The 72089-nt window shown below is 33.4% G+C and overlaps 6 protein-coding genes and 1 non-coding gene across 9 annotated transcripts; 4 read left to right on the forward strand and 3 right to left on the reverse strand.

Moving 5' to 3' along the window:
• Nucleotides 1–6334: 6334 nt before the first annotated feature.
• LOC122310207 (ubiquitin-60S ribosomal protein L40) lies at nt 6335–10479 on the forward strand. The gene is made up of 5 exons (XM_043124086.1): nt 6335–6500; nt 6618–6704; nt 7450–7552; nt 10005–10071; nt 10158–10479. The coding sequence occupies exons 1-5, from the start codon at nt 6398–6400 to the stop codon at nt 10182–10184; spliced, it is 387 nt and encodes a 128-aa protein (XP_042980020.1). The 5' UTR covers nt 6335–6397; the 3' UTR covers nt 10185–10479.
• Nucleotides 10480–10630: 151 nt separating this feature from the next.
• LOC122310206 (phospholipase A2-alpha-like) lies at nt 10631–13387 on the forward strand. The gene is made up of 4 exons (XM_043124085.1): nt 10631–11610; nt 11754–11796; nt 11965–12090; nt 13005–13387. The coding sequence occupies exons 1-4, from the start codon at nt 11476–11478 to the stop codon at nt 13178–13180; spliced, it is 480 nt and encodes a 159-aa protein (XP_042980019.1). The 5' UTR covers nt 10631–11475; the 3' UTR covers nt 13181–13387.
• Nucleotides 13388–13536: 149 nt separating this feature from the next.
• Nucleotides 13537–18777, reverse strand: LOC122310205 (pyridoxal reductase, chloroplastic). 3 transcript variants are annotated; one of them, XM_043124083.1, is made up of 9 exons: nt 18521–18777; nt 18217–18445; nt 17157–17250; nt 16904–17027; nt 16253–16354; nt 15803–15954; nt 15633–15726; nt 14076–14257; nt 13537–13965 (listed from the first exon to the last, which is right to left on the reverse strand). In XM_043124083.1, the coding sequence occupies exons 1-9, from the start codon at nt 18641–18643 to the stop codon at nt 13962–13964; spliced, it is 1104 nt and encodes a 367-aa protein (XP_042980017.1). In that variant the 5' UTR covers nt 18644–18777; the 3' UTR covers nt 13537–13961. The 3 variants fall into 3 exon arrangements, 2 of the variants coding, with proteins under 2 accessions (XP_042980017.1, XP_042980018.1); XR_006242600.1 differs by lacking the exon at nt 13537–13965 and adding an exon at nt 14339–14706 and having other exon boundaries at nt 14132–14257; XM_043124084.1 differs by lacking the exon at nt 13537–13965 and having other exon boundaries at nt 14072–14257.
• A 3743-nt stretch (nt 18778–22520) lies between these two features.
• Nucleotides 22521–22600, reverse strand: TRNAL-UAG. Its single transcript has one exon. It is a non-coding gene; the product is annotated as a tRNA-Leu (tRNA).
• An 862-nt stretch (nt 22601–23462) lies between these two features.
• Nucleotides 23463–24766, reverse strand: LOC122309050 (homeobox-leucine zipper protein ATHB-12-like). The gene is made up of 2 exons (XM_043122407.1): nt 24253–24766; nt 23463–24149 (listed from the first exon to the last, which is right to left on the reverse strand). Exons 1-2 carry the CDS (start codon nt 24688–24690, stop codon nt 23838–23840), a joined length of 750 nt encoding a protein of 249 aa, XP_042978341.1. The 5' UTR covers nt 24691–24766; the 3' UTR covers nt 23463–23837.
• Nucleotides 24767–56975: 32209 nt separating this feature from the next.
• On the forward strand, nt 56976–57950 carry LOC122310326. The gene has a single exon (XM_043124221.1). It carries the CDS (start codon nt 56976–56978, stop codon nt 57948–57950), a length of 975 nt encoding a protein of 324 aa, XP_042980155.1.
• A 9033-nt stretch (nt 57951–66983) lies between these two features.
• LOC122308948 (auxin-responsive protein SAUR32) lies at nt 66984–67950 on the forward strand. Its single transcript, XM_043122230.1, has one exon. The coding sequence runs from the start codon at nt 67361–67363 to the stop codon at nt 67748–67750; it is 390 nt and encodes a 129-aa protein (XP_042978164.1). The 5' UTR covers nt 66984–67360; the 3' UTR covers nt 67751–67950.
• Nucleotides 67951–72089: the final 4139 nt, after the last annotated feature.

Below are 72089 nucleotides of genomic sequence, written 5' to 3' on the forward strand. Positions count from 1 at the left end.
CCGTTGGAAGTAATTTTTCTGGTTATTCAGACTACTCATGTATTCACTATGTTCAGATTTACGTATTCATGTGTTACCATAACCAGAAAATGAACTTTTGTGTGTTTAATCCCATATCCAGATGCTTTAGTGGCCCATGCAAATTTATATTGTTGGTATTTAAAAGCAAAAAATTTATTACTAGAAAATTTACTTCACAAAGTTTAATCTCATATCCAGATTTTATAGTATAAAGCAAACCGAAGTGGTCCATGCATTCAGAGTCTCAGACGTACTATTACAGTGAGAGCATTACATTACCAAAAAGTGGAATGGAGTTAAAACCATTAAATTTACTTCACAAATGACAGCATTACATCTATTACCAAAATGGGCAGTTACATTCATATTGTTGGTCCCAAACACTAACCATATAATATTAGCATTGGAACTGACATACATGATTATTGTTCAAATAAAAAATAATTACAGCACAAAGCACAATGCCACATAACCATAACAAGAATAATGTTCATTTGTACTTCTTTTCCATAGCTTTAAATTTTGCTTCCTTAGCTATTACACTTTCTTGGCTGATCCTGTCATTCCTTCTTTGAGCTAATTCCAATGTCATTTTGCAACAATGGTTTAGTTCTTGTTCAAAATCAATCCATTGAAAAAATGAGCATTGCTCTTCATCTTATAGTTTGGATAATTTAAGAATCGTCTGCCAAAACTAGTATTTTTGGCAAAAATCCTTAGCTTTGCTGGAATCCCACAATGGCAAAGTGGTTCTACACCACTGTCATCATCAGTGTACTGCATTTGTGATGCCGATTAATATTAGACAAACCAAGACATAAGCATACATATCAATGCCGCGCAACAGCCAATAATTTATAAAACAACAAACCAAGACATAAGCATACATTATAAATATAAAAATGTTAAAACATGCATTTGCAAAGATATTCCAAACAACAAACTAGTTTACAGAACAAACCAGTATATGCACGATAACTCTAGGCATTGAAATTTACAGAACAAACCATTAGGTATTGAAATTTACAGAACAACAAAACCAATTTAGGTACTAAATAATGCCAAACAGAAATAATGAAGGTACTAATTAATTCGGGTACTAAATAATTAAGAAATATAAAATGGGGACATAATGACTCAAACTTACTTCTAAAGAGAACCTTTACCTTCATTCTGTAAGGTCTATTTCCTTGTTATTCTGTAAAATGATGGAGGGTTAGGGTTTTTATAGGTTTCAGTTGGGTTTACAGGGGAGGGGCATATGAATCGGGTTGTAAAAATGGGTTCGAAGCAGGGAACGTTTTCTGGGTTCGAAGCTTGATGGGTGGGTTTCTGGGTTCGATGGGTTCGACGCAGGGATGATGTGACGCCCCCAAATTCCGTTTGGGGTCGGACGAACATTTGAAATGTCGAGACATGCAACACAAGGTTACTTGCCCCCGTTCATGACATATAAGATGCAATATTCCTAACATGCATATAACATTATGCAATATTCGCAGCGGATAATTTTTTTATTTTTTACCAATACTATGCACCAAACTGAAAATATCACAAATACTTAAAACATCATATATAAAGATCCATTGAATAACTAAGATCACAGCACTAGTCCAAAATAGTTATGATCCAAAAGTACTGGAGATGCAACTCCATCGTACAAGTAGTAATTTAACTGCTATATTAACATTAACGACGCACTGTCGTTCAGTCGACTGTGTCTAGTTGGTTAGCTCCCGATCCTCCTTCAGGTCCTGTAATAAGATCTACCATTAAGGGGGAATGGTAGTTAGGACTACCACAGTGAAATTTGATTACAAATCTCAGCAAGTTAACAAAAAAAAAAAAACTTCCACACAGGCTAATGATGCATGGATGACAGTAAAAACATAAATGCATAATCAAATTCATAATTAATTAAAGCATAACTTAGCGTACAACATAGCATAATTGACATAACTTAAATTGAAACATGAACTGAACTTGACTTGACATGAACTTGATCTGAAACTTGACTTAGCATGAACTTGTTCTGAAACTTGAATTAACATGAAAAATACATACTCCACAGTTGTTGTGGCCCCATGTATTCTACGCAAACTTGACTTAACATGAAAAATACATACTCCACAGTTGTTGTGGCCCCATGTATTCTACGTGTCACAATTGCTGTGTCTTACGTAGTGTATGCATCACAATTGCTGTGACCCCATACATAAGTAATCAAGATGAAACGTGACTGGAATACGAAAGGACTGAAGCCCTGACGTAACATAACGTGACTTGAACATAACTTGAAATATATGATCAACTTGAGATTAAATATTTCGTAACATGACATAACATATAATAGACAACATATTTAACATGACATACTTGCAACAATGAATATTACATGACTTGACATACATGTAATAGATGGCATACTTAGCATGATGTACTTGTAATGTACAACAATACATGACAGAATATATTATGTAACAGATAAAAACCGATGACAGAATAAATTCTATATAACAAACAATTACGTGATGACTTGGCATGACATGACATATATTATAACACACATACATACACTGTAGTTCCTTTACTTAACACACATACACAGTAGACTGCTAGTAAGTTAAAAACTAACTTACCTCGATCTCCGCATTTCTTATAAAACTTCAAGTGCGATCACGAGAAACTGTTATTAGTGATTCTAAAAGTTAGAACTAAATCACTAATAATTTGAAATATGGAAAATACTAACTTAAAGAGAAAAATTTTCATTTTACTCTCTACATGTGGGAAAATGACCGTTATACCCATAACTTAAGGATTTTGCATACTAATTCCAAAAGTTTCCAAAATTTACATTCCTCATGTAAATTTTGTCCTAAACTTAAATATCAACTCAGAAAAATTTAAAATAAAACACAACTATGGAAAACACACTATGGCCGAAACATCCATAGGTCATTTCCTTTGATTTTTGTTGCAATTCCTTCCAACTTCAAAACTCATGCTTAAACCAAAATTTTACAACAAATATCTTCAAATTCTAAGTTCAAAACCATACTTAAAACATCAATTTAGAAAAAGCTAATAATCAACACCAAACTTTTTTTGTAAAAAGATCCAAGCACTTGAATCACAAGTTTTGATCTTAAATCAAAACATCTCTAAGAATTTCACAAATCAAATCTTACTTTTAACATATTCATAATATCATGCTAACATCAACCATGCTTTAAATCATCAAACTAAAGTCACCAAAATCACAAAATAACATTTGGAGTTTTTGGTTTTACACTTAGTCCAAAAACAGAAACTTTTTCCTCAACTAGTTTTGATAAATCTCTTGATCTATGACTTATAAATATATGATCTTCAAACCAAACCATCACATGGTTTAAAAAGATGTTCTAAAACATATATAAACTTCTAATTCAAGATCACATGGTTAGAAATTAACCAAAACATAAATTTAGCCAAGAATATCCATACTTTGGCTTATCTAAATATCTTTTTGCATAAAATTTCATATCTTTGAAACTAATATCAAATATCTTTAAAATAATAATATAACATGTATATAAGATGCTTAGGATCCTCAAATAAAATTATCAAAGTCATTAGAATAGGTTTAGACCACTAAAGAGTTAAACTTTCTCAAAACAGAAACTGTTTTTCTTTTTCCAGTTTCTAAGTTTCTAAATCTAAAAAAATATTTCATCAAAACCTTTAATCATGCAAAAATCCTAAACCAATAGTCATATATACATGTTAACAATACTCTATAAAACTTTCGGACCAATATCTATCCATTAGCTTGGTCAAAAACTCCAAATTATAACATATTCTCCAGTTTATCTCCCAGAATGACCTTTTTATAGTTTATATAATATTTGACTAACCAAATAATCTTCAAATGGGGCAAATAAGATATCCATGTAAACTAGACTAAAAAAGGAACAACTTATATGAAGGAGACTTAATGATAAAACACTTACAAAAGCTTCAAAATGGGCGTGCAAAAGAACTCCTAAAAGCTGTCCGAGAGAAAGTATTTGATATTCTTTTAAAGGAACGTGTAAATAAAGATAAGTTTGTAGGTGATGGCTGGAGCTACTTATGGACGAGATAAGGAAGATGATAAGGCTGGAATTGAGAGTTGAGTGTAGTTTTCTCCTTCCCAAAATATTTATAAAAGATTATCTCATAATATTTTATCCAATAATATCTACAAAAATCAACTTAAGATATTTTTATCTAATAATATCTATAAAAAAAATCAACTCAAAATATTTTTACCTAATAATATTTACGAAAATTACCTCAAGATATTTATTTTTATTTATTTTTATTTTTATCTAATAATATCCATAAAATCAGTTTAGGCTATTTTCCAAAAGTGGAGAGTATACTTGGAAGAGTAAGGTGGCTAAAATCTTTCTATGTGTCCTATTAAAATTTTCTAACTATCTCCAATAATCAAAAACATACTTCTGATACCATAGTGAGTAATAACATCAACTATACAATTAATAGATTAGTGAAAACTTATCGGATCTTCACGAGATTCCTAAAGCCAATAGAAATTTCACCGTTAAATTTCTAGCGGGCTGTTACAGATGATCTGGGTTCGGCTTTCTGGGTTCAAAGCGGGATGAAGTGGGTTCGGCTTTCTGGGTTCAAAGCAGGACGACGTGGGTTCGAAGCATGTAGATATGGATTCGAAGCAGGACGACATGGGTGGGTTCGGCGTTCGGTTGGTCTCTCAGCTGGTTTGAAAGAGTTCGGCTTATACTCTACAGGAGGATGTGGTTTCTGGGTTGGCCTCTCGGTTCGAAAGAGTTCGGCTTTCTGGTTCTCGCATGGAGATTCTCATGCATGGTTGGGTTCCCAATAGAGAGAGAGAGGGGAAGCAGAGAGACACAGTGAACTCGTGATGTGTAAGAGATAGACTGTGCCTGATGCAGTGCGACGCGGTTTCTTCATTTAGTTGGTGTATTCCATACGTGTCATGTTTTCATTCATCTCTGTTGATTACACATAAACGGAATATCCGATGGGAAGATTTTCTCTTTCTTTATCTATGATACGCAAGCTTGCTTAGAAAAAAAAAAAAAAAAAAAAAAACTAAAATCTCACCCCGTTAAGTTAAAAGGAAATGCTAAGTGGTCTGATAGTGGGTTTTGACATTTTTTGTTTTTTATTTTGTGATTAAAGAAATATTTTTTTATAATATAGTAATCTTTTACTTATAAAAAAATAATATTGTGAATTTTTTAACATTCTATTTATTTTATTTTACGGTTTTGATATATTTTGTTAGATATAATTCTTGTTGGAGAATAAGAGTGAGGTGTAATCAAGGTTAAATTCATTTTTTGATATAGGTAAATATGAATGTGTTGGTTATACTTTTTGGCTGCAATTTGTAAAATAAATTAAAGATATCAATTAGTAGATAAAAAAGAATTGTCCCTCCTTAGATTTGGATGAATAGTGAATCGCGTTGATATTAGAATTAGAAAAATGCTTGAGATCCCGTTAATGGATCTTGAGCATTTCTCTGTAGTGTGTGTGTGTGTGTTTTTTTTTTTTTTTAACTTAATAATAAAGGAAATTTTTTTTAATGATGTTGTGAATTTTTTTAAGAATATTTAAGAATACAAAAAAAAAAAAAATGAAAATAAATCAATTAATTTTTTTACCTCCTCGGTAGATCTTCGGGCTATATCCCTCAAGGAATGTAGCACTACTCATATCTCAAATTTAAAATTCTCATCTCATCATTACAACTTTCTCAAATTCCTGTATAAAATATAATAAATAATTGAACTTTTTCTTAACTTTTTTTAATCCCAAAACAATAATAATATTAAAATATAATATTTTAATATTTTATCTTAAACTCAAAATTTTCATCTCACTTACCAAGCAAAACCTTAGAACTATAAAAAAGTAAAACTAGTTTATTCGAGAGTCTAATTTAAACTTCAATTTGATTTGATTCGTTTATTAAAAATATTGTTTACAAACACAAAATTATGATTATTAATTGATTACTAAATAATATATTTAAAGTTTTATATAAAATTATGTCATTTTATAACTTCATTTTGATAAAATCTTTTTGTATATCTAGATTTATTTTTTCCTAAAAAAGTCCTCTACTAGAATTTCCTATCCTTCCTTTGGAATAGAATAATCCGTCAGTTAAACAGTACTTAGCCTTTTTCGGACTCGGATAATCCGAATAACAAACAGAACTTTGGAACCCCAACACGGCAGAAACCCTAATCTGTCCCTTTATATAAACTCCTTCAAACCAAAACCCTCCTTGCCCAGAGAGATACGGAGAGCGAGCAACAGAGCCCAAGCAAAAATGCAAATCTTCGTGAAAACCCTGACGGGGAAGACCATCACCCTCGAGGTCGAGTCCAGCGACACAATAGACAATGTTAAGGCCAAGATTCAGGACAAGGAAGGTACTGTACTCTTTCATTTTCATTTCTAAGGAATCAAATTTGGTTCGCAACTTCGCATCGGATCGGATGATCCGTATTTTTGGGTGGTAGGTTAATGTGATGGGTTGAAATTCTTAGGTATTCCCCCGGACCAGCAGAGGCTGATCTTTGCAGGAAAGCAGCTTGAGGATGGCCGTACGCTCGCGGATTACAACATCCAGAAAGGTTAGTGCTTTAAAATTTTGATTTATTTGGTGGAGTATTTTTTTTCTTTCTGTAAATTATTTCTTTGTCCATTTCTCTGGAGTGAGTGATTAGTTCGAGGCTTTATTTGGTTGGATGGAAAAACAGATGGAAAATGGAAGAAAACGTATTTTGATTGTTGTATCATATGGTTTTAAAGTATCGATTGAACAATGCCTAATTGGGCTATCTAACGTTTCAGAGTATCAATAAGGACGACGCGTAATTGGGCTATGTAATGATACAATACTAGAAGAAGATAAGCATAGATTTTGAAATCAGACATCCTTTTCTCCTTATATTTAACCTGAAAACGAGTGAAAGTGAATTAAAACTATAATATAATGGTTCAGGTTTTTCTGTTGAAACTCCAGTTTGGATGTTGATATATTCGAGGAATTGGTGTATAGAATGTTGACATAACTGAAGAAATAGTGTATTAGATCTCTCTCTCTCTCTCTCTCTCACTCAAATTTTGAGAAGTTCCTAAGAGATTTCCATTGTTAAGTGAGTTCTTAGTATCTAGTTTCTCTAAACTTACGAATGAGATAAAGTTTAATATTGAAACTGACCACGAATATTTGGTTACTTTCCTACTAACCGTAATGTGAAAGAATTTAGTTGTGATTGACTTTTTAATATTGGTTTTTGACTTCTCAGAAAATGTTTTGATAGTGGGTTCGAACTTCATTTGTAATTTGACGTTGATGAAAATGATCTTGTGCAGAGTCAACCCTTCATCTTGTTCTGAGGCTTCGTGGTGGAATTATTGAGCCATCTCTGATGGCGTTGGCCAGAAAATACAACCAGGAGAAAATGATTTGCCGCAAGTACGTCTTCTACCAGTGGCGATCATAAGTCAAGTTTGATTAAGCTTTATTTTTTTGCAATCACAATTTTCGTGTATTTCTGAAACTTGCTAATCTAACTCCTGACATTCCGAAAATTAATGATCAATCTTTTAGTAAGAAAACCCTGGCACTCTCTTGGCTTAAGCCCTGACTGATGAATTACATGTTTCAGATAAAAAGTTTGATTTAGTTTTTAAAACTTGTCTAAGTAAACTACCTTTTTAATTCTTGACCTTGTTAATAAATACCACTTCATCATTGAAAATATATGGTTAAGACCAAGTTCGCAAAACAAATTAATTTTCAATGGTTATAGATCCATGTGGTGGAATTGACTATGTAATATTATGCCTATTGTTGTTATTGCTTCTTGACAATGTCAATGGCATGCCATTTTGCTATTTTATTCTCAAGTGTAGTGATAACATAATTTATCTTTTATAGACTTTTTGCAATATCTGTCGTTATATTTGATTATGGTTGTCATTAGATGCATGCAATTGATTGACACAATTTACATTTGAACGCTAGTTTAATTTTATGCTTTTATCTCATCTGCTGTACCCTCAATGGTATCTTTACCCTTGATTCTGGACTTTGATAGGTTTATTGTGCCTTTTCGATTGAGTGACACTTTAGCTGCTTTAGGTTAATTCAATACTGATGAAAGCGTGCTTTAGTGTAAGGCGCTGAGGCCGAAGCACTTCTCTTACAAAAAAGCAAAGCTCATTACAACAGTGCAATTTTTGGCACTTTTTGTGTGAGCTTATAGTGCAAAAATGCACACTTTTGTCATTTTTTTGGTAAACAAATAAAAAATATTAGCTCATGACTTAGAAAATGCTGTAAACAAGTATTCTCAAGTATTTAGTTGATATTTAAGATCATTTACCTTCCATGGCACCACATGTTGTCATATGTGATGTATATGCTTTGAACCCACTATAATAATCAAAGTTGGCTTTCTAGGTGGATGGATATCAGAAAGCATATAAGGCCCCGTTTGGATACAAGAAGTGTTTAATCTCATCTCATCTCATTATTACAATTTTTTCGTATTTCCACACAAAATATAATAAACAATTCAACTTTTTCAAATCTCAAAATAATAATAATATTAAAAAATAATATTCTAATAATATTTTATTCAACTTTTATCTTAACTCATCTCATCTTAATTCACTCTTCAAACTGCACCTAAGTCTATAACCTACAATTTGTGAGCTCTTTTGTTCATGGTCTTTTTTGTATAATATGATTCAACCCTGTACTTCAATTTCTTTATGGTTATCAAATATCATAGAGGTGTATATTTAGTAAAGTTGAAGAGAATTATGTAAAATGTTATGTTTAAATTTTATGTAATTAGATGATTACTCGACTGCCATGTCCATCAATAAATTTCTTGATTACTTTTGTAAATAAATTGACCTGTTGCATAATACTCTAATAAATTGTGTTAATCCGCTGAACATGTCACCATCTTGCTTTTAAAACATCTTTTATGTTTTTTTTTTTTTCTTTTGGGATTTTTGTTGCTGTTATAGATCATTTTTAAAATATGCGATTTGCTTTAATCAGCTGTGCTTGCACTTTATGCTCTGCGCCTGGCCTGTAGAAGGCTTTTGTAGAGGCTTGTTTAAATCGTAAAAGTGTTTTATCTCATCTCATCTTTACAACTTTTCCAAATTTTCATACAAAATATAATAAACAATTTAACTTTTTTAAATCTCAAAATAATAATAATATTAAAAAATAATATTTTAACAATATATTATTCAACTTTCAACTAAAACCATCTCATCTCATCTCACTATCCAAACTGCACCTAATGTGCCTAGTAGTTTTACCATGCTGGGCTTTTATTCATTGTTATTAAACATGGTATTTCGGATAAGGCAATGGAAGACTTGTGTCTGTCAAGCTTCGTTCTTGTTAGATAGCAATGGACTCACTGTATGCTAGTTAATATTGGGCTTTTCAACTTTTCGGTAGTTTCTGTAAACCTGATAAATAGATGGTTAGTTTGTTAAGGAGCTGATTGGGGTTTTTTCTTATATAAATACGATTTTAGTATGCAGTATGACGTTGTAGTTTGTATCTCAAATAGCCTTTTCAAGACAATTTCCCCCCATTGTTTCATACGTCATATCTGTTTTCTCTCTATTACATAATTTCATTTCAAACAGCCACCAAGTTAGGAAGTAACTTCACAATAGGGCAATATTTTCCCGAACCTCAAGAAATATTCCGAAATTTACTTTTCTATGTTGCTTATCTTTTAAATTGAAATTACTGATTATATTTGTTCATTTGATGATGCACTTGATGAAAAATTACTGTAGAGAGATTTTTCTTGGTTTTATGCTCTGCTTCTATTGTGCGATGCACATTTCGTTTGAAATATTAATTTCCCTTTTGCTTGATACAGATGTTATGCACGCCTGCACCCACGTGCTGTCAACTGCAGGAAAAAGAAGTGTGGACACAGCAACCAGGTATTGATGGTTTTCATTTGCACTCTCCTCCCTCTCCCTCCCTTTTTTTTAGTCTGAAACACTGTTCCGTGCTACTTGAACTGCAGCTGAGGCCGAAGAAGAAGATCAAGTAGATTACTGAATGCGAGGAAGAATCGCTATTCATTGCCTTTGATCAATGGATCTCTTATATGAAGCTTGGTAGCATCGAACAGTTTGCTAGCAACTCCTAGAAATCAGACATCTAGCAATGTTATATGCTTTTCTACTTTGACATTGAGCGATTCATTTGTGATGATTTGAAATTAAACCTATTGCTTTGCTAGTTATGTGTGGGGCTGCTGCCTTTGTTTTTGTCCTTTTCCTCTTCAGTTTTGAGACGTTGGAATGAAGCCTATATAGAATGTGAAATGACCATTTTATTTCTAAGGGCTCCTGACCAATTCTTTCTTGAAAAATTCTTGTTTTACGTATAGCAGTAATCTTTGCCACGAGTCTTCATGATTTGTATGGATTGGTGCTTGCAAGCCTACTTATTTTTCAAGAAGTGACCAAATCTGGGATTTAAATGGAAATTTTTTTTTTTTTTAATAGCGAATCTAGCGGTACTTTTTATTTTTAAAGAAGTGTGCTTGACTGAATTTAACATTACTAGGCGTTAGATCCACGGTAGCACATTCAAGATCCAAGGTAGCATTCAAGGGTTGTTTTAACCCCCCAATAATTCCAACCAATGGAATATGTAACTGTTCATTTTCTTCTTCGTCGGAATAAGAATGCCATGAATGTAAGCTGTGGTGTGGGAAGTGATGGTTGAACTTAAAAGAGTATTCGATAACTTGCATTACAAACTTGTATTCTTACTAGGCCAACGGCAGAAGATAGAAGTGGTGACGTGGGAACATGGTTATTGTAATCTTGATAGATATTGTCTTTCATTCTTCAGACCACTATAATGAAACGTATCTTGAATTCCTCGGACGACTATAGTGCCTATGTATAGTAAAACTACTAATATTAGTGTCTATGTATGGTTTGAATGATGAAAAATAAAAATGATAGAAATATGATATAAAATGTTAGGGATACACACCTCGTATACAACACGTTTGTTTGTACCACATTCAGTTTGATAGTTGTGTGTACCGAAACCCAAATATAATATATATAATAATATAAAATATGGTTGAATGAATGCTAATTAATTTAATTTATAGTAATTATTAGGTGGTACTATTATGGTAAAGAATAAGAAAGTACAAAAAAAATGTCACAAGCCAACCGCTAGACATCCCAACCTCTATGTTTCTCCACTCGTGCCTATGTTCATTGATTTCTCCTTTCCATCCATCTCTGCCTTTCTCTCTCTAGATCGGAGCAAAACCAAGCTTCTTCTGTCAGCTCTTTTATCTGCTTCATCCAACAATGGCTTCATACCATAATAATTCATTGAAGTTGGCTCTTCTCCTCTCATGCTCCCTCATTGTCCTCGACCTTTTCTGTATTCCAGTCCATGCCCTTAACATCGGCCTTCAAGTTGCAGGTTCCGCTGTCTCTGTGGTTTGTTCTTATTCCTTTCTATCTTTTCTACTCCATTTTAACGTACAATTTCTAGCTTCTTTTCCCTTTTTGCATTCTTTTATTCTGATGCATCAAAATAATTTCATAATCTTGCCCCCAACTTCGTCAATATTTGTTGGTAGAGTAAAGAATGCAGCAGGAAATGCGAATCACACTTCTGCACAGGTATTATATGTAGTATATTTTTCTAATGGCTTTACTTATGACTACGTCTCTATATTCTTGAACTGAGATTAATTAGGTCTCAGTTTCTTTGTTTTTAAGGTCCTAATTTAGTACTGTTGTTGTTTTTTGTTTTTTTTTTTTGACTAATATATATGTATATATATATAGTTCCTCCATTTTTAAGATACGGAAAGTACTGTGGGCTGTTATACAGTGGATGCCCTGGGGAGAAGCCTTGTGATGGACTCGACGCTTGTTGCATGATGCATGATCATTGTGTGGTTGCTAAACACCGTAAGTTCATGCACGATATACATATGAATGCAGGACCTTTATGATTATTTCAAGAGCATCACATGGGATTCATATGCATTGACAGTATGATCTGGTTTATCATGTTTGAAAAGTTATACAAGAATAATTTTGTTTTATTATTTGTGTCGTGTGGGTATGAGAGAGAGAGAAATTCATTGCGATGGTTGGCAAATTTGGCATGTGTATACATACATACATACATACATATATATATATATATACACACACACTAGTTTAGGTTAGAGATGGAGACGTGTTTAGGGAAACAAAAGTGTTTTTGTGCAGGTGTCGGTGGTGAGCTATGGACCAACCTTGGAGGAAAAAAAAAATGAAAATAAAATTGAGGTGGGTATGGGATAATCTTTCATTAATTTATATAATATATGTAAGCTTGTTTATTGACACACCAAACATATCACTGACATGGATGTCCATCACATTAAATATCATATAAAAGTATTGTTGTTTTGATTTTTATTTTTTATAAACATAATGGATCCCATAAAAAGTGGCATACCTACGTACTGATTTCTAATAATAAAGTATCATAAGAATGCATTATATATAGAATAATACTATATACAATCTTAGAGTGCGCAAGAACTATGTAGTCGTTTTGAAAAAAAGTGAAGTTCACTATTAAAAAATTAAATTTTTTTCACGTGGGTCTCGTATTTATTCATTTTTTTTAGAGAAATTGCAAGACGCTTGCTTATTCACTACTACAATTATCATTTCTCATATATATATATATTGGTGTGTACTTTGCATGCATGTTGGAGGAATATTCGTGTCTTTCTAAACTTTGTATAATAAATTATAATTCGTCCCAAGTTGAAGTGTAAATTACTTATAATTAAAAAGCATTATATGGTGATGGTGTTGTTGGGCAGAGGGCTATCTAAGCGAAGAGTGCAGCCAAAACCTCCTCAACTGTATAGCTAAATTTAAAAACTCAAAAGTCCATACGTTTAAGGGGAACAAATGCCACGTTGATGAGGTGGTTGATGTTATTTCTGCTGTCATGAAAGCTGCATTGCTTGCTGGAAGATATCTTCACAAGCCTTGAGAGTGATTTGAAATCCCCTTCCTCTGCCTCTCTCTCTCTCTCTCTCTCTCTCTCTCTCTCTCTCTCTACAGTGCTGGAATGGAAGTAGTTGTTTTTACTATTATTATATCATGAAACACTAATTGAGAAAAATACCAAGTCGACCAATTTGCTGATACAGTGCAGTAAAGTGTGTGGAGCATCTATGCTTAAAGATCTTTGGGAAATTTTTTATTAAATGAAGCCTTTAGATATATTAGCATACTATTTTAAATCCAAATGTAAGTCTATGAATTGTGACAAGAACGCCTGTCTGGAGAGAGTGTATTCCGTACTGGTTTGATCCTCACAGTTTTTGCTGGTTTAGTAAACTGATATTGAAGGACAAAACATCCCTAAGAACTTGGACTGAAAAGGGTTTTGAATGTGCATAACAGCATAAAAATAACTGTTATACAAACAATTAGGTGGTGAAAAACTAAAAAGAGAATAGTGGTAAAAACCACTAGATATAGAGAATGGACCTGAACCTTGCCCCCTAGCATGATCCCAATTCGTGCCAATCAGACTCGGACCTTTTAATCTTCAATCCTATTAACTAACTTGCCAGAAGCATCCCTTAACATAATCCTTCTCTTTGAAATAGCAGCTTTGTCTCTGCCCTCTAATCCAGCCTTCTAGGCAATATATAGCTTTTCTTCTTTGTCATCAATACAAACATCTTATATTAATCTCTCCCCTGGGCTTTTGAATCATTTGTGCAGGATTCACTTTTTTCCTTCTCTATTCAAATTTCATCCGTTTATCTAGAGTGAGAAAATAATGTGCAACAGGATGAGTTGTGTACTCAATTTTATATTTCTAAACATGTCACGTGTGGTTTTACAAACGAGTATAAAACGAATAACTTATTCACCTTGTCTGAAAAATGTTCTGGATCATCCTCTGGGGAGACTCACGAGCTGCATTTTCTAACCGCACCAACTCGCCCGAACTAAGTCGCCAACCTAGAGCTCCCAAATTTTCCTCTGCTTGTTTTACGGTCTTAATCCCAGGTATTGGAATAGTGCCCTTGCAAATGCACCAGTTTATAGCGACCTGGAAAAAACTTGTCTTGCATCAAGTGAAAATAGACTCGCCATCTTGGAATAGATTAGCATTAAGAATTAAATATATTACAAGTAGGAGAGGCGAGAATAGTCCTCTAATGCACTAGCAAGTTGGGGACAAAGAATAGTTATATTGCACTAGCATCCATCTGGAATCAAGTGACAAATTTGTGTGGGTGTGCCCGTGCATCCATGAACAAGTTGTATAATAGTGGACTTTTTGACACTTTCTGTATTCCAAAACATAAAAGACAAAATGATCTAAGACTTCAAGGGTTCTATGCACTGAAACATGAAAGATACCTAGGGAACATGGAAAAAAGCTATGATACTAGATAAAAGGTATAGAGTTAATATAAAGTTAAAAGAGCAGTTTCCTGATTTTCATTTGCACCCCGTAATTTGTTTTGGTATATTCTCCATTTACATTTCACCCACCTGAAGATTTTTTGGCATGGCATTAGTACTAATCTCATAAAAAAAGCAAGATTTCCCAAATCTAGCTTCATTCATGTGATGAAATCATTTTTCACACCAATATGCATGCTAAAAGATAAGGTTTTCATCGTGAATGTTTTCATTCAGAATAATCATGATTGTCATTCCAAAGTCAAGCCCACTGTTGAAATATGAGCAACCAAAGTCTCGTAGAGTTGGACTGTCACTGATAGCAAAGTGCTTATCAATATGAAGAGTTGTGCTTTTGAAATGAAATACTCATGAGAGGTATAGTTTAGCAGTATAAACATGTGATTTTTTGGACCAGAAAATTCTGTCTTAATGAATGATTGATGGTATAGCAGTTGCAAGAATGAAATGAGGGGAAATTTCATTTTACACACGCAAACTACCAAATCTTAAATGTGCGCACCCAAACTACCAAAAACCAAAATATACATCCTAAACTAACCCTCAATTTGCACCCCACAATATCATTTGCCCAGCTAAAAATCACAGTAACTCAAGGTATGTGACTTACACGTCTAATATCCCCTCATGAAGTTTAATTAAAAAAAAAAATACAAAAATGATAATAATAACAATGAAAAAAGATTGGCCACCTTTCTTTCTTTCTTTCTATGTCATTATATAGATTATTATTTCTTTTTTTATAATTTCATTTTTTTATTGTCTTTATTCTAACTTTGTAAACTTGGTAGCTAGGGTGCTTTAGATAATTCATTCGTGAGATTTAACTGGACAATGGACATTTGTGGAAATCACTTAAATGTGAGACTTTGTTACACAAATGGAGTTTTTTGACAGTTTGGGGTGGAAATTGAAAAAAAAAAAAAAAAAAAAAAAAAAACACCCATAGTTTGAGGCTACAAAATGAAATTTCTCCAAGTAATTAAAATAATTACTTGTGATACAGTTTTGCGCCTCCTTTGTGCAATTTCTCTAAGTGAACTTAACAAAGGCTCCAATCCTGGAAGAATTTGCCTGAAGAGCAAGGCCCTACAAAATGATGAGATAACCTAAGCAAAGAGTTATATGCATTGCATTGAGACAGCATAAACATAATCCTATTTACCGAGGTCCGCGTGGAAGTTTAGTGGGTGTATATTTCCCAGTAAGCATTCCAAGCCCTAGTGGACTGTAAGCAATCAAGCGGATGCCCAGGGAATCACACATCTTCTTGATTTCCAACTGATCTTGTCCCATGCTTAGCAAAGAAAATTGCACCTGGAATTGTTGTGTTGTAGAATGTAAGACAACAGTTTCAGGATAAATCCATACAGAGTCTATCTACCATAAGCAGTAAAAAAGTATAAATGCATAATATACTTCATATTCACTTCCAGGAACATACAAATATATTCAAGTTGATTTGCAGTAAAAACTAAAACGAGGTGTTCGGAACGTTGAGTGATGAAATGATAGACATAAGGCAGTAACCATGTTATAGGGACTACAAAGAGGCTTGGCCAACATATCCAGCAGAATATACTACTAGCCTTGATACATGTGCATAAAGATGTACCTGAGCTGAGCATAAGGGGACTCCCCTGGCTTTCAGGTAATCATGTATCTTTAGAAGCTGCTTTGGTCCATAGTTGCTCACACCAACTGCTTGAACTAAACCCTATATGATACGATGTTTTGAGCATCACTATTTGTATTATGACTTAGTATACTAACTTTGAAAGGTTGACTCTGTTTGAGAAATCAAATTAACAACTATGCTTCCTCTTCAAACAAATGGACCAAATATTCCTGGGGAGAAAATGATACAGGAAAACATGGGAATAAGGAAGAAACAAAGGGAGAAAATAAAGGGTTAGGAAGTAAAGAATGTCAAATAATGTATTGAAAAGATCTGACTTCATGCAATTCCCAAAAACCTCAGATGTTTTGATGCTTTGGAACACGTCAAAACGCCAAGAAAAAAAGCTAATTCTCTGCATCTTTTCTAGAAAATAGGATGCTTTATGTTTGTCTAAAGCTCCCATGAAAAGAATTTTATCTATTTGTAAGTTGGATAATACATTGATGCATCTTGCTCTGTGGCACTTCAACCTGATCATATAAGCTACAAGAGCAAGATTGGATAAAATTTTTAAGTCAGTATTCCAAAATGACACAGTATGTTATTTACTGAAATAGCTTCCACTCTTATAAAAACAATGGTGACCTTCTCGTACATTGCCACTAAACCATCCCAAAGAACTAACTCCTGGAAAGGAGCATAATTTGCAGTTGACCAGTGCAACTGTCCTATTCCAATTTGTTTGATCTGCATCCGATCTAAAGAGGCCCTGAAAATAGTTCATCAAAATTTATTATTATAAGCTAGTAGAGCAATTTACATTCATTGTTGTCCACTGTAGGGGAAAATAGCTAAAAGGACAAGATCTAATCAATAGAACAGCAAAAAGCAGTATTACTTGCAAGCATTCACAAACTGCTGTGATGTTAAGCGCCATGGATACGCTGCAAACTTGGTAGCAATCACAATGTCATCCTGCACCCGCTTTTTCCCTGAGTGTACATATATACAAACACTGAAACAACTAGTACCTCGAAAGATATTAAAGATAAACTAAAGACTTATCCTGCAACACCAACACCATTTTTCCTCCCCATTATGGAACGGTCTTAATTATTTGATTGTCAAATTAAATTATCTGTGCAATGTTGCAGACTGCATTCTGATCACTATCCATTAGTAGAGGATCTACTGTTATGCAGGGCTGCATTCAAATGAATACACCCTTTTTCTGAACATTCAGTTAAATCTAGATTAATTTTCCCATCTTATTTCAGTAATGGGTACCAGATTGGTCATTGCTCTAGCAATTAGACCTAACATCAATCAACCTCATGAAAAACCCGCTCCATTACTGCCAAGTTTTTATTAGTGAAATTAGTTATCATGTTTTGATTATTTCACATATTACGATTCGTTTTGTTTATATTAGTGGGGAACAGGTCCAATGAAATCCCCACAATACTGCTGTTTGGAAGACAAAAGAAGTTGAAGGAGGGAATGGAGTAGAACAGCTCATCTTTAGGGGGAATACCTCATGCCCTCATTAGAATGATGGAAAATTGATTTCTCACCACAAATAACAGTTGACTCTGAAATTACACATTTCTTTCCTTTTCACAAATACACTGGAAAAAGCACATCTCAATCCTTTCTATTCGATGAGATTAGAACTTAAATTATTCTTTCCTTCACATTCCTTTGTAAACATCTTTTCTATCTTGTGTCGGTTATTAGGTTATCTGAGCATTGACTACAAGTAGAAGCAATGTGACTGTAATTGAACTTCAATGAAAAGGATCATCTTTACTGCTTGGGCGACTTAAAACTTTGAAACACACACTTATGTCAAGAAACCATTCATTAATGAGTTTTGTACCACCTATAAACTAGTTGAAGTCCAATGTTCCTTAATTGACTAAATATGCAGTTAATAAAACTTGAAAAATCAAACTGACCCTGAAGCTCCCGGATGAACTTCCCAAGAAGCTTTTCACTCTGCCCATTTAACTTGCCAGTCCCATAAGAATCAGCGGTATCAAAGAGATTGATACCGTTATCCACTGCCAAGTTAAAAGTTTGTTGAAGCTCAGTGTCCATTGATTCCTGGTACCCCCATAGAAGCTGGTTGCCCCATGCCCACGTTCCAAACCCCATTGGAGATACGCTCATTGGGCCAATCTTCACCTGTCAATATCAATGAGCATATCCTCCTTATATTCAAATACACAAACAAACCAAGAGGAACATTCAAGGATATACCTTTTCCCATGGCCAATAGCAGGGGAGTTTAAGGGGCTTAAAGGGTGAAGAAGGAAGGGAAATCTCATTTCGAGGGCTGATAGAGCTAAAATATGCCGTGGGTATTGAGCTAAAGAAAGCCATTACTTGTGTCTTCCTCCACAGTCAGTGGTGGGAGTTGGCGAGGCAGTCGAAACTCGAAAGACCAGCGGTTTATGTGGCGAGGATTTGGTCTTGGATTCTTCTAAGTGGATGCTTTCAATCAAATGGATAGGACGCCTTTTTCTCGGAGATATTATAAATATAAACAACCTATGTATTTGTTATCAGTTTTTCTGGTGACTATCTATTCTTAAAATATAATAATTAGTTATGGATTAGGTAAGTAATGTACATTTATATTTAAAAAAGAGTGGGATAAAAATTATGAGTTCCACTCTTAAAAAATTATTTTTTTATACAAATCTTATATTTCTATACTTTTTTTCAAATGAACGTTTGTATTTTCAATAACTGTAAATATTATTTCTTAAAATATAATACATATATAATTAAATTAATACTATTAAAATATAACATATATAATTAAATTAATTTATTTTCATTATTTTAAAATTTAAAATAAATTATGCATTTTTTCCTTATGATAATTCCAATAAAAGAGCTAAGTTTGTATAATACAAAATGGAAATGATATTGTGCCACCCCAATGTTACTATTCCACATGATCGCTCATCAATTTATTTTTTACTTTTTTTTACTTAATGATTAAGGAAATGATTTTTAATATATTAGTGTATTTTTTTAAAAATATTTAATTATATTATAAAAATATGAAAAGAAAAACAACATAAAAATAAAAACTCACAATTGTGATAGGCGGCATGCCCAACACTCGATGCTGGTCGGTAGCCTAGCACTACTCAATATAAAAATATCAAAATGTCTTGATATTTTGGCTATTATTATCCCAAGTTGACCGGTCCTTCAAATGTGGAGTATACTTTTACAACTATCAAATTATTAAATTAATCTAAATTCAAAGTTTCTTTACACGTGAGACAGAAAATTCAATACATCATACTACCATATCACTTGCATCCTATTAAGTAAAATGAGTCACATTTACTACCATTGAATGATTATTTATTGCATGCTTCTTTTATCATCAAATGATAATAAATACGTCATATCATATAAAATGGAATTCAAGTGAGATAGTGGTGTGATATATAGTACTACTCCACGTGAGACCCATAATTTTTTTCAACTTAACACTTCTTTATACATGAGACCCATAACCATTTTCAACTTCTTATAAATAATACTAAACTCATCTTAACATCAAAACACATTTAAACTTATTTTAGATGGACCCCACATAACTCACTCTACTATCTCAACTCACTACTATTTATAAAAAGCTGAATTAAACTTAACTCAATATCTAAACGCAAACTAGGAAACTTTAAACAAGTTTTAAAATTTGGGGTTCCCTTTTAATCAACCCTTCCTAAGTTTGACTATTCTCCTAGCTTTCATTTAGTATCATGATCCAAAACTAGATCTATTTATTTATTTTTTGTGGGAGAAGGAATCTAGCAATGTCCCTTTTTTAAATGTCTTTTTTTTTTTTTTCTTTTCTTTAATACCTCGTGTGAGAATGACTTGAGCATGATCTCTTGGTGCTTAGCTAGAACATGACCTCAGCTAGGTCTTTGGTGTTTAGGATGAGCATGTGTCAAGGGCCAAGGCCACTCCGAGCCATTATAGCCAGGGTGGTTAAACACTATTTATCCTTTGAGTAATGTTACATGCAGCTGTGAAGTATGTAAATGCTGTGCAATCGTTTTAAAAAAAAATGGGGTCCAAGATTAAAAAGTTAATTTTTTTTTCATGTAGATTCTGTATTAATTTACTTTTTTCAAAAAGACTGCATGACATTTGCACAACCATGCAAATATTCCATTGTTTTTCAAGGAAACATTAAATACACATCATGCTAGATGTGTTTATTGGGAATCTGGGATGGCATCCAAGGCAAAGTCATCCATTTGCAAAAGAAAAAAGTTACTATGCCACCCAATAGTTACCACTCCATTTGACCGTTTAGTGAATTTTTTTTAATACTTAATGATTAAAGAGGTAATTTGTAGTGTATTGATATATTTTTTATATTTTTTTAATAATATTTAAAAATAATAAAAAAATATGAATAAAAAAATACTACTTTTACATTAGCTGTCACTTGTAGTGTTAAGCTGCAAGCAGCACAATAGTGTTGCTCTTTGCAAAATAGCTAAAGCTTATATTCGAATTGTATCCAAGTGTACTCACTGACTTTTGTTCATAACATGTAATAGGTAATGTATTAAATTAACAATTTGTTTTAAATTAATTTGAACTTTTCAAAACAAATGATGATTTTGAAACTTTACTCATATTCACACTTTCTTTTGTAAGATGATACTGGTAAAAACTGGTTGGTAAAAAACAAAGCTTTCATAGTAATAATTCTACATATAGTCGTGAAATGCACAAGTACCATGTAATCGTTTTTAAAACGAATGGAATTAATTACTAAAAATTTAATTTCTTTTTATGTGAGTCTCCTATTTATTCATTTTTTTCAAAATAATTACATGTCACTTATATACTTACGACTATAACTATTATTTTTCTAATAAAAAATCACTTCCAATAGAGAGAGATTCAATGAAAAATGAAATAGAATAAAAATGAACTCAGCCCAAAAATAAGCCCAAGCATTTAAAACCGAAATCAACCCCAGCTGAAAAATAGAGACCCAAACCGTCAAGACTAACCATAGATCTTCGGGATCAAATGGTCGATGAGGCTGATTTTAAGATGAAAAATGACATTCACAATCTCATTTCAATTGAGCCAATATGCTAACAAAAGCTTTTTCTAATTTATGATGTCAAACATTTTTTGTTTCCTGTTTTCTTACTAACATGATATGAATGTCATATTTTTGTCTCCTACAATAATTTTTTCTTGTCTTATATGATCCTAAAAGCATTAGCGTCCATAATCTTTAGTCACATGCCTCATAAATATTCGTTTCAAATGGGGTGGAGAAATGATCCTAGCAATTCGTGATATTATTAAGGACGTGTTTCATATTACCAAGCACACAAATGCCTGCAAAGAATAAGGTATGACACTATGTACCCGATGGAACTCCATTCTTAAGTTAGAGAAGTAATCTGAATATAAGTATATGAATAATTGAAGTTAATTATAGAGTTACATTGAGGCGTTATTTATAGAGACGTAGAAATGAGAAGATAATCATCATTTATAGATATATCTTCGACGGTTCTCCTTATTAATTGGAGTAATCTCTTCCTAATATCTTGGATGCGTTATTTGACTAGTATTCCGTATATTAGTAAGACTCATGGGACCTGTCATAGGCTATTGGGCCTTTGGTATATTGAGCTTATAGGCATCAAATATCATTTCTAGATATAATTATTTTTACATTTTTATTATTAATGTAATGGAATGACATTCATAATATCATTGTTTCTTAATGTTACGTGCCACATCTATTGTTTAAGTTATATGAGGAAATATATACTGAGAGATAGTGGAATCAATATGAGAAATCTCTCTTTTTAATGTGGGTCTCAAATTTGTTCATTTTTTTAAAAATGCACATACTTAATATCCTAGAGCTATTCAAATAATTTCAGAAACTATTCCTTACATTTTTTAATTTTGAAAAATTATATTTGTAAGCTGAATACATCTAATAAAATACTTATATGACATAATTTGATTTGCAATATAAATTTTAAAATTTGAATCTTACAAATAAAATCCTACCATTTAAGTGATAATAATGGTTTATTACTCTACATACTGGCTTGAAAATATAATAACCCTTTAATTTTTATTTATAACATATTAATTTGGAAATTCAATATAAAAAATGCTAGATGCATCAATAAAAGCTTACCAAAAACTGACTTCTCCAACTTGGAGTAGAAAATGACAGCTGTGGGATTTGAACCCACGCCCTTTCGGACCAGAGCCTAAATCTGGCGCCTTAGACCACTCGGCCAAACTGTCTTGTCAGATAACTACAGTTAATTAACAATACCTCTATTTGCTCACCTCTTCTGATTTTATGGAAGTTTAAGAGCAGAAAGGTATGTAGACTTTCATTGATCGTGATGGCCCTGATGGAATTGTGTCATATAAACTATCCAAGAAGTTGTCTTTGATCTGTTTGATTGATTTTTCATGTGATGGGTTATGAGGTATTTGCAAAAGTTTATCATTATGCGAATAATATGCTAAAGTTTTTCATCATAAATTTCCCATCAGTGAGACAGTCAGTGACTAGTACAGCATATTCTTCGAGGATATGATCTAATCTGAGAGGGAAGTGAATTTCGGTTCTGCCTTGGACTGAAAAAAGATAAACTTGAAGTATTGGATTTTGATACCAACATTCTGGGATGCGATGTCCTGGAGAGAAAAAAAAAATGTAGCTGCATGTGAGCACCCTTTAAGTTGTAGAGCACGGTACAGAAGCTTTAGACTATTGAACATGAAGTTTCAACAATGGTTGTCCATAAGATAAAGGATTAGCCCCACATGAGGTTTGTGAATAAGTGATTGTCTCGTAATAATGACCAAGGAATATCCGTCTGCTAAACAGAATGTATTGAACTCATAATTCATTATATGCTTAGTTTATGGATAATTGGAGCTTATTACTTCTGAATATATGTATGGGAAATATCTAGCACTGCTACTGAGGTTCAAGTGCATGAGAGGCCATCTTGTTTACCAATATAAGTTAGAGCCATATTATATAGAGATGACTGGATTCTATGATAATTTGTTCATGGAACGGTCTTGGATTGTGGGTTTTAATATTTGTCTTGCATCTTGATCTTATTTTGAAAGTGTGTACTCCACAATCTACAAAATTCAGCTGAAATTAAGCAAAAATTCACATAATCAAACACAATCAGATCTGCTATATCATTTCAAGAACGATCTCAAATCCTCTCTATATTGATTCATTCATGCATGCTTGTCAGATTCTCACAAACACATGCACACACGCGCAGCCATACATATCTGTTCTGAGCGACGCTCTTAATTGAGTGATTAATTCTCCTTTGCTGCCTTCGTTTCTCTTCCTTCTGTAGCTTTCATCTTCCCGGCCAAATCAGAGCAAGCCAGATTTCCAATTCTCATTCCCTTTGTCCTCTGTCCTTTTGACCACCCAGCCAACATAAGGCTTCAGATAACAAACGAACATCCAGCTTCTGTAAGCGAGGTGCATGATTTTTCAAGTCCAAGAATTTAGCCAGTATGAACTGCTACAATTTGAGTGATCAAGCAGACCACCTGAATCATAGCTGTACAATTTTTCAAGTGATGCTAAGGGACCATGTTGTTCGGACACGTTCAAGAATCCATGTCCTTCCTCCCCAAAGCTCCCAAGATCGTTCTTATCTTCATGTGAGCAACGAGGCTTTTCTTTAGTCTCAATTTCATTGCTTACATTATCTGATCTACCGACTGTGTTAATTCCTTCCAAACCCTTGCTGTCCCCATTCCCATCATCAGTTTTGCCCAGCAGATCACCTAGTTTCTGCAACTGTTTGAAAGGAAAATATATTCTCATTCTCATGGTTATGACTTGTAAGTTGTATAGGAATATATTTCTGTTGATTATTTGGAAGTCTGAGAACAATATGTACCTGTATGAGCAAGGATTGCTTCTCCTTCTTTAAGGACTCAAACTGGGATGCTAAATTTTCATAATTATCTCTGAGTGTTCTGTATTCTTGCTCTATCTGTTTGGACTTCCATCTAGCCCTTCTGTTCTGAAACCATATGGCAACCTGCCGTGGCTGCAGCCCAAGCTCTCCTGCAAGTTGCACCTTCTTCCTGGGCTCAAGCCTCGTCTCTGATTCAAAGGTCGACTCCAGTGACTTAATTTGTTCATCACTAAACCTCCCCTTGTTCTTGTTCTTCCTCTTTCTTGGAGTACTTAGGGGTGGCTGCTGCACGCTGGTGATGTTTTCATATCTTCCTTCTGGCACTGCCGGAGAGTACAAATGCTCACTTCCTTCCATTGCTATGTTTCTCAGCTGTGATGGAAACTCATGTTTATGATAAAAAATTCTTTCAGCCATTATGTATAAAAAGAAGATATTTAATCACCCCTTCCCCTCCTCTGGATGAATGTGCTTTGGAACTCTGTCGAAGGAGATGGGTCCTACGATATATGGCTGGCTATTACCAAGTATCTTGGCTGTTGCTTTCAAGTAATTGGGAGTTATGGATTATTCCAACCAATGAGATTAGATATCGTATCTCATTCTCCATCTTATGACTTGTCTACATTTCTATCTTTTCCCTTGCTTGTTCTATTTACAAACTACAATCCATGGATAGCTTTGTCAAAGTGATCTCATCCCAATTCTACTTATTCAAAGCTTCTTTAAAAAATAAAAATAAAAACCCAACACTTGTCACCTATACAAGTACACAATTTAGGCGTGTTTCATACTTAATGGAAAATTAGGTGAAAAAGATAATTAAATTAACTTCTGCAGTTCCTGAAAAAAATGAAACTTGCTTTTGAAAATATGTTTTTTGCCTCTTCTAGTGGCATATATAGCGTTTTGTCTTTCCATTTCTGCTCTCTTTATGGCGTCTATGTAGTAACTGGGATGGTTACACAACTTATATGTGAATGCAGAACGGTCACCCCAGTGCAGAGTGCTGTGATATATTCTAATATTTCTGTAATACCAGATGGTTTTTTAAATAAATATTTTTTTTTTTTATTTAAAGCATGTAGATTTGGTGGAAGCATATCGTTCTTAAAATAGGCTTGGCTGTTGAGGAAGTGAAAAACACAACACAAATTTACGTGGTTCTACAATATTGTGAAAAACACACAGCAAAGATGACAAATAAGTGAAAGCAAACATAAGTAAACAAACAAACAATCAATCACACAACACAAATTCACTTGGTTCTACAATGTGCTTATATCTACAGAGCTGTAGAGAATTTTATTATGTTAAAGAATCACAAAATACACTTTAGGGCGAAATCACATTGTTCAGAACACTTAAGGTGTATTAAACTGTTCATTAAGTACGTATTTATAATACTACACAGTGAAAATCCTAATTTTCACTTTTTTTTGCATTATTCACTCAAGTGCGCCTCAAATGAAATCTCTTTTCGAGCCCTGACTTGATCGATTTGTTAAGCAAGTGTCGAGCGAACTTTCTGTCGGCACTTTTTTAATTGCAAATAGTGCCAAAATATCGGCCCAAGCTCCTTGAAAATCTATCTAAAAACCCATAACTCATCGTTGTCAAATTGAATCATCAAATTGGGTCGACATACAAACAAAACCAGGTTACAGAAATCTAACATATAATATATAAAGAAAATGGAGGAGGTAAAAGCTGTCATTTGGTTTATCAAATTATGAGTGAGAAAATGACAGAACAAAGGAAAAGAGAGAGAGAGAGAGTAGTACGTAACATTCTTTTGGGGTTAGGTTCGAAGTTAAAAGAATGCACGCATCCCTTGGTTGGCATGTTTTCTTGACTTTCATATATAAACATGCATGCATGGGAGAATTGCATTGTTTTCTGCACTTTTCTCATCCTAGACTACTTTTTTTCAAGAAATTAAAAGAGAGATCAATACAAGATGAGAGGGTGAGAGATCCATTTACAAAACTTACATGCATATAGTAGAAAATAAGAATAAATCGGTGATAGAACTAATAAATTGAACTTGAGCCCTTGTTCCTTGGCTTTGGTCAAGGAGGGACCGCTGCATGCAATAGCAATTTTAAAATCCAATCGGTAGATTTGTCAAATGCGGTTGTGATCCACATCCGTGAAAGTAGCATTGCAACCATATGTAGGGCTGTAAAAAAAGGGAAACCGGTGAATCGGACTGAATCATTGGGTTCAGTCTGCAGGTTCAGAATCAGTTCGGTTCGGTACCGCTTCCTACTTAACAAAATCGATTGAAAACTAGTCCAATTCTAGTTTTGAATTTTAGAACACAGGTTCAAACCAAATCAAATTGGTACATATATATAATTTTTAATTTTCTTATATTATATATAAAATATTTTTTTAATGATTTTTTATATTATATATATTATATTATATGCTAAATTGCTGATTAATATAACATGAGATTTTAAAATCTTATTATTCATGTCTATTATGATATAACATAAATTAATCTTATAATTTTTAATCTAACATTTGAATTTTGATATAACATATAAATTTTAATTTTATAACATAAAATGAGGGATATGGGTTGATAAGTTGCTAAAGTTTGTTGGGATATGATTTTGTTTATCCGTAAAATCAGAAAACTGGACCGATTGGACTAAAATTGAAAAAACTGAAAAATTTTAATTTCGGTGGTGAATTGGTCTGGTATCAGTTACATTCCTAAACATTTTGTTTCGGAGTCATTGATGAAGATCTTCTTGCCCTTTTCCCTTAAATTCTTGATTAAGGAAAGTAGTAACATATCCAGATAGCTAAAATTGGGTAGTCCGGGACACTAGTGGCCTTTCAAAGGAATGCACGATAGAGTCAGTTTTGTACTACACGTGCCAACGGGAATAGAGCAGAGGGACCAAGATTTGAAAGATCCAGAGGTGGGGAGTCCAATTGTGTCGCGTGTGTGGTGATAGGATGCTGAAAAATGCGTCAGCGAATCAAAAGGCAGCATGACTTGGGTGGTGCGTGTAAATCATGTGGAGTTTGTTTGGTGGCGAGTCTATCGGGGTTTTGAAGATCGATAGCTAGAGAGCACAGTGGTAGTGTTGGGAACCTTGGTCAAGTCCCCAAACACTAAGGTTGTCCTCGCCTTGGTTCTCCTTGGATCAACCAATTGCCTAAGCCCTCTTACTTGGTTCTTGAGCAACAATGCAATGGTGGCAATTTTGGTGATGTGAGGTTAGGTGTTTAGGGCCGGTTTCATGTATGGTAGTGTTGAAAATGATGAATGAAAAGATTGAATTCCAATGCAAGTGATGGGCGCACAGTTTGAGTGGTGCTCACTAGGGTTGGCACCACTTAGCATTCTCCTAGGGCTTGGCATGTGATGTGGCTAGGGTTTGGATGGAAGAAGGTTTACTAGATTGTAGGAGGGAATATTGGGGATAAGGGGTTCAGTTATGGCAAGATGAGATGGAGGGATAAGGTGATTGAGAAATTTTAGGATGTCTCCTAAAATTTAACGATCAAACTTGGTGAATAAGACCAATTACCAAAATTGAAGGAAATGGATAAGGAGAGGTAATTAGGGATCCTAAAATTTAGGAATTCCCTAGATGGACAGTGATGGGAGGCTAGGGTTAGGGAAAATGGATGAAGGGTGCTTTGGAAAGTGTTTGGTCGAAAATGATAAGTGGATGGGTAATGTGGTGGCCGAATATGGACTATGGAAAACAAGGTGGTAGGCGTGTGGTGTATGGAAAATGGATTAAAACTAAAAAAATATGATGAACTCGATGAAGGCTATGAAGAACATGCATGAACACTTTGAAGAACACAAAGAAAACTCAAGAACACAACGAACAACTCATTCTAATTCACACAAAGCACCAAGATAAAGAAAACTCATAAATTGATAAATGAATCACACATATTTAATGAATTGCAAGGTGATGATTCTCTTCTTGGGATCCACAAATTTTACCCAAAAAGCCCAAGTGCAAAAGCACTGATGATAGTCTCCAAGCACTATGGCTGGCCACACAATTGTCAAAATGTCCAAACCTTCCTAATGAAATGACTAAGGGTCCTATTTATAGAGTTTACAATTTGGAAACCTCCAAAAGGTTCTTAGCAAATTAAAATAATTAAATAAAACAAATAAGATAATAACTAAACAAGTAATTAAATAAAACAAATTGGAAGGAAAAAAAAAATTAAATGAAACAAATAAAAAATAATAAAATAGATAAATGACCCTATGGTGGCTGTGGCATGCATGGCCTATGGTGGGTTATGGTGGTGCATGGCCCATGGCTGTGCTAGTCCTAGTCTAGTCCGTGGCTAGTTGCATGGCATGGCATGGTGTTATACTTTGGTCTTATGGTGGGCACGACATGGTGCTGTGTGTGGCCTACTGATGGTGGGCATGACATGGTGCCAAGTCTAGTCCTGATGGTGGACACAAGGCGGTGCCGTATTGCTGCTGTGGTGCCCAGGCAAGTGATTTGGGCAGTGGTCCTGCATGGCTCAGGTGGGTGGCCTGGGCAATGGGCATGCATGGTCCACATTGAAGGTCTGGGCTCTAGGGCTACAAGGCATGGGCTGGAGCGTTGCACTGGATGGCATGCCTGGTGGGTATCTACTAGCCTTGCCTACAAGGCACGAGCTGGAGCCGTGCGCTGGATGGCGTGTCTGTGAAGGCACGCCACTAACCTCGCTAAGTGACACTGAGGCGTGCATGCATACGTGCAGGTGCACGCTCAAGGGCATGCGCAGGCTTGCACGCATGGTCTGCGCACGGCTAGTAGCCTCCATGGACGCTTGTTACGTGTCAGGGCATGAGCCAAGACATGCGAATAGGTTAGCCATGTGACTATCCTGACCTTCTAAGAGTCGTGTTGAGTTATGGTCCTGGGTAATCCTCCTAGGAGTTTTGACAAGTAGGCACATGTGGCAGTCTGAAAGCCAAAAAGGCTACCATGTAGTGGCTAAAGAGAAAGAGGAGAGCCTCTCTCCTCTCTTGTGAAGATCTATGATGGAGGGTCAAGTATTTGGAAAGAGAGTAAACTTTTCTTAGCAAGCTTTTTTTAGACTTAGGCTACATTTAGGTAGTAAGATGATTTTAATTAATATGTAAATAGTAATAAAAAATAGTAAAAAAATAATAATAAAATATTAAATAGTAGTCATAAATATAAATAAAAAGTAGGTGAAAATATTAAATAGGAGTGGAGTGAAGTTAGAGCATTGTTAATGAACTATGAATATGTAAAGGACATTTTTGATAAACGTAAGATAATTTTAGATTTTAAGTATTTCATTCATATAAGTCTCTACATTTGAATAATTATTTTTTTATTATATAAAAATAAAATAATATGAGATGAATTTGAATCTGACTATCCATATCAAATCTTTATATTAGATTATTTATTTATTCATTATATAGTAATGAGTAATTAATAATTAAAAAAAATTTATTTTATTAATTATTAATTTATTTTATTTTATCATATTTTACTATTTAGTTGTGTCGAGGGAAAGAAACCGATTCTAGGGACAGAAACAGATTCAGTTGCATTGAGAAAATATCAAGAGGAAAGAGAGAGACTTACAGATAAATAATAAAATAAAAATTTACTCTTTGTACGCTAGCTACTAAATTTGATATTCTCTTTACAAATATTTTAGCTAAAAGCTACAAAATTTAGTATTGACTAATCCGTTGCAAATAAATTTTCTGTCTAATAATTAAAAAGTACACTTTATTTTAAATATAGACAATCGATTATACTGTTACTATCCAAACACAACTTTAGTTTTACTTATAGCGAGTAAAAGTGTAGTTTTTCAAACTATTCACGTCAACCTTTTTTAATCTTTTGTAACTTTGTTGTCTGGTTCTGTGTAGTTAGATCTTTTGATGGCTTAATTGCCCATGCATGGGTCTGAGTAGTCAAAGTTAAGGTTTAATCCAACTGATTAATACTTGTTTTGGTTATATAATATAAAATGAAATAAAAATTAAAAATTAAATAAAAATATTATTTGAATATAATTTTTATTTTAAAATTAAAAAAATTATAATAAATAAATGCGATATGTCAAAATAGATTAATTATAAATACGTGACTGCGTGAACTTTTACTTCATAATTATGATCCGTTATCGGTAGTACATGCACTTGGGTAGGATAAGATCATTAGGATCGATCACTGTACTTGAGCCGCCTAACGAAGACAAATTAGTAATGGATTGTCAAGTTAAATCACTAGGGAAATGGAGATTTTGCTTTACATGAATGATGGAGAATCGATCATACTAAAGGCCATTTCCCGTCCAACTTGTTCTAAGAGACAATTATGACAACGACTTCTCATTAAACTAATTTTTCTAAACTATACTCTTCTTCCTTCTTTATTTTTTGGGTACAAATTATTTTCCCATGCCCAGATGGCTGTGCGGTTTGGCGTGTAAATGTCATGGTTGGTGAAGAGTCATGCGAGCAAGAATAGGTGACATTGGGATTATTAGGCTATGGCTTGCACGCCAAGGAAGCTAGGATGATTAATTTGTGGTTTACAACTTGGGTTGAGCCCTTTGGTCCTTATTTTTTCAAAACAAGTACATTTTCAAACCAAATTCATTTTCTATCAGTAATTAAAAACATTTCCTTTTAACGGCTTTTAACTTTTCAATATAATTAGGAGGGTAACAATCTCGGTTTAAAAATTGATAAATAATCGTTGGATCTCGATCTAAGATAGTAAAAGAATTTGATTTTTGGTCCGGTTTTAGAGTGTAGTTTTCTTATCTAGGACCGGACCGGATTGACCAGATTTACTATATAAAATTTTAAATATTATTTTATATGATATTTTATAAACTTTTAAGGTAATTATATAAATTGAAAACAAGTAATTACATGATTTTTTTCTAATTAATTATAAGTAATTATGTAAATTTCTGCTCATCTAATTCTTTATGAATAGATGATATAAAATATAAAAGGTTAAGAATTTTAACGTAAGGTATGGATTATTAATTACTGATAATACACATACCATTAACATTATTAATTTGTTTTATTTAGTTAAAACACTTAATTAGCTGTTAAGTATATAGTTACTTAGACAATTTAAATTAAATCATTCGAAAAAAAACTCGACCGAAACATTCCGATAAGATCAATTGGACCGAAAAATTGATTCAATCTAAACTTTTTCTCAGACCGATTTAGATAATGAGTTGAGTTGAGATGAAAGTTGAATAAAATATTATTAGAATATTATTTTTTAATATTATTATTATTTTGAGATTTAAAAAAAGTTGAATTATTTATTATATTTTATATTAAAAATTAAAAAAATTATAATAATTAGATTAGATGAATTTAATAACCAAACACAATCTTAAACCGATCAAATCAAACTCATTTCGCTTCTAAAAATAACAACGCGGTTTGTTTCTTGCAAACTTATGCAAGTTGTTGAAAATCCCTTGCCGACATTAATTTTTTCCTCTAAAGATCAGAAAAATACGCAATATTCCCTCCCCAACCAACACACGTTTAACTAACAAATGGTAGTACTTGCCTTCACATGAAAAATGAGATAAAATGGGAAAAATTGGAGATAAACTAACAAAAAGTGGGGAAAATCGGAGGACCGTGTTGAGGAGGCTGTCCTTTTTCGGCTCTCTCATTTTCAACATGATTGCCAAGAAGTACTACTTTGTCATGCTGATATCTGGAGAGTCGGCAACGTCTGACAAATAATGTTTGTCCACGTCCAGGAAGCTAGCTAGTAGCTAGCTGGCTATGCATGCATGCATGGCAGCCTTTTTTGGCCGGAAAGTAGTGCGTGCGAAGGGAAGCATCATCCCGCCCTCCACATGACCCAACTGCTTCTGAAAATGACCTTATTTTTTGTCTTTAGACGGCCATGATTAGCTATTTTTTCTTCTCTTTTCGTTTGGGTAATGTTTTCGAAGGACCCACCATTTGGCGATGGTTTTTGTTTGGAACGTTGTGTCAATGTCCACTCGCCGCCGACAATTAGCAAAGCAAAATTATTGTGCCTAAAAGTAATTTGGAGTGACTTCCTTAATTAAGTCCCCTAATCATTTGTAGACTCAGTAAAGTTAAGAAGATCGACCGGATTCTAGTAACAGTTTTGTTGTAACTATATATTTGTCTTGAATGGAGGGCGGTTATGTAAAAGAACTCGATATTCAAATAAACGTAATTTTATGCTGCGTTTCAAACCTAAATTTAAATTTTAATTATACACAATTCAATAATAATAAGGATGGTAATATGTTATACGATCAATTAACTCAATATGAACACGATATAATAATAGCGAGTTTGAGTTTAATCTTAATGGATTCTGATCAAAATAGGTTGATCCGTTAAAATACAATTGCTTAATGAGTTGATAACGTGTTAACCCGTTATAACATGTTAATAAAGTTAAAAGTTACAATTATACCCTTATACCTAAAAGTAAAATTGTTGAGATTTTAATTTAGATATTTTTATCGTTTAGATTGTAATTTTAGACTTGTAATTAGTTATATATATATATTTATAGAAATTGGTTGGGTCAGGTCATGTTAGTCTATTTTGTAATATTCACTAATGGGTCAAAATGAATCGTGTTAAAGTTTGAGATTTTAATACGATAAGATTAACGTGTCGTGTCCGGGTTGACTCATATAGTATAATATACATACCTAGGAAGACAAATCCAATGGATTCAAATTTGAATTGAAAGACAAATCCAAATCTAGTCATCCAAAGACAATAATTTGTTTTTTTATGAAGTCATGGCACTATCATATTAATTAGTTATATAATGTGTAAAAATAGTTGAATTATTCATAATATTTTGAATGATCTTTAGCAGTACAACCCTATCTTTCTTGGTATCCATGGATTAACTTGAAAGTGAGGTTGTCAAAAGTGTACAGGTTGTAAGAGTTTTAATATCAACACCAACGTTTAAACAAATATGCATTATAAACCAACATCCTAATGCATATTTGTTTGAGCGAAGATGATGGTCATTAGGGTTGTGCATCCGAGCCCCTTTTTATGGCCCAGTTTGGAATTTGAAAAATGAGGTTCATCTGGGTGGGTATCCAGATTATGTACCGGCCCTTATCTCGATTTGGTTATATATGGTTAACACCAGGTACTCGATCGTAACCGGATTTAACATTAAAAAAATTGTCTTATAGATGAAACAACATCATTTTGATCTTCAAAAAGTTGTCGTTTGTATTTGTAGTCCTTTTTAGAGTATTCCCATTCGGATCTGCATAATGTATTTTTTCCTATAATTTGATAAATAAGTTAGGGTTTTGCTCAAAAACCCCTCCCATCCAGATCCCCATTTTGCGATCTCCATTTCCAGTATGTACAGGAATTCCCTATCTTTGTTGTTCTACTGTACATCCGCATCGTATTCTTGGCTCCAGCACTCTCTCATTCCTCCCACATCTTCTTCTCTCTCGCTAGGAATAGTTAGCCCCTCCCTTCCTCTCATCTTCTCTCTTTGGCACTCCCTCTCACACTGCGGCCATTTCCCTGCTCATTGCTAATTTTGAGATTTGGGGATTTCTCCTACATTTTGTGCCATTTTGGGTCACTACCGAGTTTACCTACATTATGAGTTCTCTTCATTTCTCTTGCTCTCATTCTTTTCCTATGTATTTTTCCCTTTCACAGTCTCTGTTTTCTCTCTTTATACCTCACGAACCTATTTTTACAGATCCATCTTTACCTACCTGTTGTTGGCTATGCGATTTTGTTGTTGCCGTGAACAAACCTCTCTCACATCTGTAATGCTTTGTCATTTTCCCCTCATTTTCTCTTTAAATTTTAAGATTTCTATTTTATCTTCATTGAATGGTTTTCTTGTAAGGCACAAAATTTTTAAATGTGTTATTGCCGTTAAGAGGAAGATGTAGAAAATTCTTGAACTCTGATTTTCCTTTTTTTGGTGTCACAGGGTAGCCCATATGTTCTTATAAGCCTTGTTGCTCGCTCAAATTTGACTAACTACTACACAATTTTTAGGTATAGTAAACTGAGCTTGGGTCTCACTTTTCGCCCAATTAATTCGTAGCATGTATGATTGTTTCCGTTGAATTATTTTATGGATAATGTTGGAAAGGAACAATTGGCTTTGTAATTCTCTTGTATAATTGTTAAGGTGTGGCAATTTGAGGTTAATTTAAGTGGCTGTATAGGATGTTTTTAAACTATTTGGGTATTGTATCCAAGCTCTTTTGAGTTGATATTGGTTTTCGAGATGTATTATTGGCGGATTAAGTAATGTAATGTGTGAAATGGTGGAGTGGGGTATTGACTAATTTGTATATATTTTTTTATTTATTTTGTAATAGCCTGGGGGTTAGTTTAAGCTTAGTGGTGCTCCTCTTGAAACTTTGCATCAGACGTGTGCTGATGTTAATTCACACCTTTATGAGGTTGGCTGACATTAAAATACTTGATTATATGCTACAACACACTTGGGGTGAGTAGTCAAGTATATTGAAGTCTTGTGGTCATCAAATGGCCATCTTCTTTTCCTTTCATCTCAGTGCAACTTCTTTTACTTGTGTTAAGGTAAATAGAAAAAAGTAACCTATTACTTAAGTTTCTACCTATTTGATGAATTCCTATTGCTCGAATATCGTGTTTTGCTTATCTGATTCAGTTGGTTACTTAGGATTTGGAGAGAGAAAAATATTCTGATTTTTGAGACCATGAGACATCTGTTGTGAATCTTACTACAAAAATGTTATCATCACTACGTGGCTAAGTATTACCATTATAGAAATTGATAAAGAATAAATATTAAAAAAAATATCATGAAGTTTGAAAATGCATATATTAAAAAAAATTGCTATTTTTATAATATGGATTTCGGGTTGAAAAATAATACTGTATTTGATAGTCAAAATTTTATAAATCTTTAATAGAAAATGATATTTAAAAAGAAAATAATAAGACAAAAGAGTTATTAATTAAGATTGTAAATGGAGGTGAGAGAAAAAAATAATAAAGAAATATTATTTAATAATAGAGATAGGTATTAGAAATGGGATGTATGAGATTTTTAAAAGATGAATAAAATTTAGGAAAAAATTATAAGGGATGTGATTTTTAGTTAAATTGTATGGAGATCCTAACGAGGATGCTCTTAAAATGGTTTTTTGAAAAATTCAAGCACCCAGTTACAATCTGAATAGTCAGATTAGTTAGATTGTTATAGCCGGATAAAGCCACGTACCCGTTAGGATTATAACTAGGTTAATCCAGACGGATACACTGATCACATTATAAACTCAAATGCAAATTCTGGTACATGTAAAAATGCATCCGAGTTCCATCAAAAAAAAAAAAAAAGCATCCGAGTTTACAGCCCATTGATCGTAACAAAGTGTAAAATGGCATTTGACATTGGGTTTGGATATGTCTATCAAGAAGATTATTGTCTCATTTCAAGCCCATTACTCGTGGCTCGTCAATGCATCTAATATGGGCTTCTCGATCAATGTTGTTGCCACTGAAGGCATCGGGGGAAAGAAAAGGCTTTAAAATTTGAGAACAATCTTGGCCCACAATCAGAGTTTTCTAGGTCTCGGCCTACTCTCCTGATCTCCCATTGCTACAATCGAAAGTAGGCTTATCAAAATGTTTTGGTAATTCGTGAGCCCCTGATGGTATTTGTTCGGTGACGTTGCTTTAAATTTTTGGTAGTGTTAGATTTAATGATTGTCTTTTATTTTTTATTTTTCTACAAATTAACTGCACGATATTGTGTTGCATGTATGCACACATTTGATATCACTATGCACTAGGGGTGTGTGAACCTTGGGGCTGAAATCCCAGCATCACAGCTTCTGTCAAAACACAAGTGGCGGTCGAGGGCGGCATAGATCTATGCCAAAACACAATCTTTCTAGACATATTGTAAAATCACCTATTATAATAGATATAACCCACAAACAGATATATATTTTTATGCCGAATCATGTAAATCATTATATCTCTTTATTTATATTTTATTTACTTATTTATTTTATAGACAATTGCAGAGTACCGTATCAATACTCGAATCATCATCATGAGTTGAAAATTACTCTTTCCTCCGTTCCTATTAATAAATTTATGCATTAACAGGAGATACTCCATTTCCGCTATATATATATATTTATAGAAAAATCAATATATATCGTGATGATCCAAATCGACCAGTAGTACTAGACGTTGACTGGAGCATTATATTCAAGTGCAAAGGCCGCCCGACCAAACCCCACAGCTGGGTACCAGAAATGACCACGATCCCCGGACCCCTAGGACCCATGCAGTACCATCTCTCTCTGCCATCCTTTATCTCACTTAAAACCGGAATGATTGTTTTCATCATCATGTTTTCATTATAGCCTAAACCCAAATCTCATTTCATTCATAAAGGAAGGTTTTCACTGTTGGAGATAAGAATAAGCACCACAAACAAAGATGATCAAAGAAGCTGAGATAGAGGAAATTGGCTCCCTAGGAACTTAGGAAGCATTCTCCTTTGAGGGGAATTTTGCCTGGTCCAAGGCCGTGCCCCCAGCGCCTAGCTCGTTCGATCTTGAATATTGGCTTTCTTTCCAAACCTATCATATGATGACTGATCTATATGTGGCATGCAGTGTCCTCGGACCAGGCTTCATTCCCCTCAAGTGTTGCTTCCCTTTTAATAAACACGGTCGTCTTTGCTTCTTAAGATCCAATATAGATCTCAGCTGGATGATCTTGATCAGGTGGGTTTTTGCTTTAATTCTCACACAGCTTCTCCCATCATTTTAGGTTTTTATAAACATAAGGTCTTTGCGTTCATGGGTTAATTTTGCTGTTGTTGAAATTAATGCAGTTAATTGCTGTCAGATTGGTGTAATGATGAAAATCATCGACTGTTTAGCCTTGTTCTGACAACTAGACAGAAAATTCTCATCATTGCTTTCAAATTCTAGTCTTATCATGCTATTCAACTCTTTCTATCATGGCGTTGGGTTTTTTCGATCTGGTCCTTCCTACCCTTTTGGGGTTATCCTTAAATAGATTCTTCTAATGATGATGCCCTCAGATTTCTGATTATCTATCTATCTATCTCTCTTCTTCAGTTCTTGCGTTTTGCTGCAGGATTATTATTTTTTTTTCCCTAGCTAGGGTTTAGGAGTACTAGGCTGCTGAGAGCCTTTCATAGAAAAGTTTTGTGGAAAGAAAACATGAAAAGGGTAGTTTATTAGCAAAAGAACAACAAACTTTGATGCTATTAAGGGCTAATTAATTAAGATAAAACGTTTTCCTTCTATTTAGGAAAATTAGATAATGATATCATACTTGCTATTGAGAGGGCGGGTGCACTGGATCTGCAGAGCTGTATGATCCAACTTAATTCTCAGCTTTACCAATTGTTGATATCTTTTAGTGGAAGACCAAGCAAGATGGAGCAGCACTAGGAATTTCTAGCTTAGCGTGTGGATAAATATTCGATCTGTGGAGAATTGATTCTATTTTATTGTACTGTGTCGATCCGGGCCTCTTTATAAAAAGAGGTATCTTTCTGTCATCTTTTGAAAATCTTTCTTCAGTGTTTTCTTTTTGACGCTACGCATGCAGCTATATATCTATCTCCTGGATCCCAAGCCATCCCTAGAGATTATAGCTAGCTAATTAAGGGCCAATTAATGCCTCGACGTTTGATATTATCAGAGAATATATGTTTTCTCATGCAGTTTTTTCATTCCTCGACGTGCCTCTTTTAATAGCAGTTCATTTATATGCGTATTCATGAATGGTTGGCTGATCAGAATTTTTTCTTTTTCTTCCTCATGAACCAATTAGTGATATAGATTTATGTGCCCTTCCACAGACACTCATAAAATATATATATAAGTACACATGATACATACATATCCAATGTTTGTTTCATTGAAGAGATTAAATTAGTATTACTAGTACTACTTCTCTGATTACTATCTATCTGTTAATACATTAAATATAAACCAAATTAAAAATGTGGATTCATGCATTGTAAACACGAAAGGAAGTTATTAAATGTTATATTTTAGCTAGCTCGATAATCGTTTTGGTCTTGAGAAGGATAAAAGATTCCATACTCTTCAAAATTCAGATACGAAAGGTACGTACTAACGCTCTCATGAGTACTGATATTACAAGCCATTCTTTTATTAAATCTATTCCTTAATTGTTTTAATTCCCATTTCCATTTTTGTATATATAGAACTTGAGGTTGGTGATGGATGCAGCGTTGGCAATGAACAGAAACACTATATGTTGTTTGCTCAAATTAATCTCTCTCTCTCTCTCTCTCTGATCTCGATGATATATCCGGGTACTACGTCATGAAGAGAACCTGCAAATATATGAGTCCTCGTAATTTATTGTTTATACTATGTGTTCATTAGTACTATTATTCGGAAATGGTCTATATATGTTAAATCCTCTAAATACCAATTTTTCCCTTTGTGGATTCGGTGAGATTAAAACTGCAATGAAACGGACAATTAATTGGGTAATTATTTCAAGACGGAATAATAACCTGAAGAGAAAATTAATGATTGATTTTAAGTAGACAACTAAGCACACGATCGAGAAACAAGGTGGCTAATTGCAGCAAATGAATTGCTTTTTTCCTTTTTAATTGGTTCTCACATGAGCGAGCAGTACACTAATTAATATTCTATTCCGCAGCTCTGAGCTTCAGCAGGCCAGCATACATTATACACAGAACTCACTCAAGTTTCTAAATATTCAAAGAAGATAGTCATGTCAGAGATCAGCACGTGAAGACCGGCAACAAGAAAGGATATGTTGTATGTGTCTACTACTAGTATTGAGTATGTAAGGAAAAGCTCGGGCTTTAGAGTTCATTTTTCTTTAACAGATATGTGTGTATGTGTGTGTGTAATGGAGTTGGACCACTTTTTCTTTTTCATGTTTTTTTTTTTTAAGAAAAACATTAAGCTTTTCAAAATATTTGGTAGTGGGATGCAGGTGCGTGCAGTATACAAAGACAAAAGGAAAAGAAGAAAACTTCTTAGTTCTTTACGTACGTGGAACAAAAAGTGATCAGTGGAAATAATTCATGTCGGTTTTATATTGCCGGTTTAGCCGATGACACGGTTCATAAAATAATATCCAAGCTCGATGCAGTACTTTAATGGTAATTTATATATATAGATATACAATGGTTTAATGCTCTATGTGCACAGATCGAAGTGGAGAGCAACATGATCAGCCAGCTAGCCATGGTGCTGCTGGTATTTATAATGTTATGCCTGGTACTTATTCTTCATGATCAGGTTTAATTGTTGTGGCATGGGTTGCCACCTACCGATCGACCACTTCTTGTCGCAAGTTTTGGCTAGCTTACGGTCATCGATATTTTGTCATTAGTGACTTGCACTCATGCAAGTAATCTCAAGCTGCCAAGCAATATATATATTTAATTGTCAGACAAGAATCATGTCATTGCATTGTGCTTATAATATCTTACGATTTTTGAGACAGCACCGTCCAACCAATCGTACCTTTTTTGTTAAGCATTGTTTGTATTATGATCACACCGGAGTACGTACCCCAACAATCGCCAGCCAACGGCCTCTCTCCGATCATGACGTTGAGAATATTCCTGTGGCTGCTCAACTTATAATAACCTTCGACGTACTCTAATACAAGTTGGTGTTAGGAAGACACTCAAATCTTTTATGTCATTAGATGTCGTATTTCACCTAACTATTTTTGTCGCAAGGAACGATATCATGTACGCCCCCAACAAACATGGCGCTATTGCATGCTTCAATAAATTATAGCTAGCAGGCTAAGGCTAGTTTGAGTATTAGAGTATTATGAGAATTTTTTTATTATTTATTATTTTATTATTACTTTTGACTTGTTTTTCATTACTTTTTACTACTATATACTACTATTTAATATTTTATCATTATTTTTTTATTATTATTCATAAAATATCTGAAATCACTTCACTATCCAAACGCAATATTAGACCATCTTAAGCATCCGGTACTTGAAAAAAGTTTTTTCTTCAAATTATAAGTCGTTAATAATAAACACGAAAATACCTCTATGGCCACCCCCCAACCCACCATTATTCACTTTGGACAAAATGCTGTGTGGTTTTTCTTGCATAAATAATCAATATATATAGCATTCTTCGTAGCATTGGCAGTGTAGTAGCTAAAGTTTAGCCAAATTTCGGTTAGAAATCGATTTTGCTTTTTTTACTTTAGCTATCTGCTTTTCATTGACATCAAACCATAAACTCTCTAAATATATCTCTATTCCATTAAAATATCTATTATCTTCATTTTTTTTTTAATTCTAATGATAATTGGAATATTTATTCCTTGTTAAAAAAGTGCAGATTAAAACATGAAATTTTTCGGTGAATATATTTTAATTCTAAAGTTCACATCACTACAAAAAAAAAAAAAAAAGAATCATTTTTAGAACGATTTTTGTTTGGTATGAAATGAAAATTGTCCCAAAAAATGAAATGTAGGGACAAAATTCAAATTTCATCTCTAAAAAACGACGAAAGGTATTTACCAGCCGAATATGTTTGAACAATATATGTAGGGATGAAAAATTCCGTCCATAATAAAATAACTGGCCGAACATTGACCAAAGAAGTTTTAATTAAGTAAAATAAACATTGGAATGGATATTATATATGGCCAAATGTGAATTTGGTACATTAAGTGATAAAATTTAACGGGACATTGACATACCGTTCAAACAATATACAACAACATTTAAACGTCAAGGTTAATCAATGTTTGAACAGATGTTATATATGATTGAATAGAAAATTGGCGGGTTAAGTCACTAAATTCAGCGGGACATCAACTTACCATTTGAACATATTATTATAACATTCGAACAAATAGGTTAATCAATGTTAGATCATAAAATAATGAGTTTGAACGGAGATTTATTGTAGAAATATCTAGGAGGAATAGAGAAACATTCGAATGGTATATACTCCGTTCAAATTGTGACATAATTTTTACAATGTTTTACGGCAACACAATAACTTCCTTAATTATTGACAAATATTTAATTTATATAAGAAATTAGCAATTAAATAATATATATGTAATAGAAATCAATAATTAATTTAGAAAAGAAAAATATGATTCATAATTAAATTAAATTTACAAAACACAAAACATTGTCTATACAAAACATAAAAAAATGCAAATAAAAGATACAAACTACTATGATCTCAACTCTCTAGACACATGCTCGACTGTAGCTAGGCATGTCTCTAGCTGTGTCAGCCAAGTACTCTTTGTAGTTACACAGTTATTTTCTCAACTGTTTATTGTGTATTTTCTCTTAGTATTGTAGATTGTAAAATTTATAAAAAAACAATAAAACTTCTGTTTGCAAACCCAAGTAATTCGACCAAATTCATTTTTTCTAACTCAGTGCTAATGAATGGTGTAGAGTAGTTAGATTACAGATCCATTTTCATATATACACAAATCTAATAACAAATGTGGAACCCAATTAGATCTATATGAAACTTTTCATGCAACCAACCAAATCCATTCACAAATGTTGAAATTTGAAATTGAGCAAGCCTAATTTCATATATACACAAATTCACCAACTGAGCAAGCCTAATTTCAATGTGGAAATCCGAAACCCCTTTGTAACTGTTAAGGCAACTCAAATGTGGAAAGAGAGGGAGATATATATATATATATATATATATAAATACCTCGTGTTGGCGGGATGTCAATGACGGTGATGGATGTCGATGATGGTGATGGCGATCGATGACTGTTGTGGGTGACATACTAGTTTTTGTTCGAGTGGGAAGGAAAATGGAGGAAGGAGGGAAAATGGAGGAGAGAGAAATCATAGAGGGATGGGCAGCGAGGGAAGAGAGAATTCCATGACAAGGGTTGTCGGAGACTGGTTTTGAGCGATGACGAAGTGTTGTGGGCGATGATGACAAATAGTGGGGAAAACATGAAGAAAAGTGAGGAAAGAAGGGGTCAAGGAAGAGCCGGGGACAGGGGTTTAGGGAAGATCAACATTGTGTGTTTCTGAAGGGGAAAAAAAAAATTGACGTGGCATTATGCCACGTTAGTGTGTGAGATCCCTTTGTATCTCTATTAGTTTCCCTGCTAAAGCCACAAAGGGATCCCAAAAACTAACATGGCATCGATAGTTTAAGTTTTTTTTTCTTCATTTTTTATCTCTTTCTTGAGCCCCAATCCCCCTTCCTTTGTTTCAAACCTACTTCTCCATCTTGAGCAAATAGCCACGTCATTTGTTAGAGCCAACCCAATAAACAACGAACGTTGTCGCTGCCATGTACAAACCATATTTTCCCAGTGTTTCTTTGCAATTTCTTTCATTTTCTCATTAACCAAACAAAGAACAAGTGGCAATTTTATTTTGTTAACAACCAAACAGAGAACACGTTGTAATTTTATTTCGTTAACAACCACGATTTTCCTTTCATTTTCTCAACAACCAAACACAAAGAGAGATTTGGAAATTTCTTTTCATTTCCTTTCACTTTCTCAACAACCAAACAAAGATAGAGAGAACTATCAGTGATGGTTTTGACAATGGAAAAAAGTTTCCCAACTGGCTCCAAAAACAACAAGCAGAGGAACTGGCTTCGACAATGCCGTGGCCATGCTCGAGTTTTTAGTAAGAGGTACCTGGGAAAGGAAATGATGATTTTTGCAAAGATGGCCTGGTTCAAGAAGGCATGAAGATCTTTTGTTAATTTAAGAGAAGGGGACCATTTCTGAGAAGTAGATACCTGGGAAAGGAAAGGGTGGGGGAAGACGGATGGGGGGAAGTGAGGAAAAAAAATTTACATGGCAATGGGAAAGGAAATGGTGGGTGAAGGGGACGGGGGAAGCAAGGCAAAAAACAAAAAAAAAAAGTTCGTGGGATCTTTTTGTCAGATTCTTTTGTGCCTTTAGTGTTTTCCTATATATGTATTCAGACATTTCCTTTACCGCATAGGAATAGTCAGTGACTAGAGAAATTTTGAAGGGGAAATGCTAGGAACCGGACGTGTTGAAAATGTTCAATTTACACCTTCCAATAAATCGTACATTACAAGTCCAATTTTTGGCAAATGATGATAGAAGTGCTTGTAAGCAATTCACCCATGTACCTTCTCTCTCTCTCTCTCTCTCTCTCTCTCTCTCTCTCTCTCTCTCTCTCTCTCTCTCTCTCTCTCTCTCTCTCTCTCTCTCTCTATATATATATATATATTTTTCTGTCTATAACTTCTTATCTCGTTATGTTTGTAGGCTTTAAAAAAGGTGGTCCACTTAAATGTGCATAGCTTTGAGAATGCTTCACGATCCCTACTTTTGATGTCACAGTGAAGTTCATATCCACACCAGCTAAAACTTTTTAAAAGCCCCTAGAATGCGGCAAATAAATGTTTTGAAACTCCTCCAATCACCCAAAACTACTCATTTCTCCACCACTTGTCATTGCCAACTCCACTCCATTGCATTTCCAATTTACTCGTAGTAAAGATACAATTAAAAATAGTTCATTTAATTATCAGTTTGTGTTTTTTTGTGTCTTTTCATTTGTATCTTTGCAACAAGTATACTAGAAATGAGATGGAGTATAGTCGGTATTGATGAGTGGTGGATGATAAATGTGATTTTTATTATTCTTTTATTTATAAAAAGTGTCAATTTTCCTTTAATTCTATTGATTTTATTTTATATTTTTCATTGTTTTCTTGGATTTGAAGGAATGAGAGGATTTATTATAAAATGAGAGTATTTTGGTACAAAAAAAGAGACTACGGATCCAGATCGATGAGAAGCGACGAGATATGAAGAAAACCAAGGAGATTTGAGTGAGGAGACCCAAAGGCGAATAGACTTTCCTCTCGCTAGGCGAGGAGACTTACCACTTGGTAATTTATCAATCCCGGTTGGAAATCTTTTATCTTAGTCAAGAACCTCACATCTTGGCCATTGGCTGACTAAACTAGTTATATTCAGCACACAGGACATCCACCTAGTGGGATCCTCCCGGGATCAAAGTTCTTCAAATCAAGCCGCTTATCACTAAATCTTCCATATTTTTGATAATCCTGTTATTTTTTAGATAATTTTCTCTTTCATTAACATTTATCTTTAGAAACTATTTTCTAGATTTTTAGGCTAGATTATAGCCATAATTCTCTGATTCCATATTTTAAATTCAGCATGTATTTAATGCCGACTTGTGGGATCAATAGGGGAGTTGGAGAGTTAGAGGTGTTTTTTAGTCTAGAGTCGACATCCAATTCTTAGTTCAGTTATTATTCTTTAAGAAGGAGGCAGATCTGGAGAGCAGAAGCGAGAGCCGCATGCTTCATCAACCGACTCCAACGAAAAACACTAGTTTTATTCTTTTTCATTTTAATTTCATCATTAACTAATTTTATTTTCTAGAGATTTGATGTAGTCTGACATTGAATACACAATTTATATTCTAAGTTATTTTATTTTCAATATTTCCATGATTGAGTATTTATTCCTTGTACTTAATACTTGCAATTTTCTAACTAATTATTGTTTAATCTATTGAATCGCAATGAAACCGAGAGGTGATTTGTGATTGGAGCTTTAAGATTAAACACCATTAGCTGAGCGAAAGTATGGATACTTTATGACGATTAGTGTGATTTTCAAGAAAAATCCAAATAACTTAATGAGTCTCCAATTAGTTAAAGGCACATAGAGAGATAAAGTTATTAGTTGAAGATATTTTTAATATTATTCAAGAGAAGATATTGAATAGTTAAGGGATTGTTATCATCAACTTGGAAAATTTAGAATTTTATAATGAGGAAGAATAAATTGTATGGGATTTGCTATGTGAAATCAAATGCTCCAAATCTATTCTTATTATCTTTACAATAGTAATTTTAACACTATTTTCTTCAGTTTAATTTGGATAGCCTTTCTTTAAATTTCAGTTTTCCAAATAGTAATTAATTTAGTAAATTTCAAAACTCAATAGCATAATTCATCTCTGTAGGTTCGATACCATTTTTTTTAAAATACTTTACTACTTGTTACGTTTCTATGCACTTGCAGATATTTTCATGCGAACAATGGAGAAATGAGTAGTGTTGGGTGATTGGAGGAGTTTCAAAGCATTTATTTGTCGTATTCTAGAGGTTCTTAAAAGGTTTTAGCTGGTGTAGATATGAACTTCACTGTGACATCAAAAGCAAGGGATTATGAAGCTTTTTCATATATATATATATATAACAAAAAGACTATTCACAACCAATTTTGGTTGTGAATAGTCTCTTTGTTGTAATAAATTAGTAACAAAAATCTGTTTTTCTTGTAGTCAGAGTTGTGCACATTTAAGTGGACCACCTTCTCTAGGCCTACAAGCAAAACAAGATAAGAAGTTATAGATTAAAAAAAATAGATAAGAAGTTAGAGAGAGAGAGAGAGAGAGAGAGAGAGAGAGAGGAGAAGAAGTATATAGGTGAATTGCCTACAAGCACTTCTATCCATCATTTGTTATAAGCTGGACATGTCACGCATTTATTGGAGAATGTAAATCGAGCATTTTCAACAAGAATGGTTCCTAGCGTTTCCCATTTAAAAAGGAAAAAATGGTACGGGTCATGCTAGGGTTCTATTGGTGAGGCATCTGGTGGGGGAAGCCAAAAGGAAGGTTGGAAAGCAATATGGAAAATGAAGATTCATAATGTTTCATAGTTTTATATGGAGAGCATGCAAGGAAGCTCTTCCTACTCTTTCCAATCTAGTGAAGATGAAAGTTGTTGAGGATGGTGCTTGCCCAATATGTGGTTTATTCTCTGGAGCATCAGGGCATGTGTTGTGGGGATGTCCTACTGCCAGTGATGTTTGGAGTCTAAGTTGTAGGAAGATCCAAAAGATGGCTTTCCAAAGTGAATTTGTTTTGTAGATATATGGAAGCAATTGACCATTTGTTTTGGAGCAGGAAGAATTGGTGGAAGCTGATGTTACTACAAGATTGTTATGGACTAGAAGAAATGATCTTAATCATGGAAATGGATTCAGACATCCTATGGCTCTTTATAAAGCTGCTAAAGTAGAAGTTATTTCTTACAAAAATGCCAATATTCAAGTTAACACAGCAGCAAGCAGATAGCAAAAATACATACTTCATGGCACGCCAAGGGGATTTATAAGGTTAACTGGGATGCACCAACTAATCTGGCTGAGGGAAGTATAGGCATTGTTGTGATTGTTAGAAACTTCCAAGGACATGTTATTAGTACTCTACAAGCTCTTAGATTAATGAATGAAGACCCTTTTTCTGCTAAGGCATATGGTTTTTTGTTTGCTACTATATTTTGCAAAGAAATGGGTTTGTCCAAGGTTATGTTCGAAGGAGATACAATGCAAGTGGTCACCATGGTAAACAAGGTTGCTACAGACCTAAGCTTAGGTGGCTTACTGATTGAAGATGCTCAAAGTATCTTAAAATCCTTTACTTCTTGGCCTGTTGTTCGTACAAATAGGAAGGCTTATTCTTGATTAAAACAAGTATGTTTTGGAAGATATTTCTCAGTGTATTTAGTTCACTGTTTTTTAGTGAATTCATGTAAGTCTTCTGTTATTGATGAAATTCAGTTTCATTTCAAAAATAATATAACCATGCTAAAGCTGACTACACCCATATCTTATTTGCATTAACCACTGCAATATAAAACCAAATTCAAATAAAAAGACTAGAACTATGGGAAATGGAGGGAAGTTCTTATGATAATGTTGATAGTTTTCTTTCATTTTAGATATATCATTTCAATGAACAAACTAATCTTCCAGTAGCACTATTACTCAACAAAAATAACGGGCATCATCAATTGTTTTGCACTCTAAGATGTTAACTTCTAGAAGTTAATGCAGTACTAAGAAACTATGACGTAAAACTTCTTATAAGGAAAGAACAATGGGAAAAGAAAAAGAATGAACATGAATTTTTAATGTGCACTAATTAAGTATAAAATGTCATAGATTTGATGAAGACCCTAATGTCAAACTTACTACCTTCATGGACAATGACATGATTTGTCTGTAATATATGCCAAACACAAATATATCAATCAAGGTCAAGGCACATAGCATTTCCAAACTTGGTTGTATAAAACATGGCACTAAGACTCACAAAATTTAGCTTTCCCTTTTTTGACACTCTCACACCCTTGCCCACACAAATGACGCTCGCACATTACTGGAACGCTTAATGTGTTCCGTCCCAAGTAGAATTCCAGGTGTTTTGGTGTGTTTCGGCCCATTCTAGCTGGATTCTAGTATTCTGACCGGAAAGGATGTTTCGATCCGAAAATGTAAGAGATGGCAATTTTAAAAATAGTTTCTACTTTTTCGATTTCAACCTTGAAGACAAAATTGCCTACCACTATTTCTTTCAATATAACAAGGGGCAAAAGAGTATGCAAGATGAGTCCAGAGCTAAGGAGAGAAAGCCCATGGGGTATGTTAAAGGTGTAGCACCATCAACCAAAGGCCTATCATTGCAATGACCATGCCTAGGATGTGATCCAAGCAATTATTTTCATGAACCAAATTCTTCCCCTTTGTAAATTTTGCATGTATTCACCTACGTATATATAGAAAATGGACACATTGTTCTTGTATTTTTCGAGTATTTGAATTGGGCTTCTTTGGTTTTTCTCATCTAAGCGGTTTATACATTTGAGGGTAATTGATGTAGGTGTCGGGTGCTCTCTTGTTTTTTTTTTTCTTTTTTCTTTTGGGGGAGTGTTTGAGATGGATACTCAGTCTCCAAAATATTGGTGCTAGGAAATCCCTTGGGATTTAGGAATTATTTGCCTAAGATGGTTGTGTCCAAAAGTTTGAAGGTTTATTCTTCATTGGAATTTTATTTTAACCTCTAAACCCTACTCAATGATTATGAGCATGTTATCTGTGGCTGCATAAGTGTAATCAAGAGGAGTGAAGTATTATTGAGCTTTTCATATATGTAACTGAAACGGTACATTGAAACGTACCGATACCGAAATATTTCCTTTCAATACCTCAATCGAAACAAATCTCAAAACTTTGCTTTTTACACACCAACCCACACTCTTGCTCATAGATGCACACTTTGCTCACAGCTCACAAACTTCAACTCTTTCTCTCCTTTTATAGTTGTTCAAGTCAGTGGTTTAATAATTCTCATCCACACACAAAGTTGGTTAACTAGAAGTTTCAAACTAAAACTAATCAATTTTAGGAGGCTTAAAGAGATTGCATGCAATACTAGCATTTTCTAGGGAAATTGCAATTGGTTAAGGTGTTAGAGGCTGTAAATGATTTTTTAGAAAAGGTAAAGTTCCATACTTTTTTAACATAAGGTTCAAGAACATGTCATACAGTTTTGCTACCAATTGTGGTGACAAGTCATTGCCGCAAAAAACACATAATGTTGTAGTATTAAGAAATTATTAAACCCTAATTGATAAGTAAATTTTTCAATAGACAAACGGTTGCTATCAAGTCGATGTCAATAGAGTGGACCTTCATGTTGGGTTATGGAGCCTGATTGGTTTTGTGAGCTAAAAGAGGTGTAGACAAATTGTTCATTCAACTGTCACTCTACATGGCGCTCGAGCGAAGCTCAGGCAATGAATTTCTTTGAAGCACACTCGACAGTCCACTCAAGCTAATGTTGGATTGGCTATTCTTGCGACATGCTCAACACCTACTCGAGCAAAGAACCCATTTTTCGCCAAATTAGGATTTCCAGCGACATATTCTATGTATATGTAATGTTTTGTTCTCTTTGTGTGTTAGATTGAACAAAGAGAGAGGTAAGAGGCGTGAGAGCATCTTGTGAGAGGGAAAAAGCCCTAGAGAGAGAGAGTTGAGATTGTGTGAGTAAAGTGGTGCTTTTGTAACTGTGTGATTGTAACCTCCTCTGGGATAAAATTCTCTACAACAATATGGATGTAAGCACATTGCCAAACCACGTTGATGCCATTGATGCTAGAATAGAATAGAAGAGTATTCTGACAGTAGCTAATAACGGGAGTGAGATATTAAGATTGAAAAAACTCACAAATAGAGAGAAACTCTAAGATTAAGGTTTATAATCATAAATCAAAGATAATCTTATGAAACCCACAAGTTGGGTTTAAATAGCTAACCAAAAATGGTAAAATTGTAACTAAGGCCAAACCATAAAATAAAGAATTAGATAATTATGGTTAAAATCTTGCCTGAGAATTCGGAATAAAATCGTCACCAAAGATAAACATTACCATAAAAGAAAATTGACCAAAAATAGACAAATTGACTAAAAGTGATGATTCAGAAGGAAAAATGGTTGTATTTGGGGTCGACATGGGGCCTGTCAGCCAAAGCATGGTGACCACAACGTGTGCATCGAAGAGAACTTTCCGGATTGAGATCATATGCACGATTCTGTCATTCTGACACCTATAACCAAAGTTATAGTTAAAACACTGATGTCGTCTATTCTCCTTGGCCAAGCAAGAGATAAGTCTCCTCGTCCAACCAAGGAATAAGTCTCATCGCCCATCCGAGGGATAAGTCTCCTTGTCCAACCAAAGAATAAGTCATTCCTCACCCAAATCTTCTATCTTTCACCCAAATCTACATCCTCTCACCCAAATCCTAGGAATACTCATCATTGGGCCTGGATCTTTCTGCATCACATGTTAAATACAGTGTGTCATGTGTGTGTGCTTGATTTCGATATTTTCAACAATATTGTTTCACTATCTATCTTGATATCGTTGTGTGTGTGTCTGGTTGCTCTGATGCTTTACCACAACAATTGGTATCAAAGCTCTAAGGTTGGAGTTCAGGGTTGAACGATATCTGGAGAAGCCATGAAGGTTGGAATCTAGAATTTCAATGGCACAGATTCTGGTTATTGGAGAATGCAGATTGAGGATTATCTCTATGGGAAGAGGCTCCACATTCCTTTGTTGGGACAAAAGTCAAAGAGCAGAGATGACGTTAAATAAAATCCGTTGGATCGATAGGTTCTGCAAGTTACTCAGTGGCCCTTGTCCAGATCAGTGGCATACAACTTTATCAAGGAGAGAACCATGACGGATCTCATGGTGGCTTTGTCTAGTATGTATGAAAATCCATCTATGAATAACAATGTCCATCTGATGAAGAAGTTGTTCAATCTGAAGATGTTAGAAGGTACATATATTTTAGAGCATTGATTATGTTGGCGTCATTGCCAAATAGTTGGAAGGCCATAAAGATGGTGGTGAATAATTCAGCTAGCAAGATGAAACTAAATTACCATGACGTGCGTGACATAATCCTTTTTGAAGAGGTACACATAAAAGACTTTGGGGAGTTTTCTGGTACATGTTTGGCCTTGAGTGTTGACGATCGGGGCCGAGGACCTATCAGGTCCTAGAATAGGAGCAGGACGAGATCTAGGCAATAGATCACTTGCTAAAGTTGTAGCAAACCAGGCCACATCAATAGAGATTTCCAAAATCAGGAAAGTACTGAGAATGATGTTATAAATGTGGTGGCTAAAGAAATACAAAATGTTCTATTTCTTACAGTGCAAAGTTTGGTTGATGATTGGGTGGTATTTTGGGAAGATGTACATAGTTGATGGAAAGGCAATGAATGTAGTGAGAGTGGGCGATGTGTGCATCGCACTTCCGAACAAGAGCGTATGGACTTTGCAACAAGTCAGACACATTCCAAAGCTAAAGAAAAGCCTAATTTTTGTGAGATAGATTGACAGCACTGATCATACAGTTGCGTTTTCTGGAGGAGCATGGAAGATGACAAAGGGCGCACTAATCTTGGCATGTGGTAAGAACACTAACACTTTGTATTTAACATCATGATCTAGTGATGTGCAAGAAAATACAAAGTTGCAGTAGAGCAAGCTTGGTCAAGTGAACAAGGTGAGGAAGTAAAAGGGGTTAGCTTTGCATTTCCTCATGTATGCCTGGAAAAATCTCCTAAGATCACAGTGCGGAGCAAAGTTCATGTGAGAGACGGGGACAAAGCTTCTAGTATTCCAGGGACATCTAAACTACATTTGTTGCTTACAGAGCTGCTAGGATGACAAGACCTCCACGGTAGACACCTACATTTAATTATATCCTGCTGAGAGAGAGAGAGAGAGAGAGAGAGAGAGAGAGAGAGAGAGAGAGAGAGAGAGAGAGAGAGAGAAAGAATTGGCATGAGAGCACATTGAGTGAATAGAGTGGTCCTCTTGTAACTCATTGCGTAATTATAATCTCCTCTAAAATAAAATCCTCTCTAGCACTGTGGATGTAGACACGTTGCCAAACCACGTTAAATATTGTGTCATGTGTGGACTTGATTCCTATATTTTCACATTATTATTTCATTGTCTGTATCCATATAGTTGTGTGTGGGTGTGGTTGCTCTAACAACACTTCATGGACGTAGTGAAATATTATGATGCCACGTAAGAATTAAGAGTTTTAATGATCCCCAGGATTAAGCTAGATTTAATCACAGCCGTATTCCATATTGATATGATTTTATATAAATTAATGGTTATTAACTTACCAGGGCGCCGAAAGAACCTTTGAAAATATTTATTTGTATAAGGGGAGACTATGTACTTTAATTAACCAGTCCATGTAATGATATTGAAGGTAGTAAGACTGTTCATATGGGCCGAATTTTACCCGGCCCAGCCCGGAACCTGGATAACCAGGTTTTCGGTTATGGTTTTTGGCCTGGATTTATCCGGGCCGGAACCCGCATTTACAAAACCCAGATGCATCATGTTCGGACCCAGGTATAAAATCGGGTTCTGTATTATACCTGATTAACAACCGGGTTTGTTTATAATTCATCATTACATTTACATGTGAATCGTGACTTCGGACTTCTCTCTCTCTCTCTCTCTCTCTCTCTCTCTCTCTCTCTCTCTCTCTCTCTCTCTCTCTCTCTCTCTCTCTCTCTCTCTCTCTCTCTACGAACTTAGCAGAACTTAGAAACCCTAACCTCCCTCTATGAAATCTTGCCGCCGTCTCTCTCTCGCCGTCACCGCTAGCTGGACTTCGATTAGTAAGTCTCTCTCTCTCTCTCTCTCTCTCTCTCTCTCTCTCTCTCTCTCTCTCTCTCTCTCTCTCTCTCTCTCTCTCTCTCTCTCTCTCTCTCTCTCTCTCTCTCTCTCACTTCGATAACCCTCTCTCTCTCACTTCGATCAGACTATTTTGCTAGATCTGCTATTTTTCTCCGTCTCTCTCTCTCTCTATTTTGTTATATATGCTATTTTTTGGAGTTGTGAAAAAATAGTCTTTTGCTGGATCTGTTCTATTTGCTTTTAAACGTGGGAGGTTTTCTGGGTCTGTTTTGTTCTATTATCAATGCTTTTGAATAAATCTGATGTGGGTTTATTTTGTTAGATCTATTGTTTTTTCTCCGTCTCTCTCTCTCTATTTTGTTAGATATGCTACTTTTGCCTTCTACTTTTTCAAATGTGTTCCAGCTTGTGCACAAAATTCTTGAAGCTTGCGTGTGCCATTTTTTGAGGTAACTTTTATGGTTTGAGAATTGATAATGATAGGTAAAAGCGTATTTCTGAGTTTATTAGGAGAAAACAATAATAAAAGAAAACATTTATAGAAGTTGAAGTTAATTGGTTGATTAAGTTTGATCCCACGACATGTATTTACTATTGTGAATTGGTAGTTAGAACGATAATTAGTTTGTAGTCTGCATTTTCCCCATTGTCAAAAACATTACTTCTGTCTTGAGTCTGCAAAAGCTTATAAGATTAAAGAAATTAAACAAGGTGACAAATGTTAAACAAGGTGATTCAGTGTTGGTGATAACTTGGTCAATTCATTTCCTTCTCAAAGGATTCAAGAGTTCTGTTTGAATAATTACTGTGCTCTTTAGATGTTAGGGCTAATACCTGGAGGATAGGCCAGTGTTATTCTTGTCAAAAAATCAGTTTTTATTGCCCCTAATTTCTGGAACTTTTGTATGTTAATGGCACTTCTTGGCACTTACCTTAGATGTTAGAATTGATACAGAGAAGATGGTACATTGTTATTTTTGTCTAGTCATATTGAATCTTCTATCCTGTGTAGTTGGGTTGTGCCCCTCTGCTTGTTTGATACAATTGCATTACTTACAAAAAATAATGATTTGATCCCCATGCATTCGGTAACTTTATACTCATGGCATTCTTGGGCAACAACTAGTTATATTTGAAAACTGTATTGTGTTTGCCGTTGCTGAGAGGGTTTTGGTGTTGAACAGGATTCTGAATTCACTGACCCAAGCACTGCAACCTTCCAGAGTTGATTTGTCACAAGCCTGCATCTTAGTGCAAATTAATGCTGGTAAACCTGCAAATAGCAGACTAAATGGTGTAGCATCTAATTCAAAGGTTTGTTTTTAATTGGAAGCCCTTTCTTACTACCCTTGATGCTACTGTTGCTATGAAAATTATTCCCAAATGAATATTATGGGGATATTTGTTGTATTGATACCCCTTTTTCCAAATGGACCTGAGATGACATTGGTGGGGGTCGTCCCTTTTCATTTTTATTGTGCCATTTAGTTCACATGCTGACTTCCGGTTTTCCTCTGCTTGATGACGTGTCTGCTTATATTTATTTTTTTGATCAGTTCACATGTTAATAAAAAAAATAACTTTTGTTCCTTCAGGATGATGAGACAGAGTCTTTGAATGATCAAGTTACAGGGCATGCTGTAGTTGGCAACTGCCTTAATGAGTCTGGATTAGCTCATAAGAGGCTAAGAACGAAAGAAAGCTAGTGTATCATTCTGGTCACCATTTTCTTCTCTTTCTGATTCAACTAATGCCACAGTGGCAGTTTTCACCTTTATTTTTTGGTTAATTAATGTAGTTTTAAGTCATAAGATTATGTTTGATATCTTTACTTAAAATATCAGCAGCCCAATTAATAATTTTTAATAATTCAGATGATATATTGATTTTGTTTCAACATTTACATACATGCAGATAATCACAAACCTTTCTGTTGAATACATCTTGCAGATAAACTTGGACCAGTAATGGCTGTTCTGAGACAGGAAATTCATCAGAAACTAAATTCAATTGTGGAGGAATGCATTGATTGCATGAAGCAAACATATTATGTATTGGTGGCTCTATGTAATCCACTTTTGATATGTAATTTCATATATTGTAATTTGTGTTTTGTAATGTATAAATACCAAATAATGAAATATGTAATGATTGTATTATGTTTTTTTAGATGCATTTAGTTAAAAAGGCAATTAGTTTTATATATGAAAGAATATGCTTTGCAACATTTTTTCTTGAAAAATTTATAATAGAATATAGGCTCTTAGATTTAAAAGAAAAATACTTCTTGAAAGAAACTAAATAATATAGGTTTTTTTTTTAGAAAAAAAAAAAAAACCCAACCCGGCTACAGTCCGAAACCCAGATTCTGGGTTTCAAAAAATCCTGATTCACTCAGGTTCTGGCCCAAGTTGTAACCCGCCTATACTAGTCCGAAAACTGGCCAAGGTTTAAAACCCAGGTTACGGGTCGGGTATATCCAGATATCCAGTTCGAAACCCAAATGAACAGCTCTAGAAGGTAGAATGAAATAAGGAAACTTACATTAATACTCGGACAAGGAAAATAATATTATATATATTATAATCTCATCCCGCTCCTATTTTAGAGTATTGATGTATATATAGTAATTACAAGAAATATTGACACGAGTCTTAAAGTCTATTCTTATCAAACACACCAAAAAAAAAAAAAAAAAGGGTTCTTAATTAGTGGATATGTATATGACCAGATCACTTTGAATTGTTATATATGGAAAGGAAAAATTATTCTTTCACCTTTAAATGGTATTTTATCCCTTTTTCAAAAACTAGATCCTTTTAAAAAAACTTAAAGACCTAATACATTGTGATTTGATGTACCGTATGCCAATTTTTAATTATGAGTTAAATGAGTTTTTCTTTTTTCTTTTTTAGAATTAAAAAATGTATTTCTTTGAATTAGATAATTGGATAGTAATAATTTCTTATTTCCTCTAATTCATTTTATACTTTAACTATAAATAGATTATACAAAAATAAACCTATAAATTAATATGACTTGATTTTTTACGTCAGATTGTAAAATTTTTTTTTTTTTAAATTAAATCTAACGAATTTCATAAAACTCACATCAGTTAGTAAGTTTACTTTATGTAAATTTTTTGTGTTTATAGCAGTGTTAAGATCATGTCTGTATGTATATGCGCATCATGATGTAAGATCATGTCTCAATTTCCAACTCACATGATCTGCCAGCTAATTTATAAACTATATATGGATAAATGGGATTATAAGACAACCAAGAAAACGATCATCAATTAATGATCTGGTTTTGCTAATTATTATTAATTTATACAACAACCGCGCACAGATCAATATATGTGGTGTCAGTATTCCTTAATTATATATAATAAGTTACAAGTAGCACCTGATCTATATAAAAACAAATGAATATAAAACAAAAATCATCGATTTTAATTGATAGGATCGAGCCATTATAATTTAAAGTAACATTAAATTATAAGAAAAGTAATATATTCCTGTTTTGGTAAATATGAATTAAACGCAGTAGGAATTTTTTAAGTTTTTATATACATTGTTGTCATGTCTATCTAAATAACGGCAGGCCAACTGGAAACTATATATGCAAACTCATTGATCGATACAATAATCCAAATTAAGCACAAAATATGTTGAAATTAGATTACGAGAGTTTCTTGTAAATAAACCCTTCAATTTAATTGAAAGACATCATTAATTAATATTTAGAAACCGGTATTCTTGTAACAGACGAATAAGGATGCAAAAGGTATGTACGGATAACGACAACACATTCATAGTAAGAATCTCAAGGGCCTGTACATATAGTTAGTCCAATGGGAAAAAACGACGCATGCAAGCATGAGGTGTAATAATTGAATTAATCATTAATTGGGAATTGAATCCATATATATGTGTACATATATATATATATATATATCATGTATGCAAGTCCAGGATCAAGCTTTGAACCGTTCAAATCCGAAGTCAAAGGAGCCATCTCATCTTACCCACAATTCTCTCTCTCTCTCTCTCTCTCTCTCTCTCTCTCTCTCTCTGTGCATCAAAAGATCCAAAACAATGATCTGTACCTTGTCAGCACCATATTATTGTCTTCCCCGCCGGTTGGGACAGGGGGAGAGAGATACTGCATGCCCTTAATTAAATCTCTTTCTGTCTCTCATTCCCTAATTCCGACCAGCAAATGCCATATTTCCTGATCTCCATCATCACCAGTCGATGCATGTTTTCGTCGTCTGGCCGCCCTTTTCAAAACTTTCGCGGCCACCACCATTATACAATATCTTCTTCATCCTATAATTCATCAGCAACTGTCCATTTTACATCAAACGAAAGGTAGTAGTGACTATATATACAGAAGGCGACGAGAGATCATTGATCGGAGGGAGAGGGGAGTGTGAGATCGAAGATCATAGAGATCTATCGAGGAATTAGGGATATCCATGTTCCTCTTTCCTTCATTATTGCCTGATCTTGTTGACTCCACCTTCGACTACACCATCGTTTCCTTCATCACCGCCCTCCTCCTCCTCTCCCTCTTGTCCCTCTGCTTCATTTTCTATCTCCGGTTCAAGTCGCGCACTCTTCACCATTTACAAAACTTCAATTCTCTATGGTCCGTGCGTTGCATTCTTGTCTTGTTCATCATCTTTTGGGCTCTGAGCGAACTCTTTCGCATACCCTTCTTTCATCGACGTTTTCTTTTTTATCTTTTCCATTACCCTACCCCATCCAAACAAGCCAACCTTTGCAAAATACAGTTGGTTCTCTCCTTAGGGTTATTCGAGCCTGCTTTCCTAATAACCCTACTCTTCCTCGTTAACGTTTCGATCAAGAAGAAAACCCCGTACAACATATGGGCCATTCCTTTTGTCCTCGTTACATGCTTGCCCATGTTGACGTTACAAATAATCTGCGTGTTCTTTGCACCTTTGGAGACAAAATTACCTGCCATTTTCACGCAAAGCTCTGTTTTTTCCAATCACGGTTTCGATGACAGAACCCAAGTTCTGTGCGCATACCCTTTGTTGAGTACAGTTGTGTTTGGTGCTTTTGGCATCGGGTATTCCCTATGCTTCTTGTTTTCTTGTTGGAAGGTGGTATCTTTAGTGATCAATAAGGGCTTGAGGATTCGGATCTATGGGCTTGCTTGGACAGTTTTGGTAGCGTTGCAAGTGCAAATTGTGGGTCTTGTCTTGTCCGTGTTTTGGAGACCTGATGAGGAAGCCTATGTTGCTGTGGCACTCCTTGTGTTTATCGGCACATTCTTGTGTGCCGCCGTGGGGGAGGGCATTTTGGTAATTAAACCAATTGCTGACTCATTGGCTGCCGGAGGAGACTGTTTCCGGTGGAGTCCTGTTGGCCAGTCACGGAGGGAGGGAGGTGATCAAAATTCGATGGAAGAAGTACTTGTCTAGCGATAAACCTATGGATCGACAACGTATGTACGTACTTTGCCGGAGGCAAGGCAACAGTTTTGCTATTATATCATCGGATATATACTGTTCAGGGCATTTCAGTCAGCCTTCAAATTGTATTTTGTTTGGTAGTTTATTAAACAGTGTTGCTATGTTTTAATATTATTCGACTCGTTAGATTTTTCTATAATTTTGAGTGCTTTTTTTCTCATTACAGTTTTACACTATGCAAATCTAACGTATTTTTCTTTTTGAAAGAAAATAGGATTCCCTATGAAAAAAACTATGTGTGCTTTGATGTTGGAATTTTTCTTGTTTTTTGCTTTGAACTTTTGTTATTGTGTGTTATAATTGGTATCTCATGGTACTGATCATCCACTAGCAAAGCAAACACAAACCATGTATGTAGGTCATATTAATTGGTAGTTTTTTTGTGATTAATTATATTAATGTTTGACACATCAATATTATGAATTCAAAAACTCTACGTGCAATCACTTTTACGTACTTCATTACACACTCATCTAATGTAATTGAATACATCACTTTTTTTAATATAAAATAACGGTTTTGACCAATCACATTAGTGAAGTACGTAAGGAATACATAAAAGTAACTGTATGTAGAAGAACTTTAAAAATTTAAAAAAAAATAAATTAATTTTGGTTATGAAGTTGTCGTTTTTAATAATATTGGCTGATGCCGCACAAGATGCAGTTTAAGTTGTTTCCAATTTAAAGTAGTATTTACAATTTGATAGTCCATATATATGACAATAATAATTAAAAGATTACTAATAAAATTTATAATTATGGGACGTTAATTTGATAGTGGCCAGTTTAAGGGTTGGCAAAAGCCAGTCATGCCCAGTTCACAATGCTATTTAATGAAGGATAGGTAAGGTAGGGATCAACTGTATTCCTATATATAGCATTCATGAAGTGTATATATATAACAATTTTCCATATATATATCTAAATTCTTTTTCATTTAATAATGCAACACCTGGATATATATATATATATATATATATATATATAATGGTGTGTTTGATCTTAGAATGAATTTTAAATTAATTATATACTATAAATGGAAATGAATTAATTAATTAACAAATAATCTTTTTTTCCTTTTTCAGAAAGGAAAATCATATTTGGCTTGAGAAGATATATAGAATAAGCCTTCCATTCTTAAAATCTCTCATCATCCTCTATATGTTAAAACAAAAGAAGGTTAAAATACAATTTTCATTCAACCTAGCTACCTACCTTGCATTTAATTTATTTTCAAGATTAAAATGGGATAACAGGTACCATGCACTGAAGAATTTTTTATTTTTTTTTTAGAAAAAAGCCCATGCAAAGCCCAACGCCCATGCATGGGCTTATATTGCAGGCTATTTCCATGTTGGGTTTGGATTAAAAAGAAATTATGATAATATATATTACATGCCCCTCGATCGGTAGATTTTTTATAAATGAATTCCAAATGATTGATCAGCTTGTGGGCAGGCTCGATCACCTAATCCTACAAAGTTAAGAACATAGGAAGCCATAAAAATAAAAATAAAATAATAATAATAATAATTAAAAAAAAAAACCTTCAAATATTGTAAAATCAAATAGATGCGCAGGTAGTCTAACACCCAATAGTAAGAAAAAAGAAAAAAATATAAAAGAAGCACAAAATACATATATATATATAAAAAAAAAAAAAAAAAAAAAAAAAAAAAAAAAAAAAAAAAAAACCTCATGCACCATCTCTCTAGCTTCATTCCCTTGTGGGACTGGGACTGATCTGTAGGTCTGGGCCATGGAAACAGAAATGACGAGAATAATTCATGCACTCGATTGCTAGATTTTTTATTTTTAGAACATAATTCCAAAAACTGAATTCAAAATCTGTATAGGACCAGCTTCTTCTATCTACACTTTCACTTCTAAACATGAAAGAGTTAACTTTGCCAATTTATTTGCCACAGTATTGGCCTCTCGATATGTAAACCAAACACTCTAGCTTGGACTTTCAATGAGCTTGCTTCGAGTATCAACAATCACATGCTAGCTATTTGTATCCTGCACAACTATTTGAGAATCTCCTTCAAATATCACCTTTGACAGCCCTAGGCCCCAGCTCCATAAAGAAATCCATAGCTTTTCTCAAGGTCAGTGCCTTTGCTATAACAGGTTTCATTGCATGCTTTATATTTGAATACAAAGCAGCCAAAATATCACCTGCAGTGTCTCTGATTATCACTCCAAGAATAACTTTCTTTGACTGATTATCCACAAAAACATCCTAGTTGACCTTACAGAACCAACCAGTTGGTTTTTTCAATTTCTTAAAGGTCTCTCAATTCTAATAGATTAATTTGATATCCAGCATTCTTTTATTGCTTTTTTTTTTTTTTCCTCACAATATTCTCTTTCTCTGTTTGTACTTGTTTTCATTATTGCTCGAGTTCCCATGGGATCAATATATCTATGAATACCAATTGTTACATGCTTAATTAATCAAATATGTAATGCGACAATTTAGGTTAGTTTGAGAAATCTTGGATTTATTTCATAGAAAACTTACAGGAAAAAAGTTATAGCCATAAAGAGATTTCACAAAAGTAAACTTACAAATTGATATAGTTTCATATAATACATTAGATTTACTTTACAATAAAATTAGCCTTACAATCTCTACTTTGAAGGGCTCAAGGCCTCCCAATTAACAAATTTCCGAGCATAATTTTTGGTATCTGACCTTTAAGATTAACATGATCAACAGTTTTATACTGCTTAATTCATTTAAGTGACCTAGTACCAAAGAGTCCTAATATTAATGTACTCCCTTATTCAATTAATAGATAATTGAACACTTTGCTCAACTCGTGTATCAACTTAAAAGAATTTTAATTAATTTAAAAAAATAAAACGACAGAATATTATTCTCACTCACAATATACAAGTAGATACAAATTTGTTCTTACAATCATAATTATTCATAACTATTTACAAATACAATTAAATGGCTATTTGGGTCTCATCCAACTCCAATCAATTAACTTCTTTAGGATATTAGTATATTTGTAACATTTATGCAATTAAAAAGTCAATGAACTATATATATAATAATATAATTCATGCATATATTACTTATTTATTCATCATAACTAGTACATATATCATATATATAAGTATATATAATATACATATATGGTATGATGTATTTTTATATATTTTAGTGTGTATATATATGAGCTAACGATTGGAGAGCCTAATTTTATAAAAACTACTTATTCACGAACATTATTAATAAATCAGTTTAGGCAAACTTTATGCGAGCTTGTATCATTTAAGAATATAGTTTAATTCTTTGTTAGTGGACATGACCTATTAAATAGTTGAATGAGTCGAATTAGAATTTTATCAAGCCAAATCCAAGTTGCTTGCTGAGTAAGTAGTTCATTTCCAACCTTAGGCGTGCTAGTTCTCCAGGTATTATTTTTTTACTTCTTAAAGAGCTAGCGATGTTACCTTGTTATAGATATAAGAAGTATTTGATACACGGGAGGATTATCAAGAAGTTAAAAAATGGAGGGCAACAGTGAATGAACAGTATATTACTCTTGAACTTTGTCTTTTTCCTTTCGTCTAATCCTGATTCCATGCATGCATGTACGTATCACAGCTCTATATAGATATTGATCATGTTTTACCCTTCAAATGACGTGGAAGAATAGACCAGTGTTCGAAGAGATAAGGAAGAAAAGGTAGAACGGATCGAATAACATATATTCAACTTTTGTTTAGGAATTTGGATGGAGTAGAAGAAGAGAAAAAACATAGAGAATTCCCAGTACCTCATCCTACCTCATGCAAAGAAACAAGACATGCAATTTCTTTGTCACATTTTTTATCTTGCAAAGTGACGTGAAAGAATAGACTAGGGATGAGAGACATAACCAGCTAGCTGATGGATAACATTGAATTTTGTTTACGAGTTTGGAAGGGAAGGGAAGGGAAGAGAGAGAGTTCCCATGCCACGTCAGCCTACCACATGGCTCATGCAAAGAAACACGGCAATTGCTTTGGAAACAAAAACTTCAAGATATGTATAAGAAATTTAAACTACTTAATTATCCACGTGAAGAAACTACCTTAATTTTGAATAATGCTAGGTACATTTATGAGAAATAAATGTGTAGGCTCTTTATAAAAAAATGAATCTTACTAAAAAATTAAAGAATAACTTTTATGTAAGGTCCACATTTTTACAAATGAACTTCTTGAGACTTGTCAATTTGAAACTTATACAAATCATTACTTCTTAATTTTATATTATATAAAATAGACAAAAGCTATAAGCATTTTAATTAAATTAGGGCTCGGTTGGACATTTAGGTTCATTCGGATACTAAGAATATTTGATAATATTTATGAATAGTAGTGAAATAGTTTGAGAATATCTGGGAATAGTTGTATTCCCAAACAGGCCCGAGTATTTCAAAATTATGTAAATAATAGTGAAATATTTTGTGAATAATAGTGAAATTATTTGAATTAGATGTTTTATTGGATTTCAAGAAATGGGAGAGAAAATTAAATAAAAATATTAAAAATTTGTTTGAATATTATTCTTATTTTAAAGTTAAAAAAAATGTATTGATTTTTGTGTTGTATTTTGAAATTTGTAAAAATTATAATGATTAGATAAAATCTTGAAAATTAAAAATTGATAAGTATTTTATGTTTGAATTATGTTTAGAAAAGAAAATTGTTAAAAAAAATAAAATATTTGTCATCTTATCTCATTTATAAAATTTATCCTTAGGCAAACAATAGGAATTGAATTGGTCAACCACCTTTACCGACAACAAGTTATCAATAAAATTAAGTTAAAGGTATCAAATCATGTTAATGAGTCGTGTCAAGTCGTATATATTATACGATATAGGTCAATCTAAACACAACACGTTAAAGTTAACTGGGTAGATTTTTAAACACTAACATAACTCATTAAAACAACGAGTTGACACGACACGATCCATTTTGATCCGTTATAAATTAATTAAAAATATATTGACATGACATGATCTATTTCAACCCATTTATATAAATGGGTTGGATTGACCCAAATAATCTATTTGACATAATTAATATAATTTCACATAAAATTTACAATCACAATATTTACTAAAAATATAAAACTAACTACATAATTCTATGATTTAGAAAAAGTATGGGAGGCGGTCGTGATTCGTAAAAACTAACACGATTGAGAACTAAGGGAGAGTTAGGGTCTAAAAGAGAGTTAATTGTAATTTTGAGTAATTAGGGTATTTTTGTTTTTAAGTTAAAAATGATATAATTGTAATTTTGAGTAAAAAAATTAATGAGTCTAAACAGGTCATTAATAATTTAAGCAAATTGACCGGTCAGTGACCCGTTAATAAATCATGTCTTAACATATCTAAATTTTCACTAGCAAGTTTAAATTGTATTATTTTTTTGTTGCGTTTTGAAATTTATAAAAATTATAACGATTAAATAAAAATATTGAAAATTGAAAAATATTTTAAAAAAAATTATAAAAAAGTTAAAAATTTCTACGTCATTTCATTTATAAAATGTGTCCTTACGCGGACAATGGGAATTGGTCGACCACCTTTCCCCGACTACAAATTTTCCATAAAATCAGGCACAATATCCGGTCCAAGGGATGCACCCAAATATGACGTGTACGTTACCACGCGGGCTAGGCGTACATACGTTCACAAAAATCAAGGGTAATTGTGGTATTTCGAATTTCTTCTCTTCCTTTTTTTTATTGATAAAAAAAGACGTTGACATGACGTCACATTGATTTATCCTCGGACACGTTTGAGTGAGACCTCCTGCTATTGGCTATTGCTTAGCTGGCATGGTGGTTCGCATCTATCGTCATGGAACCCCACTGCCGTTGACGTTGGAAATTTTTGACACACGCTATCCACGTGTCGTGCCTGCTCGGCACGAAATTCTTTTGAATTCGCAAATCGCTACGCCGTTCCTACACATTAATAACGCGTCCAACAATAACACGAGCTAGAAATAGCAATTTAAAAACGAAAAGAATTAGGAAATATAGAAAGAAAATGATTTACGTATCATTCTTTTTACAATTTTTTATATGTATTTTTATAAAATAACTTATAAAAATAACTTAATTTTACAAAAATACTATAAATTTAAAGCTTGATTAAATAAAGAATTATAAAAAACAAATATTTAATTGATATAATATATATCAACCAGGACAAAAACAAAAATTCATAGGACACGTTCACACTTTTTTTCATTTCTTACTCTTTTTTTTTTTTAATTTTTAGTTGTTTAATTGTATTTTATAGGCCAAAACTTGGTAGAGTTTTTATCAAATTTTTAAAGAAAAGATTCTTATGAATATAATGTAAAAGTTAAGACTATCTCTTGCCATTCTTTTAGGAAATAATATTCTCACTTAGAAATATGACAAAATTTGTTAATTATTTTTTTTTAATGATTAATGAAGTATTTTTTTAAATATTTTGAGATTTAAATAAATATTTTAAAATTAAAAAACAAAAAATAAAATAAAAATTTAACCGTTCAATAAGAACTGTCAACTCCCCTCGGTGGGTGTTGCAGCAATACTCATTCTTTTATCATCACTCTAAGTTCGGTTTGGCAGTTGAAAATTTTCATCTCAAACTTAAAATTCTCATCTCATTATTATAATTTTTTCAAATTTTCATATAAAATATAATAAATCATTTAAATTTTTCATAACTTTTTCAAATCTCAAAACAATAATAATATTAAAATATAATATTTTAATATTTTATCTTAAAACTCAAAATTCTCATCTTAAATTAAATAGTGGCTGCTATTTCAAAGAGATAATTAGAATATATATCGCTGGTCGGCAATGACCAAAAACCCACCAGAAGGCAATCGGTGATCAAAGATTGGCAGAATTATAATAATAAAAATAAAAAATTCTAATTATATATATAAATATATATGAGTGCATTTAATTATCATAAAAGTTAACGTGACATATTTTGTTTGAAAGTGTAACAACTCCATTAATTTACATCACCTAAGATTATATTTTGTAATTTTTCCCTTTGAAATCTTTCATGGAATGAAAAAGTATTCTTAAAGAAGATATAATTTTTATTTATCTTTTGGCTTGAAAGATGGTATGTGTAATGGACATACCTTAAATGGTCCATACTACGTATCTAAGAGCATTCTCATCTGATTTTCTATAATATTTTTTGAAATTTAGTTAAAAATCATACTTCTTATAATTTTCTCTTAAATTTTACTCATCTTTCAAAAATTTCATATATCTCATTTCCTATTATTTCTTTATTCTATTAAAATAATCTTTCTCTATTCATTTTTTATTAGTTTTTTCTCACTTCCCTTTATATTCTTTTTTCATATTCTATTAAAATATAAGTTTAGAATACAAAAAATCAAAAAATCAAAAAATAAAATAAAAAAAAAATCAAAAGAATGATTTAGGTACTACACATCCTAGCTAAAATCAAAAGTTATTATAAAAAAATTGATGTAGTTATCTTTTCTTTCCTTTTTATATTTTATCTCTATAATTTAAATAAGAATTAGGTACGAGAAACCCGAATGGAAATACACTACATGCATATTATTTACACAAATGGTCCACACTACATCTCTACCACGTCATTCTGTTAATTTATGGTAGAGTTTAAAAAAAAAAATGTTTAGTTGACAATTGACATGTGATAAAGATGGGATGTTAGAGGAGGGGTTGCAGCCACCTGTTTTGAGGTCAACTCTTTCACCCGAAAAACCTGCTAGAGAACGTAACGTCGGCTGTATAGCCTGTATATATTAGTTACATGAATAACTAAGGTAGGTACATCTTACAACTTCGGCCCTATCCCTTAGTATACGCATGCAATGCAATGATTTATCATTTAAAAAGAATTCTCTCTATAATATTATCATACACAGCTATAACAATATTAGTTTCTACATGGTTTTCTTTCGAATTGCATGGGAAGATGGTTCTTTTAACCTATTTAAAAAGAAAAATTATACTTATCGTCTCCTAGCTGTACACCACACACTAATAAATAATTTGTTATTTTCTTCCTTTTATTTAAATATACATATTAATATCTAAATATGTGTGCTTAAATAGAATGATAAAAATACACCATACACTATATTTTTTTATTTTTTAGATTTTTTAAATTTTTTTATTTTTCTTAAACTAATTAAATTCTTTTACTCATTATTCATATATCACACGTTTGGTAAGAGAAAAAAATGATATGTATAGTGTGTAGGGATGACAAGTAGTAAAATTTAAAATAACAAATCACATATTAGTGTATAGTATGAGGATGATAAATAACATTTCTCATTTAAAAATCTTTTCCAAATATGCTAGTTGACTATTTGTATTTAAAATTTTTATTTACATAACAATACGTACTAAAACTTATGAATTTTAAAATTTAAAAGTTAAGTTCAAAAAGAAAATTAATAAAATGAGTTTTATACTTAAAATTGTAAATATATATATTACACGACTCAAAATGTCACGTAAATACCCCATAGTTATTAAAAAGATGGTAGATAAAATTTTTCTATTTTAAATTAGTAGGTTGGAACTTATTCCAACACACTTTAAAAGAAAAATGTTACCTATTAGTTTAAGAAAATGCTAGTTGAACAGATAAAAGTAACTTATTGAATTTTTTTTATCTTTTATTTTTTATTTTGTATTTTGTATTTTTTTATTAATTAAGAAATTGAATATTAATAAATTTATATTTTTTTATTTTTTTAAAATATTTAAAGATATATAAAAAATACATTTAGGTCGGTCGAAAAGTCAAAATGACCGAGTCCCTAAAAATGGCAAGACAGGCATGCACAGAAGATGTGGCATTCACACTTCCAGTAACTCAAAAGCTGACACTGTTCTTGAGGCGGCGATAATAATTAGATAAACCCGCCTGAGATTTGACCATTTGATCAGACCATCGCTCAAAACTTTGTGTACAAACTATGCAAAACCTAGAAACATCTGGCACCGTCTAATCCTCTATGTATATATATACCCCAATCCCCAGCTCTACAAAAATCTCTCATCTTTCTTTCATTCATCCATTCTCTCTTTGTTCATATGCGGAATATCTTTGAGATCCATCCATCATGAGCAATATACCAAGATCTCTTACAGATTCCTCTCTGACCCTCTTCAATCTAGTCATCTCTGCCTCTGATCCTTGGCCTTTCTCTCTTGTTTTATCATCATAACTTTCCCACAAAAGCCAATTCAGTAACCAGAGCTTGTACTGTACAAAAATTAGGTTTTTTTTCTGGGTTTATATGGGGATTGGGGTAGACAGAAACCAACCGAATTTCCACGTCCATATGCCACACCTCCAGTTTCACCACTACCACCACCACCTCCACCAGCAGCTGCATGAGAAGAAGGAATTGAAAGAAATCCCAAAGGGGTGTTTGGCAATCAAGGTGGGTCAAGGTGAGGAGCAAGAAAGGTTCGTTATACCTGTGATCTACATCAACCATCCACTCTTCATGCAGCTGTTGAAGGAAGCTGAGGAAGAGTTTGGGTTTGATCAGAAGGGTCCCATCACAATCCCTTGCCAGGTGGAGGAGTTCCGCACCGTCCAGGGCATGATTGATGGAGAGAAATGGCACCACCAGCACCACCAACACCATCACCACCATCATGTTTGGTGTTTTAGGGTTTGATGCATGATCTGATGTTGCAGTCATGTTTTCTCGATCTGTTTCTTTCTCTTTCTCTTATTTACTTCTGAAAAAACGTACCCATGGAATATTGATGATGAAGAAAAGTCGGATCATAAGATTAATAATTCGTTCTTGTTTTCTGTATATTTTAATTTAATTTGGGGCCTTAACAAATTAGAACAAAATCACATTTCAAAGTACGTTGTTTCCATTTTTTGCTTTCTTTCATCTTTAATTTACTCCTTTGAGTGCCCGAAGTTTTAATTGTTAATGAGTTACACATGATGAAAACATAAAGTACGAGAGAGAGAGAGAGAGAGAGAGAGAGAGAGAGAGAGAGAGAGATAAACGTATAGAACACGTACGATTAATGGGGACTTGGAAGGAGGCGGAGGGTTTCGTTACGGCCATTGAATTTAATTGCGTGTGCATGGTGGCCTTGGGACTTTGAATTATGGATAAGAATGAAATATTCCCTTCAACAAAAATAGAAACCTTGTTATAGTTTTTGGAATAATGGTAGATAAAGTTATTCAATGTGTAAATGTCGCGTATATTTTTAAAAAAAATGAAATCTACTATTAAAAAAATAAATTTTTACGTGGATTCTATATTTATTCACTTTTTTCAAAAGTGCACAGGACTTAGATATTTTATGATTGTAAATATGATTTATGTAATTTTTGACATATTTTTCTCTTGTGATATGATTAATTACAAGTAGTTTCCTACCATAATTTGGTTTTTATTTCATAAATATGATATTTTTAGGACTGTTATTAAGAATTGATCTATTGATATATATGACGCTGAGTACCGTATCATCTGTATTTTGAAAATAAATTAAATATTATTTTGTGGTGCTTTTTGTTAGATTTTTAGATGGATTTGCATATTGCCTTCCAAAGACACTGGATGATTTGGTGCCCGACATGATCTTGATCAGTCAAAAACCTCGCCGCAATGAATGAACATTATTGTACACGTACAAGGGAAAGACTGAAACCGGAAATTGCTCGATTGTTGAAGAAATCAACTAATTCTCTCATGTTCCGTTTGATTTGTCTTTTGTTTCCTTTTTCTTCCCAAAATTCAAACATATGATGATATTGCTGATCGATCATGTCATGATCATGATTTATATAATTCTTCAACTGGTTGACATGCAGCATGTTCAGGCCTAAATTCCATCATTTCGTTGGAATTTGTCTTGCCTTGTGTAGACTTATTTTATTTGCCTTTTTTCCATATTTGAAGCATAATTACTTTTCCTTTTTCATGTCTTTCTTGATTTTTCCTCCCTTTGACCAGTCCAGCTTAATCTACGGGGTTTGACAAGAAAGATTTTTTTTTTTTTTTTTTTTAATACAAGGGTGGAGGGTTCGAATTAACTTGATTTTCCTATTTGAAGAATAGGTCTTTTGTTATCTGGTCCAAATAACTTTGAGGCACAAAAAAAAAAAAATTTAAATGTATTGAGTTTGCATTAATATTCCTGCATCTGTTTATTATTATATAGGTTACCGGCCTTCTTTTAGAATTAAGAAGTATTGTTATAAGCACAAAAAGATAATATAAAGTAAACTTATAAACTAATGTGGTTTCATGAAATTAGTTAGATCTGTTTTATGATAAAATTAACTTTACAATCTTACGTACCACGTCAAGTCACATCAGTTTGTAAGTTTACTTTTATGTAATCTCTTTGTGGCTAAAATATTTTCCTTTAAAATTATTGAAATCATTAACTTGCTTATGTGTCCAAGGAAATTGGGATCTCCCTCTCAATCCCCTTTTTAAGAAAAATGGATTCCCTTTTAAATAGGTGGATTCCCACGGAATGTCTTTTTTTTTTTTAAGTGGGCAAAATAACTTTTTAAACTTTTTTAATTGAATAATGTTACGTACAATTCTAAAATACGCAAGCCCGCATACTCATTTTGAAAAAAAAAAAAAAAAAAAAGTGGAATCCACCATAAAAAAAATTATTTTTCCACGTGGGTCTCATATTTACCTTTTTTTTTTTTTAAAATGAGTATGCTAGGCTTGCATACTTAGGACAACAAATATCTTTTCTCTTTTTTGTTCACTTTCATAAAACTCTCATCTCATATTAATCATTACAACTTTTTTAAATTTTCATACAAGATAAAATACAGAAACGATTTAGACCAGATATTTCTATAAATGGAGAACAACGGAGACCAATCAGGCTTTGCCACGTAAGCGGGAAAACTTAGAACGAAAACCCTCTTTCTTTATATCTCCCTTTCTTTCTTTATATATATATATATATATATATCTCTCTCTCTCTCTCTCTCTCTCTCTCTCTCTCTCTCTCTCTCTCTCTCTCTCTCTCTCTCTCTCCCCTTCACAAACCCTAACGTTACCAACCAAATCGGAAGCTTCTAGGCCTACCATTGAGTACTGCAAGCAAGCAACACGCAGAGGACCAAATTCCTGGGACCCCAAGTTCATCAAAGTCAACCATTTTCGATTATTCTCGTCTATATCAGTTTGCATTCATTTTCCCTTAATCTTTTGTTTGACTATGCCTATTTGTATGCTCTAAGAAAAATCCATTTAGACTAGACCGATTTTGCATCATAATTTTTCCTTGAAACGTCAGTGTAACCAAGTTGCAACTTACATGATGGGAATGGTGAGAGGATTTCACAAAATATTTTTGAGAGAATTTCACAAAATATTAAGTTTAAAAAAATAAGTCCATATATTTGTGTATATAGCATTCCCCCCTCCCCCGCCCCCGCCCCCTAAACTGCTCAAATACAGGGAACTTTCATGATTGTGGTGCTGTCAGTAATGCTTAGTTTAGTTGTTTTCTTTCATGAATTATTGTATGGCCATGAGTTTGAATATTAATTAATGTTGTTGTTATTCTTTATTTTTTATACGTTTGCATTTTGAGTCTTGATTGCAAGTTGGTGGAGGGTATTTTTTTTGGTGGTATATTTTTTAATGGCCTTTGTTTTTGTTGTAGGGTTTTGGTTTCGATTTCCCACTATTCGAACACCGACGCACCCACAATCAAAGTCTTGGTATTAAATCTATTTTGTATTCTCTGGTTTTTAGTTGTAATCTAGAAAGAAAAATATGTTTGCTATGTTGCGGTTCTATTTTGAATGAATCTGGTTTCTGGTTGTAATCTAGAATGAAAAGTCTACATTAGAATGAATCTAGTTTTATGTTGCATTATCTTTTGATTGTAATTCATCTCATTTGTCTATTAAAAAGCTTTGCATTAGATATGTTGTTTTAAGGAAAGGGGTTAAATTTTTTCTACAAAATGGAGGCTTGAAGGTCAAATTTAGAGCTAATTTTTTTGGGACTAAAGGTCAAATGTTCCTAATATCAACCTTCGCCGCATTTCATGATGATGAGGAGAATCATGAAAACTAATTGGAGCTGGATGTTGCTAGTTGTGATCATAACTCATGATCTGATCTCTTTACGAAGAATCAACCTCCTTGTCAACGAAGAAATGCAGCGAAGGTTGAGATTAGGAACCTGAAGAGAACTTTTTATTTTCATAAGAGAACTAATTAACTTGCAGTTTAAAAAAAAAAAAACACTAAATGTCATGTCTACTAGCTATTTGCAGTCAAATTATGTATGAAAAAGATCATGTAATCTAATCAAGTTAATAATTAGCATCTAAATTTTATTTTAACAATATATATTTTTGTGACTCTTAACATTTTGAGGGAATCTCAAATCGTTTACCATGCCTTCAGAAGGTGGTGAAGAATATGATGCTGTCCAGCTTTATGGAATAATATGGAGGAAGAGTAGTATAATTTTGTGTGTGAGAAAGTGAATAAAGTTCCAAACCCATTAAGTTATCATTAAAAAAAGTAGAAGTTATCACTTTCTACTTGATTTTGTTGGGTACTCATGTGTTGTAATATATACTACTGTAGTTTACATATATAATATTCAATATTATTCATATTTTATGGATTACATTGTTTTACGTTGGATGAAGGATTTTGGATGGAGTTCGGATAGTGATGACGTTGAAATAGTAACGAGTAGAAATTGTCCACAAGGCATTGTAAATGAAACCTTTGAGGATGAAACTGTGGAAGAGCAATGTAATGTGAGCATGGAAGATGTCACGAATTTGGGAGACGGTGATAGAAATTGAGTGAATGTAGGAGATGGAGATGGAGTGAATATGGGAGATGGAGTCAATTTGATTTCCACTTCTAGTAGTGAAAATTTTGAACCATTCGTTGGGAAGGAATTTGATGAAGTTGAAGATGCACAAACATTTTATTAGGCATATGCAAGATGAAAAAATTTTGCAATGAGTATC

Source organism: Carya illinoinensis, chromosome 5 (genome assembly GCF_018687715.1).
Source record: "Carya illinoinensis cultivar Pawnee chromosome 5, C.illinoinensisPawnee_v1, whole genome shotgun sequence".
NCBI classification, from domain to species: domain Eukaryota; kingdom Viridiplantae; phylum Streptophyta; class Magnoliopsida; order Fagales; family Juglandaceae; genus Carya; species Carya illinoinensis.

Coding starts and splice junctions, on each gene's coding strand:
- LOC122310207 (XM_043124086.1), top strand. CDS start 6,398: ATGCAAATCTTCGTGAAAACCCTGACGGGGAAGACCATCACCCTCGAG. Junction 6,501..6,617: donor CAAGATTCAGGACAAGGAAG/GTACTGTACTCT, acceptor TGAAATTCTTAG/GTATTCCCCCGGACCAGCAG. Junction 6,705..7,449: donor GGATTACAACATCCAGAAAG/GTTAGTGCTTTA, acceptor GATCTTGTGCAG/AGTCAACCCTTCATCTTGTT.
- LOC122310206 (XM_043124085.1), top strand. CDS start 11,476: ATGGCTTCATACCATAATAATTCATTGAAGTTGGCTCTTCTCCTCTCA. Junction 11,611..11,753: donor CAGGTTCCGCTGTCTCTGTG/GTTTGTTCTTAT, acceptor ATTTGTTGGTAG/AGTAAAGAATGCAGCAGGAA. Junction 11,797..11,964: donor CGAATCACACTTCTGCACAG/GTATTATATGTA, acceptor ATATATATATAG/TTCCTCCATTTTTAAGATAC.
- LOC122310205 (XM_043124083.1), bottom strand. CDS start 18,643: ATGGCTTTCTTTAGCTCAATACCCACGGCATATTTTAGCTCTATCAGC. Junction 15,955..16,252: donor TCCCCTTATGCTCAGCTCAG/GTACATCTTTAT, acceptor CAACAATTCCAG/GTGCAATTTTCTTTGCTAAG. Junction 14,258..15,632: donor GGCGCAAAACTGTATCACAA/GTAATTATTTTA, acceptor AGTTTTTTCCAG/GTCGCTATAAACTGGTGCAT.
- LOC122309050 (XM_043122407.1), bottom strand. CDS start 24,690: ATGGCTGAAAGAATTTTTTATCATAAACATGAGTTTCCATCACAGCTG. Junction 24,150..24,252: donor AGCAATCCTTGCTCATACAG/GTACATATTGTT, acceptor CCTTTCAAACAG/TTGCAGAAACTAGGTGATCT.
- LOC122310326 (XM_043124221.1), top strand. CDS start 56,976: ATGTTCCTCTTTCCTTCATTATTGCCTGATCTTGTTGACTCCACCTTC.
- LOC122308948 (XM_043122230.1), top strand. CDS start 67,361: ATGGGGATTGGGGTAGACAGAAACCAACCGAATTTCCACGTCCATATG.